The sequence below is a fragment of the Furipterus horrens genome, unplaced genomic scaffold (assembly GCF_987537825.1).
Source record: "Furipterus horrens unplaced genomic scaffold, mFurHor1.1.pri manual_scaffold_2, whole genome shotgun sequence".
Lineage (NCBI taxonomy): Eukaryota > Metazoa > Chordata > Mammalia > Chiroptera > Furipteridae > Furipterus > Furipterus horrens.
Window position 1 is genome coordinate 202,924,758 of NW_028327172.1, and position 72,089 is coordinate 202,996,846.

Sequence of the window (72,089 nt, forward strand, 5' to 3'; positions counted from 1 at the left end):
CATTATTTCTATCCTGTGAAGACTTAGACTTATTCTGCTCTCAGAGCATTATTCACTATTATATATCTCAAGTATAATTGTTGCTATCCCAGAGGGATATAGCTTGCTTTCCTGTTTTGTATTAAAGTTTGTATTGGCCACAAAATTTTCAAGAGCAAATACTCTTGACTTTAATAACAAGTAAACAAATATCACTACTATTATTTAGCATTATTTAGGAGGTTCTAACTATGTCATAAAATAAGAAAAGTGAACGAGAATTTAAATATTATAAAAGAAAAGACAAAGTTGTTTTTGTTTATATGCAGGGTCTGTCTGGAAAAAGTTCAGCCATTGTTAATATAATGAGTACAGTTTGCATGACATCGATTTAAACTGGAAGCCAAGGGAAGTGGACTGGAATGCACATGTGTGAACAATGATGACTTCACTGTACTAGCCAGTGGGGACAGTAGATGCCATTGAGTGAGCACCTGTACTGTGTGGCCATCGTGTTCAAAATGACCAAGTGAGTAAAGCAACGAATCTACATCAAATTGTGTGTTAAGCTTGAATATTCCTCCCCGGAAACTATTCGAATGATTCAGAAGGCTGCGGCTGTGGTGACTGGCAGCTTCACCACAACAACACGCCTGCTCATGCATCATGTCTTGGGTGCAGAGTATTTTGAAGAGACATCAAATCACCCAGGTGACTCAGCTCCCATTCAGCCCAGATTTGGCGCCCTGCAACTTCTGGCTTTTCCCAAAACTAAAATCACCTTTGAAAGGGAAGAGATTTCAGAATGTTGATGAGATTCAGGAAAATATGACAGGGCAGCTGATGGCCATTGGGAGAACTGCGTGAGGTCCCAAGGTGCCTACTTTGAAGGGGACTGAGGCGTCATTGTCCTATGTACAAATGCTTCATGTATCTTGTATCTTCCTCAATCAATGTCTCTATTTTTCATATTACATGGCTGGATACCTTCTGGACAGACATTGTATACTGTATTTTCATGTCTAGAAAACCCAAATGACTCAATAAAAACAATAAACCAATATGAGAATTGGTACAGCGACTGAGCATAGAATAAATATTTTTAAAAAATCAGTAACTTCTCTATATTAATAATAAAGTATATATAAAAAATTACAAAATAAATCTTTTAAAGATGGTGTCATGAACAAATTTAACAAGGGAAGTTAGAATCTAAATGAATAAAACAGTAAAATTTTGTTGAAGAAAACAAAGCATGTCTTGAATAAATGGAGAGACATACTGAAATCTTGGCTTAGAAGAAAATCACGAAAATAAAACTCTTTCCAAACTCATAGAAAAATGTTATTGAATTCAGTCAAAATCCCACTAAACAATCCAGTAATGAAAAGGATATGAAAAATAAAAATTCAAAAAATCATCAAGAGAATCTTTAACAAGAATAATAAAGGACAACTTGCTGCCCCACATACTCGTATCTTTTAAAAGTCGTATAAAGTGACTGCAATAAAAATAGCATAGCATGCCACACAGATAATAGATAACCCTATCACGGCCCTACAGAGTGGTCTTTCATGCCAGGCCCCTGAGGAAGGTAACATCCCATTGAGCTCTGCTTCCCTCCATTTAGCCAGCCAGCCAGGCAACACCCTTACAGCAGGCGCCGGCCTGCCTTTGGAGAGCCAACTGTGCACAAGACCCTGTTCCTGCTCCCAGAATTTGAAGTCTAGTGAGAGAAACGGGTGGTTACAATACTGAAGGACAGCACACTCGCCTGTGAGGGTTTTTCTTCTCCTCGCTTCCATGGGTTTCTTGGGCCCACAGTCCAACAGGTTATGTGTTTATGGTCCCCTTAGCCAATGTCAGTGACATTTTTCCAAAGAGCCAAGCTAATAAAATTTCCAGAAAAGTTCATGTCCTGTAGCAGGCAATTAGAATGTGAATTATGTCTCACTAGAACAGTGTTTTTCTCAAACTTACACTTTTAAATATTATAGCAACCAGTATACCAAAATCAATTTTACTTCCCTGTACTAGCAACAAATGATCTGAAAATGAAATTAAGAAAATAATTTTATGACAGCATTAAAAGAATAAAATACTTAAGAATAAGATGAACAAAAGAAGTATAAGTCTTATATACTGAAAACTAAGAGGCATCATTAAAAATAAATAAACAAAGACCTCAAGAAATGGAAACACATTCAATGTTCATGAGTGGGAACAATTAAGATGGCAGTTCTCCCCAAACTAGTCTACAGATTCAAAGCAATTTCTATCATCAAAACCACAGCTGGCTTTCTTGCAGAAATTGATAAGCTGGTCCTAAAAGTCATGTGAAAATAGAGGGGGTCCAGAATAGCTAGAACAATCTTTAAAAAGGAAAACAAAGTTGGAAGAGTCAGACTTCTCCACTTCAAAACTTATTACAAAGCTACAGTAATCAAGACTGACATATAGGCATGGAGATCGACAAATACATTAAAGAAGAGAATTAGGGCATAGAAATAAACCTGTAGTCAATTGGAATGGTGTCATCAAATGAAATACAGGATATCCAGTTAAATCAGATAAACAACAAATTGTATTTTAGTATGCCCTGTACAATGTGTATACTTATAAAAAACTATTCGTCATTTACCTGACATTCAAATTTAATTGGGCAGCCTGTATTTTTATTTGCTAAATTTGGCAGCCCCAAACAGGGAGGCAGGGCAGACAAGCTTTGCTCACATTGCCATCTGCCCGGGCTCCAGGAAAGGGATGGTGGGGTCCTAAGTGATTAGTCACTTAAATTTCTGCTAAAAGAATTCAGTTTTCCTAACAGTAACACCCTTGACAAGAAAAATATTTCGAAGTGGTAACTGCATTTTACACCTCATTAAAAAAAAATCTCTTGGGTCTTGCTTGACTGGTGTGGCTCAGTTGGTTGGGCGTTGTCCTACAAAGGCAAAGGTTACTGGTTCGATTCCCGGTCAGGGCACATTGCGGGTTTGGTCCTCGGTTGAAACACATACTAGAGGCAACTGATCGATGTTTTTCTCTCACATCAATGTTTCTCTCCTTCTCTTTCTCCCTCCCTCTCCCTTTCTCTAAAAATAAATTTTAAAAAACATTTAAAAATATCTCTTGGCTTTGAGCAAAACCATGATGAAAACAGAGAATGAAACAGAATCCATAAATAATTTATATTTGTCTCCTCTCCCTCTCTCTCTCTTCCCAGCCCCCCCCGCCCCCCATGCACTGTGACCGGTCTGGAAGTGTATCCTGGAATTCTTGGTTGGCATTTGTTTTTAGTCCAATTGTGCAAAGTTTTTCCTTGATTACATGGTGCCCAAAGTGTTAACCCTGCTAGCAGTCATAGCTGCAGATTTCCTCAATGAGACTGTTATGCTCCCGACAATGTAACTATTTATTTCCAAAGCCACTACCATTGACATTTGTGCTGCTCAAAACTAAGTGTTACCAGTGCTTTCTTTATGTCTCTGTTTTTCTTTAGTAACTAAGAAAAGCAAGACAAAGTACAAATAACTGCTTATTCAGAAAGAAATCTCTGATTGTTCCTTAAACCTGCTCTGGGCAGCACATACAGACTTTTGAGTGATCTGGAAAATATGAAAAGCACTTGGCTGAGGGACAAAACCCAAACTGATCTGTGGTGATGGCAAAAGCAGAAACAGGAGCTCAATAATAAAAATAAATTTCTGCACGACTGCTCGGGGCTTCAGGAGGAAGGAGAAGGTCTTAGAAGTTAAATTATTATCTGTGCAGCATTTGCTAGTGGCAAGTGGCAGGCAGGGAGGGAAATGGGGGCTTTGCTTCAGGGTCCCTCAATTGTTGGCTAGCTAATTGATTGAAAAAGGCAAATGGGAGCGCCGCCTTCCTGCCAAGGGTTTTTTTCCGCCTCCGCCCTCCCTGCGTGCCTGGAGCGTGGACTCTGTGTGGCCCTCACCTGCTGCTTTGTTCTGACAAAGCTGGCGTCTCTCAGCCGCTGCCACTCACTCTTCCCAGCCGTTGTCCCGGCTGTCCTGAGTGTGTAAACCCTGCCACCCCCATCTGCCCAGCCACCTGCCTCCTTGTCTTTAAATATCTTCTTGCAACCCCACCACTTTTGGGAAGCTCCGGAACTGTCGCCGCCCACTTGTCTCCAACTGTTGACACAATCCTCTCCCAGAGTCACTCTGAAAATGATCACATCTCATTTCTGACGCTTGGAAGTCACACAGAGGGGAAAAGCATATGTGCCTTGAGGCAGGTGGGCTAGGGTTCATTCATGGACTTTGTCGCTTACCCACTTTGGGACCTCTGGCCACAGCAGTCATGATGATACCTGACAACTCCAGAGCGCTCCTAGTGCGCCAAGCACGCGGTCCACATTTCACACACCGCCTTTTATTTTATACCCATATTAAAGCTCTGAGATAGGTACGAGTATTCTCCTTGTTTACAGACAAGAACACTGAAGGAGAGCTAAAAGAACTTGGTCAAGGTCAAATAACTCCTTCATGGTGGAGCTGGGATGGGAACCCAAAAGGTCAAGCTCTTACTGTTAGTCCAAGCTCTTATGGTGACCCAAATACCAGGCGAGGGACCTTTATTATTTAATTTTCTCAACAGCCCTATGAAGTGTGTATTACTCACATGATACAGATGAGATGGCTAAGGTTCCAAAAAGTCTTAGTGGCTTATCCACGATCATGCCTCTAGGAAGCAGGCAATGCTTCCAGGCTTCCAGATTGGGGTGGTGGTGGGGGGCGGTGCGGGGGAGCATGTGCTGTGCTCTAACACGTTTGCAAAATGCTGGGTCAAAGCTAAACAAGCTTTCTTTCCCCTCCTTATTTTGTTATTGCTTAACCATAGGATTTCCTAGAGTCTTTAACATCATACAGAAGGTGTACTGCGGGGCTCCCAAAAGGATTTAATAGGCAGCCATTCAAATGTATTGGACCATAAAGCTGTTCTTGAGATCCACCTATTAACACTTTTTTGCAGTCATGTTTTCCAGAATACAAGTTTGGAAAACACAGCACTATTGAAGTAGGAACACCTGCCAGATAAGGAGAGCGATAGAGATATATTTGTTGTTGCTGTTGCCGGTTAGGAGGTAATAACAGAAGTTCCCCAGGTGCCACCGAGGCGGGGTGAGCTGCCAGGGGCCTCAGGAGCCTGACCCCCAGATGTCACTTGCTTCATCCAGTCACTGAGCTGGTGTTTGTTGTTGCTGCTCTCTCTCCCGAGTGCTGTGGCTTTCTGGGTTCCTCCTACTGGGTTCTAAGGGAGGCTCAAGCATTTTACAAGGTAGCTTCTTGCTGAAATCCAGTAAAGTAAAACTCAGGGCCAAGTTTAGTTGGCATTTAGCGCTTTGGACTCTTCGTAATAAGAGCTATAATTAATTCAGTGTTTACTATGTAGCAGGTTTAACATGGGTTGTTTCATTTATTCCATCCCACAACCGGAGGTGTAGGTACTGTTGTAGAAGCCTCCAAGATGGCCCCTGCGTGGTCCCCTCCCACCCTGAATTAGGGGCTGGCTTGGATGACCAATAGAATATGGCAGTGGTGATGGTGCGTGGCTTCCAAGAGTTGGCAGGAAGCCACTGCAGTTTCCATCCTGGTCTCTTGGATTGCTTGCTCTGGATGAAGCCAGCTGCCTTTTTATGAATACACTCAAGCAACACTGTGGAGTGGTCCCCAGGGAGAGGAACCAACTTGCCTGCCATGTCAGTCAGCCATATTGGCAGAGGAACCTTCAGCCCCAGTCAGACTTTCAGATGACTGTGGATCCCAGACGACATCTGACTGCAACCTCATGAGAGACCCTGAGCAACCCCCAAATTCCTGAGCCACAGGGGTAACTATTGCAGACCAAGCTTGGGAGTGATTTGTAACTCTGAGACAACTAATGCAGATCCTATTGCTACCTTCGGCCCCCATTTTTCAACTGAAGGAGTAGAAGCTGTTAGAAAGGTTAAGTTATTCACTCAAAGCCACAGCCAGAGTTTATGTGGCGGGGGTAGGATGTTGCAAAGGATTCTCTTCCTTACACCCCAAAATATTGCCCCAGAGGTGTGCTCCAAAATCCAGAAACTTATTTCTAGGCTCATTTATTTAGTGCGGGGATGTGACCATATGGGACATTTGGGAGTCCATTCTTTACCTCTCATGACTTTCAGTCCCTCGGAGAGTGATATCAACTACCTGGTTGTGGCTGAAACAATTTAATACATTGAAAGTTCAAGCAGATCGTAGGCACTGGATATTTTAAGTCCCCGTCCCCTTCCAATTCCTTCTTCAGCGTTAGCCACACTTTGGTGGGGAGGAAAAGAGAAGGGTGTCCCAGCCAGCAATCTGTCATTCCCACCCTAGGGGGAATTAGCTCATCAGGATCCAGCCTTCACTGGCAGGAGTCAGAGAAGAGCAAAAGACAGGAAGACATAATTTTTGAGTATGGCTTACTTTGGGAGCAGGCAGGCTTGGATAGGTGCCCCAGAGGGTTTTTGGAACAGCTCAAGGCCATCATGGGAACCCGGAGAAGGCAGGAGTGGGGCCCAGCCACCGAGAACGGGAAGAAACTTTTCTTCCCAAATTTACCCAAGGGCCAAAATACTCCAATCCCCTCCACAGAGATGGCTGTTATATAAAAGCATCACCGTGAATATCTGCTGCTTCATTTCCAGTCAGGAACTCAAAAAAGAGTGCAGTAATTCTCTTTAAAGTTGGTTTGTAAAAATTAATTAAGAGGCAGCAGTCCTTAGCCCCACATATAAATATCTTCAGAGATCCGCAAAAACCAAACTTAAGTGTCTTGGTTTAGATCACATAGCTAAATAGAGATAGTGTTTGGTCTAGGACCCAAAACCTATGCTATAATCACTATGTTTGATCAAATCAATTTGTTTGGGGGTTGAAAAGCACACATCATTTCTTCTAAGAAGCTTTTCCTCATTAACATTGCCAAAGGTTGTCTGACTACACTGTCAAACATCTTATTAAGCAAAATTTTTTTGAACACCTACTATGTGCCAGGCTAGGGATTCAGCAATAAACAGAATGGTTTTTTGAAGGTTACATTTGAGGGAGAGGGGGTGTTGTAAGATTGATGATAAATTTATATAATAAGCTGAAAGGTGACGGAGGAAAGCTAAATAGGGCAGGGGCTAGAGACTGGGTTTGTGGGGTGGTTGGTGCAATTTATATGTAGAATGCTCAGGAATGTTCTACTGGAAAGGTGACATTTGAGCAAGACTTGAAGGAGATGAGGGAACAAGCCATGTGGTCATCTAGGGGAAAAGCATACCACGAACGCATATATCATTAGGGGATTATTCTCGAGTTCTTTCATGCTGGCAATTTAATTCTTCTGTCCCCTACTAAATGCTCAGGAGTATATATTTCATCTTCTGCTTTCTTTGGGTCTAATGTAAGTGCCCTCTGAAGAATGTTATTTGTACCACAGAATTTTAATAAATACTTATTGAATATTTTGGTTAAAGTCATTTTCTCATCATTGCCCTTTTTAGGCAAGAAATGAAGGGGAAAATCTACAGTAGTTCAGTACTCTGTCCAATAGTCTAAATTACTTAAAATGTACAAACCAACATTTAGTTGTACTATCCAACATTCTGGGTTAGTATTTTTGCCTTCCATAAACATCACATCTAAAAATATTTGCAGAAGTCTTGGCTTCTTCTAAATTCAAAACAGGAAGCCCCTATAGTCTTTAAGCTGCCTTTATTCACCTCCAAACCTCAAAGTGGAACCCACCATTACTATTTGGTAATTATAATCTTTTTGTAAAATGAGTTCTGACACTTTCTGAAAATGGTTTCCTGCCTAAGCTAAAGACATCCTGTTATTCTTAATATTCTGTGCTACCTAAATAGTAAGGTGTCTCGAATTCATAAGGACAGAGCCATTCACAGCCAATAACTTGTTCCACTTTGATTTTTGCAAAACGTGACACGTCACAGAAACACTTTCCAATTTGCTTTTGAACAAGATTCTCAGTTTTCATATCACTGAGACCCTGCCCTTGTTTGATTCAGTGCTTTTCATACAAATATACGTACAAGCTATGCTTGTTTTATTTGCTGTGATTTTTGTTTTGAAGAGGCAGACTGAAAATTAAAAAGCATTAGAACAGTGATGAATGTCTGAATGACCCCAACAATAATCATGTTGGGGAAGATGTAACAAAATCAAAGTCAGAAGACAGTCAGCGGCTGAGTAATGAGCTAACACCATACATGTGAAATAGAGATCAGGCAACATCTCAATGGAACTGAAGGGACTGGGGAGTCAGGGGGTATAATTCTCTAAATGATAACTGAACTCAACCCAAATGGGGAAGAAAAACTTGTAAGAGAAGCACGTAAATGAATGAATGAATATTAGGACAACGTGGATGCCATTGTTCATAGTTCTTTTCTTCTTTTACTATGTCAATAGCTCCACACATTCTCTCACAGTCAGTCCTCAAATGTATTTATTAATGCTTTATTTACCATATGGGAAATAAAAGTTCAGTCACACACCAACTATCCTGAATCTTAATCATTTCAGGATGTCAGATCTAGAAAAAGGGATTGACTTAATTCTTTCTGCAGCGCATATGATACCACTTGAGCATCTGGAGAAGGAAAAGCAGCTCCTGGCTCTGTGTGTGAGACCTTAGGCAAATTTGTTACTGTTCTGAACTTCGCTTCCTTTAACTGTGATACAGGGATACTAATACAAAACTTAGATGGCATTGAGGAACCTAAAGGAAAGAGTCAACTTCTCCTAGCTAGGTTCCAAGCACTCTTTAAAACCCTTTACATGTATACATTTACTTAATCCTAATAACAATCCTATAGCATAGGTGTCATGGTTTACAGATGAGAGATACAAGCACAAAGAGCTCAAAGCCATTTACTCACAGCCAGGCAATGGTGGAACTGGCTGCAAAGACTACATCCTCAAGGTCCACTCTAAAATATTTCTCTAATGAGGGATGTTAAGCAGAGTCAGTGCTCAATGAATGATTATTATTGTTACTGTTGTTATAGAGAGGAGATCTATTTTCCACTTCAGCAGGTTCAGACAATTGTTTCCGGGAACTCCCAAATCCATTCAGATGGGAAGGATATCAGAACTGATAAAACAGAGGGTTTAAAAAGAATAAAAGAATTGCATCAAGTACAACATTTTCTTTTGGACTACATGTCCTAGATTTACAGTTGGACTCAACTAAATAGTCAACTCAATTAAAAAAAAAAAGTGTTAAATGAAAATAGAGGTTCAAGCTAATTTCTTGGCTAAATCAATTGTTTAGTTCCATTGAAAATAATCAACCTGTCAATCCCGTGAGGCTCCAGCCTTTCCTCAATGGTTTTATGGTTCTTTTGGGTATAAGATGGAGTCAAAATACTGATCTTGTTCCTTTAATCAATAAATTGACTTTGTTAACAGATCACGTCATAGAAGTGGCTATTTTTCACCTACACATATTTTATGTTCAGAATGTCACTTTTGCTGATGTGTATAAAACCCACCTATATGTTTCCTTGTTGGATACTGTCAGAGAGCCAGGGGAAGGCTTTATTCTTGCCACAATGGCAGGGGGAGGTGACAAAAATGACAGTCAAGTACAGCACTTTACTAAAGGTGTCAAAATATATCAGTGAAGATATTTGATCATACTTCATTACTACATGCCAGATTGCAAAACTATGCTCTCGTTTTTACTATTTTGTGGGCCACTTTAATGCTAGGGGAAGAGCGTGGAAAGCTAACAACTATTTGAAGAAAAAAGGAGAGAAGAAAAATGAACTGAACTTATTTGCAAGGAAATAAAAATAAAGCATTGGCTGAATCAGGAATAAAGAGGATTTCACGAAACAAGAGAACATAACAGGCCAATTGTGCGTGGGCAGTATACCTAGTGGTTAGAACAAGGGGTTAGTTGAATGAGCCTTTCAGATTCAAAACTCTGGCTCTGCCACTTACTTGCTAGATACCACAAAAGTGTTCAATGTTGCCATTGTTGTTATTATTCGTAGACGTATGAGTTACAATAAAAACATGTTTGCCTGCATTATGGTACCTAATAATAGAGCAATGAGAAAGGCGAAAAGCCAGTCAACAGGTTGTTCCCCCTTCAGCTACTGTGAACAGTGCTGCAGTAAACATGCGCAAAGTGACTTTTTAAGATCCATTTTATAGGCAGTGGTCTATACAGCACGGTCCTCGAGCATGTGGTCTTCTCAATTAGACTACCTGGGTTCTACTCCTGGCTTGGTGCTTTATATTTATTACCTCATTTTTTCTTACTGTTATCCTACTGTTTTTACTTTGCTATCATTATCCTATAATAAAGCCAAGTTAGTATTGGTACTATTATTAATCCATGTTATATAGGTGAGAGGTGAGGTTCCTTGCTCAAGGACACCCAGCTAGTAAGTGGCAGAGGCAGGATTTGAACCTAGGTTTAGCTACACCTAAGTCCATGCCCTTTGTTATTACTTTATCCTGCCTCACAGTGAGGGGAGAGTTCTGATGCAGTGAAGTAAGTTGGAAAAATTAAGGGGGCAAGTACTGCTGATTAGAAGTGGACACTGGGGATAGGTGCAGTTTATCCAAAATAGCCAAGGTAAGAGCAGCAGTGGCCAGCGGGTGCCCAACAGAAAGAAAAAGACACGAAAATGGAGACCAGCTTTAGAAATCTTCACCCTTTCCTTAACTGCACCAGGGTTCAGCCCGACAGAGTAAAAGCACATCAACCCACTTGAAACAGATTTTTTTCATTTCACTCAGCCACACTGCACCCCATCTCAACTGAGGAAGCGATCGGGCTTGCCACAAACACCCATAGAACTTTCCACCACATTCTGGAAAATCTACTCCCCCCACCCCCAGAAAAAAAAAGAGAAGAAAAGCATAGAGTTTATTACATTTCTTTCAGGCTGCCTGCCTCATTCTCTCTCCTGCTGCCTAACTTGTTTTAATTTCTCCCGAAGAAGCCCATGGGTATATGCTGATTTGCTTGGCTACAGTCACGGGCACTTTTTAGAAAAACAAAGCCAAGAAGAACTCCAAGGCTCCCGTGACTTGCACCATCGGCCAATAGTTGTTTTATTAAGTGCTGATTCCTCCTGTGGAGCTGAGTTAATGGAGATGGGGAAAAAAATGTCGGGGCCAAAACAAGGACCCATTCAGATGTAGTATTCCAAACATCAAGGTAACAGAGAGTTTCTGTCTCAAACCCTGTGGGGCCGAGTTCTGTATGAATGAAAGGGGCATGGGGTTCCACATCCACCCAGTGGGGCTATTCATGGAGACCCAGCACGAGGGAAAAGACCTATTACTCACGGCCTCCACGCCCAGCCAGCTCAGAGTTATTCCCTAGGAGAGTTCCCTGCATTTTGTCCAATTTCATTTTAAAATCCGAGTCTTACCTAGAATTGTGTTGATTAGTAACATGTTGTGTTCTTGGGTGTTGGTTTTCTTCTCCACCTTTTCAAAGAAAAAAGGAGGATTGTAGAGACTTGAAAACAAGATACAAATCAGAAAATAAAGGCTCAACTTAAGAACCTTGCGAAATGTGGAACAAAATACGAATTGGAAGGGGAACTGAAAGCGTTATAAATCATGGCTATCAGAACAAAACATCACTATTAATGACACATCCTTGTGGCAATGAAATTTAGATCTGCAACTCACTAGATTTCTCACACTGGAGAGACTCCTTGTGTGCCCATACGTGGTGTGAGTGAGTGTGGGTGTGAGTGTGAGTGTGTGTATGCGTGTGTGAATGGGTGTATGTTTTAAAAAGAACAACCCCAAGGGGAAGAGGCAGTCTGCGAAGCGGCGGCTGGGGAAAATGGCAAAACGAGGAGTGATGGATAAAGTAGCCAAACCAAGAGTCTGCTGCTGAAATTACAACCAGATTGCCTCTGAAAAGCAAATAAACTTGAACAAATAAACCCCTGTGGCAGATTAGCTTTCATAAGCCTACCTGCAAGACAATGTCCAGACCCCTCCTTCCAGATGAAAGGCCAGTGGCTAAAAGGAGGGAGGGGTGGCGTGTTCAGTGACTGCGGGACCAGGGAAGCCCTGAGCTGTCCCCAGGAGGCCTGCTCATCATAGGAGGGTGGGGTGGGGTGGGGATGGGAGGATGATATGGGCGACGCTGGCCGGTGAGGCCTGGAAACTAGTAGCGGTTCAGGAAACAGAGAAACCAGAGATGTGAAGGCACATTCTCTTGGGACACTAGGGAATGAGAATGTAAAACCAGCCGGAGAAGGCCAGGCCAGCAGGGAGATGCGGAGCAAACGTGCTGACATCTGACATGTGTTAGCAGCACCCAGATGCTCCGTGACTAAAGCGAAGGCTGCCCGGCGTTTATGGATTTCCACATCACAGCGGCGGAGTCTGGGAGAGTGCTCTCGGAATCAGGTGGACAGATGGCCATGTATGCGGCGCCTGCTGCCTTGGATCTTCTGGGAAGGCAGTAAGTCCAAAGGAAAAGGAATACATGGGTACAAGGTTGTGCCAAATTCCAGTCCACTCTGGGTGGGGACGGCATTAATTCAACCACGTAGATCCCTACATAGAGTTTGATCTTGGGCCCTTTTCATAGGTAGAATGAATCATTTAAAAAAAACACTTTATTTATTTTTATTTAGAGAGAGGGGGAAGGAGGGAGAAAGAGAGGGAGAGAAACATTGATGTGAGAGAGAAACATCGATCGGTTGCCTTCTGTACTTGCTCTGGCTGGGGACTGAACCTGCAACCTCGGCATGTGCCCTGACTGAGAATTGAACCTGCGACCTTTTGGTTTGTTGGGCAACACCCATCCAACTGAGCCACCCTAGCCATGGCAAGATGAATCTTAATAATGATCATAGTAACTGCTAATATTTCTTATTGTTCCTGTATGCCAAGCTCATTATTTGTATTTTCTTATGATGCCACACAGCTACCCTATAAGGTAGCCATTATTACCATCTATCTCCTTTGTACATAGATGTGAGGTAACCAGCAAAACTTCCATGGCCTGGACCAGGCAGAGGTTGGATCTAAACAACAGGCCCTGCTCACTAACAGCAGGTCCTAGTCAGCTCACCACCCTGCACAAAGCACTGAGGTCCTGAACTCAGTTAGTTAAGAGATTACCCAGGTCTTTGTGGTGGTGAAGGATACAGGAAAGGATTCAAATCTAATTCCATGGCTGCCAGTCAACGCAGGATCCAACCATCTGATGACTCAAATGAAAAGGTTTTTTATTCTTCTAAAGTTGCTGCATAAACATGCTCCACTCTGCTTTTCTGAGACAGAGACACAGGTGGATATCTGGGAGTTACTGCAAAAGAGCCACTTCCAGGGCTCTTGCGTAGGGTCAGCGAGCATTGACCCACCTCTCTCACCCCCAATGCCTCTGCAGTTCTGAACAAGGAGAAGAGGCATTTGGAGGGACACCCTGAGGCCCTGCCGAATCCTGGAGTACCTTCCTCATCGCTAAGGACTCATTGAATATAGTTAAGTTATGGCCGGCCTAGTTTTCTCCTTAACCAGTTTTACTGCATGCATTCTAATTCTGAGAAAATTGGATATCTGTGTATGGTATCCATGGTAACCTTCACTTAAATAGAATATGAAATTAACCAGGCTACTCCATGCCTCTGACATTCTAGATAAATGGAGTTAACCACAGACAGAAGCATATTAGCGCTCTTTTCAAGGCAATTTTGTGAATTCTATGCCTCTAAGATCCAAGAAAGGGTCAGATTATTTCCTCTGTCGTTGCACTTGGGCTGACGACCACCACAGAGCCATTCTGAGCCCCACTTCCCCCCTTTCAGAATTGCAGACATTGGTGGTTAGCTCTTCTAATCGTTTCTCTGTCCCTGATTGTCATTGAATTGATCCAGAATTTGTATTCTCCTCCCCTCATTTAATGGCATGAGAGCTGAAAATATCCTGTTTCTATTTTACTAGGGCTTGTCCTTGATTTAAAAAAAAGAATAGATTTTTTTTTTTTTATAGCTGTCTTGAGCAGAAACTACAGTTCTCTCCCCAACCCCTCAGTTTCTCCTGTTATTAACATATTGCAATGACGTCATGGCATGAACCTACACTGATACATTATTATTAACTGAAGTCCATAGTTTATGTGAGGATTTCCTCTTGGTGCTATATGTTCTGTGAGTTTTGACAAAGGTATAATGACATGTATCGGTTAGTGTAGGCACCTGGTTGGGTATTAAGGAAAGAGAAGGGAGAAAACTGGCTGAGCCTGATTAAGTCGGGAAACTAAGTTTCACAGACAGCCCAGGGAATAGCCCAAATCGCTCTGCCAGACAGAAAACGTCCAAGTGGGCAGGACACACTGGCTTTCCAATCACCCCAGGGAACAACTGGCACCCTCCCTAATAACAGGGGAGGAAGAACAGGGTGCAGAGGGGAGTTCTTTACTAAGTACATGTCTAGTAGGGGCCAAAGCGGCCATTGCTAAGGGGAAGAGCAAAACCTGGGAAATCTGGGAAAAATATCTGGTGGGCTAAGGACACAAGCCCGGAAAAAGCCAGGAAAGAGATTAAACAGTTTGAAAGAAAGCCTGTTCTCTCCCAAGCCCAAGAAAATACAGGGAAACTTAACAAAGACCCCAGTCTCTCTTTTGCAGCCACTCAGGCCTGAGCACAGATTGCAGCCCAGGAGTCGTCAAGCCTTGGAGATGGAAGTGCAGATAGGGACTGAGGCACAGAGAAGTTCAGTAACTTGCTCAAGACCAGCTTCAGTGCCTGGTGAAGCAGCTCTGGGTCCTGTCGATCCTCCTGGGCCAGGCGGGCCCAAGTGCAGGCCTGTGGCCTTGGAAACTAGACTTCTCCTGCAGTGAAGTGGAGCTGAACCACTTGGTTGTGTATGAGACATCGGGCGCAGTATATCTGGGGTCAGATGGACAATGTCCACCAGCTTCTGCTGCTGGCCCCACCAGAGAAGCGCCTTGGCGAGTGTGGCTGCCTTTGAAGGGCATGCTAATAAATCTTGCCACTATTGCTCAAATCCCCCTTTGAAAGTGTCCCTGAATTCCTTTTCCGTGACACTGTGGAAGAACTGATTTCCAGATCTGTCTGGCAGATCTGCCTTGGTACCAGTCTTCCTCTGATTGCCCACTGTTGTAGCATCGTACAGACCAGTTTCACTGTCATCAAAATCCTCTGTGCTCCACCTAATTGTTCCTCCCTCCGCTCCAGTCCTTGGCAGCCACTGAACTTTTTACAGGCTATGTTTTTGCCTTTTCCAGAATGTTGTGTAGCTGTAATCAGACAGTATGTAATCTTTTCAGACTGGCTTCCTGCACTTAGTTATATGCAATTAAGTTTTCTCCTTGTTTTTCCATTGCCTTTGACTTTTTAACAAACATGTAGACATACATGTTTCTACCAAAATAAAAAATATCTATCACCCACCCTGCTTTCCTACCACAAAGCAATGCATATGCTTACTTCTGTTTTCCTTCTTATCAGCTACCTCCAACCCAGGCTTTGTTAACATTTTGGCTCCAGATACGTATTAAAATTTTAATATTTTATTATACCTTTTCTATTGGACTACTCTTTTCTTAATATAAGAAGCCTCACCATTCTATTGTCATTAATTGTTTAGACGTAACTCTGTGTGTCACTGTTATTTCACTCCTCACCGTTTCTTGTTTGTCACACCTTCCCTTTATGAAATTCTTTGACGTCTAATTTCTAGGGTCCTCTTTGGGGCTGGATGAACAGGGCTGATCAGATGGGACAGGAACTCCCTTGATTCTTGGAGTTCCATTGGAGATGTAGCCAGACTTCTAACTTCAACACTCTTAGGACAGCCTCTGAAAAATTGCACTGCCCTGCTTGGTATAAAATTAGCAAGTATGTATCACGCAACTGCTACATGCTAACACTGTACTTCAAGAGAAACATATGTCATTTGAATTCTGTCATCAAGAGTGCTCTGTTCTCTTTTGTGTGGATGAGAGACGAGGGCAGAAGGGACAGGATGCTGGGAATTGGTGTCTAAGGCTACTCTCGGAGTCAGAAAACAATAGAGATCAATTCAAGGTAATTAACCAATATTAATCATCAACATTTATTGAGAATGGCAGAGAGTCTTCACAACTCTCTTTATTGTCTCATTTAATTCCCATGACGACTCTATGAGGCGGGTACTATTATTCACATGAGGAAACTAAAGCAGAGAAATCAAGCAACTGCACAAAGTTCAGAAAGTTAGTAAGCGGTAGAAAATGAATTCCAACTTAAACAATAGCCCCCAAGCACTGGACCCAGGCAGGGGATTAAAGATAATTTCTCAGTGCTGAGCTCTTCTGGCCCCAATCTGTCCTCTGATGCCATTTTTGCTATATCCCTATGACAAGTTCTGCTCTTGTCTTTTTCTTCTCTTCTGCTGGCAAAAAGTGAAGCTCAGGGCAAATATATTCTGAGTTCCAAATGAATAATGCAATCAAGAGATGCTCTAGAAAAGGGGCCAAAATATGTGTTTGGGCCCCACAGGAATCTGACTGCTGTAGTGCAGTGAAGTCAACCCTGGACTTTGGGCCAGCTCCTGGCTCTGTCCCTTTGCACTGGGAGAGCCATCTGGACCCAGAGCTTTCACTTTTGCACCTGCATTTCTGCATCTCTAAGATGGGGAATGTTTAGACCAGCAATACCTCTCTCGGAGGCCCTCAGAGGCTCTAATGATACACGGAGGCCTGTTCTTCAGAGCTCAGGGGATGGCTGTTCAATCTGAATCCTTTGGTTCTGAATTCTTTAATGTGTGAGACTCAGTGAGAGGCAAGAAATCCAGGAAGCAGAATCCAGGGTTTGAATCACAACAAATAAGCCAAACCTATCAGCATATAAGTGGCCAGGGCAGAGACTTGCTCACTGATATACCCCATGTGCCTACAACAGCGCCTGGCCCATTGTAACAGCTCACTAACTCTTTGTTGAATTAAAAGAAAAAGTTCACGTAGCAGTGTAAAGATGTATTTCAGTGCCTTAGAAACCTAGGTCTCAAATGCAGTTACCGAGAGCGGTCCAACCTTTTGAGGGGCAATTAGGCAGAATCTATCGAAGTTTAAAACACACACACGCACACCCCTTTGCAGGTAAGATATGCCTGTCTATCCTTCAACTATTCCATTAGATATTTTTGCAACTCATCTGCATGTTACATAGGCCTGCATATATAGTAGTCGCTATCATTAACCAAGCATGTCAATAGTGTAAAGCAGCGGCTGAGCGCGCACCTTGAAGCAGAATGCCTGGATTTAAACCTTGGCTCTGCCAAATACCAGCCGGTGTGACCTTCAAAGGCTACTTAACCTTTCCTCTTCCTTGCCTACAGAACACAGAGGACAACAGCACCCATCTCCTACTGTTGTCAAGAGCATCAAAGGGATTCATATATGTAAATGTGTAGAGTAGTGCTGACTAGACAGTTAGGTACAGGCTCTTTTTTTTTTTTTTTTAATTTCTGGGGACTTTGGAGGCTCTATAATGTCTGAAGTTTAGGTAAGTTAAAGAGCAAAAGGTAGGAGAAACCAGGCAGCTGTAGAACCAGGACTTGAGCTCTTGTTTGCTGCTCCAGTGCCCGGGAGCTTACCTGTCTCACTCCCTGGTGACAACAGGTAGGACCAACATATTCTCCTTAACTTACAAAGTGGTTTTGGACCCACCCATATTTTCCAGGTGCTCTGCCCTGATTCATGCCACAGCCACCATGTCTGCAGCCAAGAAAACAAATATCCCCATCCCTAGATCATCTTGCTCCCACCCAATAAGGTGCCCAGGGCTTGCAGCCTCAGTGGGCAGCCTCCACCTGGTGACGTAACAAGGTCTCCAAAAGGTCTACATCTTAAAACCTAGCCCTCCCTCAACCTGGCCCCCAAACCTGAAAATCTGCATTAGATAACCCTATTCTTTATTTTCCTTGACTCATTTTTTCATTTAAATTTAATTCATCTAACAATATCATTCCATCTTTGAAAAAAGTTTGAAATCCTTTTTGGGGGGACAACATGGGCTACGCATACATTGATTACCTTTTGAGCTGGGGGTTGGGGGTTCAATAGCTCTGAAGCGGGGTGGAGACCTAGACCAGGCCTCTGTCTTAGCTGTGGAGGTGGCTGGCTTTGGGGCAGAAGGGCTGGAGGGAAGAGTCAGGGTAGCCGAGTTCTCAGCGCTGAGACCCATTTCTCCTAAGAGCTACGGCTTCCCATGGGTCCGTGCCCTCCCCATCCCACCCCGTCATACTCTTCCAGTCTCTAAGCACTCTGACCTGGCCAATGTTTAAGGGTTAATCCACAGGCCATTACTGAATGGCCGCTGCATGTAGAGACGGGGCTGGAGAGCCCAGCGGGGGAGGGAGAGGGGCTGTGGCAGAAGCCCGGAGGAGTTTGCGCTCCTGGCGCAGACAGCAACCACGGCAGCAAGGGCGACAGGAACAGTGTGGTTAGAGGACCATTTGGGGACCAGTGGGTCTGCCAGGCCCCAGAGTACTGGCCCCGTTTCAGCCCACAGGCACATCCTGGTAGGAGTGCTCAAACCATCCTGATTTTCGGATGAGGTGCCCTGGGGGGAAAGAGGAGGAGAGGTAAGCAAAGCCACACTCTTCCTATCCTCAGAATCCAATAGGGTCCCTCAAGGGGAGTTTCCTCAGTCAGTACAGTTCTGAAATGGACTTTCACTTCTGTTATTAGAGTCGCCGCTCAGTTCTCTCTTGGTTACATCACTGAAAATCTGTCTGCACTTATTTCCTCATCAGCAACAGAGAGCCACAAGCCACAGTGGGGTGGAGGCTGTAGCCCTGTGCTGCAAGGCCTGGGGTCTCCCGCCTCAACTCCTCACTTGGACAAAGATGAAACTGAGGCCTAGACAGGGCCCTGAGCTTGATCAAGGTCATAGAACTAGAAAGACCCTGATGTGGGCCTTAAGTCTTGAAATTCCCTGGGCAGGGATTGTGGTAAATCAACATTGCTTCCATTAAGATGATCCTACTGCCTTTTAATAAGACAGAAGTGTCCTTTTCTGTTTTATTTTTCCCTCTTTCAAAACCTTTCAGCATAGATCTGCTCTTCCATGAGTATTTACCTACGCACCCAGCACTTGTGGGACCCTGCAAGAGCTACAGAGATTCAGAGACTCAGGCTTTATCTCCATGGAGAACCGTGGGGACAGATCAGACCAACCTACAAGACCAGGATGGTCCAAGCCTACGTCTGACTCTGAGGACAGTCCCAGCCACAGAGTAGACTGGATCTTGAAGGGGAGTTTAGAAGTTCTGTGTCATAGTGGAAGGAATTAGGTGAGAATACCAAATACTGGTTCACAGTTTTGTTGGTTTTTTCCAAATGGGCAAATTTTCCAGCCACTTCTAGTTTTACAATGAATGCAGGTGACATTGCCAAGAAAGGGAGGATGTGCTACCTTCAAATCAGGAGGCCACCCCATGGTTCTAAGTGCAGGGAGGGTGTAGAGCCCTGAATCCTGGGACAGCTGCTCCTCACAACCTTCCAAGCTATTGGGCATTGAGATTCCTCGAGACGATAATTAGGCTTTTGGGGTCTACTTGGGTCCTCTTGGCACTGGGATGCTGGCTAAAATAGCTCAGACCATATAAATACCAGAATGAAAATACTTGTAACGACCACACATCCACATGTTCCATGCAAAGGCTATTAAAACCTCCAAATTACACCAGGGTTACTCTTCAAGGCCACAAGAGTGCACAGCTGAATGGAAAAGGAAAGGATATTTTCAGGGTGAATTCAACACCAATCATTCTAAGCATTCATTTGTCCTCCTAAAAATGTCTCTTCCAGCCCTTCAAAATAATTTATAAAGGTTGACTCCCTTTTTAAATGGTTTTACCAGGCCAAAGTAAGGCATGGTTTTTACATATTGCCTTTCTCAATATGACTAATCAAATCTGTGGTTAGGCAAGAAGAGGTCTAGTAAAATTGGCTGGTTGCAACCTATTCATTCTACTCTAGAATTTCTTTGCCATCCCTCTAGTCCAAACCACTGCCATGTTTTCCCTAGACTCTCAATGAGAATCTTAACTGAATTATGTACCCCAGTTTGTTTTTTTTTTTTCTTCTTACATCCATTCCACACAAGACACAAGTCTAATTTTTCCTAAATGCACACCTGGCCATGACCCTCTCCCTGCTTAATAGCCTCAGTGGCTTCCCATTGCCTTCAAGTTCAAACATCTCCCCACTGCTTACCCATCCCACAATGATCTGAACCTGCCTAATCTCTCTGGCCTCATTTCACACCATTTGTAATTGATTCACATCCTCGGATGCTCTTTAAGGTCTTCAAACCTCCCAGCTCCTCTGCCTGGATGCTTTCTGTCTCTCCTTCAGTCTGCTGGTTCACATTGACCTTCCAGTTTCAGCTGATAACCTGTGAGAAGGTGGAACAAGCCTCTCACTCATTGCTCGTAGTCAGCTGAAGGGTGCTTCCCATCCGCTAAAGATATGTCCATCTAGTACCTGTGACTGTGACCTCATTTGGAAAAAGGGTCTTTGCAGATGTCATGAAGTTGAAGATCTGGAGATAAGATCATCCTGGATTATCTGGGTAGAATTTAAATCCAGTAAGGGTCCTTCTAACGAGAAAGGTGGAAGGAGATTGGGGAAACCTCTCAGAAGAGGCCGTGTGAAGATTCAGGCAGGGACAGAGTTATGCAGCTGCGAGGCAAGGAGCACTTGGAGCCACAGAAGCTGGAAGAAGCTCAGGAGGGAATGCAGCCATGCCAATTTCAGAGGTCTTGTCTCCAGAACTCAGAGAATGAACCTCTGTTGTTTTAAGCCACCCATTTGGTGGGAACTTGGTAGGGCAGCCCCCTCAAACAATGCACTGCCTTACTGCTTCCACGGAACCTGCTACCTAGCACTGAGGAGGTGGCCCCAGATGATTTTTTGAATGAACTAAGTCCAGGAGAGGGACAAGGTGGTCAGAGGACATGGGGAGGGTAGGAGTGGGTGAATACAAGTTAACAATGTCCAGAGGCCCATTCAATGTATGGGGCCTCTCATCTTAGGGGCCCTGGAGCATGTGATTTGTAACCTGCTTTCTCAATACTCCAGTGTACCTCCTGTTAACTCAGGAGGTGTTGCCAACTCTCAGAAATGTTCCTTCAGCAAAATTAAGTTTAAGTTTACTTTTAATAGGTACTTGTATATTTAAAAACATTTTTCAATTAGTTTGCAAACATATTTGAGTATCTACGAGTCCGTTCAACGTTAGATGAGTTGAGTAGACTATTGATTTCCCCCCTGAAATCTATACCCTTTCCAACCTTCCCATCTTGGGAAAAGGTACCGCCATTCACTCAGCTGTGCTAGCCCAAGACTTGAGTGACACCCTTGCCTTCTCCCTTACCATCACTCTCATCAGCAAGACCTGTTAATTCTATTTTCAGAACACATCGCCAGGTTGGGTCTGCCTCTCTCCAGCTCCAAGCTTCCACTGTAGTTCAAGCCACCCTCCTCTCGTTTCCGGACCTCTGCGGCGGCTTCCCCACAAGATTCTCAGCTGCCTCTCCTGCTCTCTTACATTCTAGTCTCTATCCAACAGCCAGCGTAGCCTTTTCAGCTATAACTCTGATCTTGACTACCTCCTGTTTGAAATCTTTCAATTGCTTTTCACTACAGTTAGAAAAAAAAAAAAAATTCAAATCCATGACCATGGTCTTGCAAGCCATGGTGGATCTAGCCCCTGCCTCCCTTCCTATTCTCAGCTGGTACCACTCTCACTTGTGGCCCCAGAGTCACAGCCTCTTCCTGACCTTCATCCTCTGTTCTTCTAACAGTGGGATCTCATTCCTGCCTCAGGGCATTTGTATGGGCTGTATCTTTGATTAAAAATGCTCTTTTATGATTTTTATACTGGTGGCTCCTTCTTACTTTTCCATTTCAGGCTTCTCAGAGAAGCCTTCCCTGATGACACTCTGTACATAATAAGAAGTAGCACCGTATCCCATCTATCCTATAACCCCCTTCTACTTTCCTTGGTAGGCAGATTACAAACTAAATGAAGTTATGAGTTTGCTAGAGCTGCATAACAAAGAACCACAAACTGGCTGCCAAGAAGTTCAAGATCAGGATGCCAGCAGGATAGTTTCTCTCTGAGGGCTGTGAGGGAGCACCTGCTCCAGACCTCTCCCTAGCTTCTGCAGGTTTGCTGGAAACCTTTGGTGTTCCTTGGCTTCTGCAGCATCACCCCGATTCTCGGTTTCAGCTTCACATGGCATTACCCCTCCATATATATCTGTTTCCGAATTTCGCTTTTTAATATGGGAATAAGTGACCCCCTCTTCCTACTCCAGAATGACCTCATCTTAACTAATTACATCTGCAACAACCTTATTTCTAAAGAAGGCCACATTGTGAGGTACTGGGGGTTAGGACTTCAACATATGAATTTTGAGGACTCACAGTTCAACCCATAACAGAGATCTTAACTTATTTATTGTCTGCTCCAATGGAAGGTAAGGTTCTCGAGGGCAGAGATGCCATTCATCGTGTTCCCACAGCTGTTTTCACTGCACTAAGGACAGTGGTTGGCCCAAAGGCTCTCAATAAACAACTCACCCTTATGAGATAGTAGTAATGGTTGCACAGTTTGGTGAATATACTAAAACCTCTGAGTTGTATACTTTACAACTTATATATGGAATTTATGGTATATAAAATATATCTCAAAAATAAATAATTCCTTCACAAATGCATATATTAATGATTATTTACTAGATAAATATTTTTTTCTGTGACTCAGTCCCTTTCTGTGTAATACATCTTAACTTCTCAGAGGTTTAATGACATTAACATTCTTAAGCATCTGATGAACATTTCTCCCAAGTAAAATGCCCATAGGCAAATGCCTGGGTACTCGCACACCTGCTACAGTACTGTTTCCATGGACCAAAGTAACAATGCCTACATCAGAAAATCTTACCAAACACCCTTCTAGGTCTGAAAATTATAGGATTCCACACACCTGTGCTCTGCAAAGCACGAGCTCTAGGAGGGAAGTGAAATACTTTGCCTTTGCTTCCTAGGAGCTTATAGTCTATTTGGAGAGGAAAAAAAGTCATATGCTACAAAACCAAGCAGTTCAGAGAAAGGTTTCATGCAGGCTCTTGGGTTGAAAGTACCCATGACTAGGCTTTCCATTGGTATGCTGATGAAAGAAAATGTGCAGAAAAAAAATAATAATAAATAAGAAGAAGAGAAAGAGCACATAAGCTTTGAGAACTAGTATAATCAATAAAAAATGGATTTTGTCACAATAAATTGAATAAAAAGTCTTATCGATATTTGAAATAAAAACTTCTGTTACTTTATGACTTTTATTACTTTCCTTTAAAAACCTGTTAATGTCGTACAGCTTCTTTAAAAAAGAAATACTAACTATGGTTTCTGATGCAATGGGAATGGTTTTGAAGCAATGCAATTGCTTTCTGCTGTTCTCCGGACCCAGGCAGGCCCCATTAGCCAAGCTGTGAAGGAGCCACTTCCTACAGGTGCCTCGCCTCACACCCAAAGAGATAACAAGATGTGTAATAAAAAGGTGGAGTGATGGCCTCATGGGGGAGGGGAGAGAACTGGCAGCTAGAATCTGTATAAATCCAGAGTAGACAGCAAGCTCCCAGGTGTAAAACCTGTGACACTGGGGGAACTGTGTTGAGGGTGATCTCTTTCCTTTTGAAATGATTCTTCCCCATACGTATCCCATTAAGGACACTTTAGGAGCCCTGAATACGAAGCCAAAATAGAAGAAGGACTTTCTGGAAAGAGCTGTTTTATGTTCTCCAGTGGGCTATTACATGGGCTTAGGGGGTCGAGATCATTGGCCTCAAATGTATTTTCTTATGCCACCATCACCGTAAGTTCAGAGCCAAAACCTTCCACTAAAAGTAAAAATGGCATAAGAGCAAAGGACATGAGGTGATGGGAGAAGGAACAAAGGGAAAGAGGAAGGAAAGGAGCAGAAAAGAAGGCAGGAGGTGGAATGTAGCTTGGTTGTTTAATTTTTATGTCCATTAATTTAAATATTAAACCTTTTCCACAACTTGACCATGGAATGACTAGGTGAGCAATTGCTCCATTGCTAAGGTTTGTATTTCAAATGATCATTTATACTAACCAAATACAATCTTTTGCTAAGAAAGTCTTTGTGAGCCAGAGGCCACCATGTCCAGCAAAGATCATATTTTAGGGGCAGAAATTGTAGTATTTTGGAGCCACCTGCACCAACTTCAAAGAATTGATTGTTAAATTTTCAGGAATTTTGCAAGCTGGTTGACATCATGCTAATAGCTTGAAATAGTCCATGGTAAGAGGATTTACAGCACAGGAAATGCTACAGAACAAGGCTCCCCTCCCGCCCCCCACCACCACAGCAGGTTGTTCAACATTTGTCGGCACTGTCTTTATATATGAATTTACAGTTCTAACTGCATCAGTACAAGCCAAAACACAGCCAAACACCCCCATAGCCCACCAGTATTGAGCAAGCACAAATACTTCTGAAGAAGTAACTTAGAACTCGTCTTAAAGACCATCATTCAAGCAACGAACAAGCACAGATGGAGTACCTAGGGTAGGACCGAAGGGCCATGAAGGCATCTGATAGAGATCCTAGCCATTGAGGATCTTATAATTTGTTTGGGGAGACAGACTGGGCATACATGCAATAATTATGGGAGAGTACAAAGCAAAGTATAATTACATGTAAGATTGTCTTGTAAAGACCGGTGCAGCAGAGTTCAGAGAACACAGGGTGGTTAAAGAAAATTGTGTAAATCTTAGTTCTCTGTTAATTTAAAAGAGTCACAGATAAACCAGCTTCATCCTAGTGGGACACTTGATTTGCAGTAGAGGGATTGTCAGATAATTTTTAAAAATCCTGTGAGTTTCTTTCCCTCTTACTTAATATTACCATCACTCATGAAATATATTATCAGCACAGAGATACCATTGTTCTTTGTAATAGATGGTGACATCTCTGGTGTGTGGCTATTCATTTGTTCCTGGCCACTTGATCAATGGGTCAGCCTCTTTTTGAAAGAGTTCACTGCCCTTGGGCCCAGAGCCAAAGCTACCATTTGAGGAGGCTGCTTAAGTTTGAATGACCTGAGTTCAAATCCAAGCTCTGCAACTTTTGAGCTATGTGACCTTAGGCAAGTGATTCAACCTCTCTGTGCCTCAACTCTCTCCTCTGTAAGATGAGGAAAATAGTCATAGATCATTGGATTAAAATGGATTAATTCATACAAAGCACTTCAAACAGGGCTGAGCAGGTATCAAGCACCATCTTCATTATTATTGCTGTTCTGCTAAGCTTGTACCCAGCCCTGCTGTGTGGGTTTTGTGACCTTATGCAGGTCACTCTTGGTCTGGAAACCTTGGTTTTCTCATCTATAGGCCTGGAATGGTTGTCACTGCTTCTCCCACGGGGCTATTGTGAGGACTGTAGGAATGAGTGTCTGTGGAAGCTCTTGGCCAACTAGAAAGTTCTGTACAAGTGTGAGCTGTCAGTGCTGGCACTAAACTTCTGTGTTCCAAATTAGCCCCTAGGTTCTTGGTCTTCTCGTGGCTCCATGCGTTCGGAGTGTTGCTGTGGTTTCCAGAATTCTATTGCTATGTTCCCAGTCCGCAGTGGGAAGGCTTGCTGTGCCTTTCAATGGTTTCCCCTGCCTACATTTTGTGAGAGAACATCATCTAACTGTACTCAAAGCATGGCCTCTAAGAGATTAGGTCATTCTTTGTAATCTACCCGCTCCTTCCCCATTAGAGCACTAGTTCCCCAGGGCAGATATCACTTATCTGTTTTATTCATGGCTGGACCCCAAGTGTCTAGACAGGAGCCTGGTATGTGATAGGTACTCAATACACATTTCTGGCAAGAGTATCCTCAGCTTACATTTTCTCCAAACTGGAAAAGTGAACTGAGAGACATCTCCATAGGAATGAATCAGTATACTGGAGGCATCCCAAAATGAACCAATCAACCCATTGGTCAGCCAACACTCAGCACCACATGTACAAGCCTCCCTGCCAGGACCTCTGGTGGAAAGGCAGGTGCAGACAAGAAGGTATGATCGCTGTTAATTAAAAAAAAAACAAACATTTTTTTTTTAAAGAAGTGGCCCAACTTGAGATCTTGCAAATCTCACTGTCTCACCCTAGTTCCACATCCTAATCTTGACCTGCTTGTCACTGACACTGGCCCCCAGAAGTGGGTGCTTACCTTGATCTAGGAGAACCCCAAGGGACTGGTTGCCAGAGAACCATCTGCTGCTCACCATTTATTTGCTAAGGTTTTCCATTTGGGAACCAGATATGAACCAAGAAAGAAACTTTTGCCTTGCTCCAAGGGGCTTAGAAAAGACTCTGTCATTTCCACATTAAATAAGAGGAACGGGAAGGGAGAGGGATGCTTGATTGTAAACCTGGAAAAAGCTGAGTTGATTTATGGGATCCTGCAGATGGGTAGTCCTGAAGTAGAACAGCAAATGTTAGGCCGCTGAGTAGCTGACATGCCATGGTTTTCAGGAAAGGTACAAGGGTTTAAGGGACTTTTACACAGATTATCTCCCTTTAAAAATTACCAGGGTTCAGAGGTTAAAAAAAAAAAAAAAAAAATCCCGAAACTGTTTTCTTGGCTATGTGTCTCATAGTGACTGTGAAAATCCATGAAGGAGAAAAACTGGCCAGGCATTTTTTTTTTTTTTTTTTTTTGAGGTTATGAAAGCCTCTCATTTTTATAGTTTTGGAAATCCTTGGAGTTTAACTTTGAACCTTAACCAAGAAAAATTATATCTTATAAACAATGGCATTTGTTGATTGGATGAAGGACTAGATCAATATTGGTCTTGGCAACCTGTTTTGGCTGGCGTTGCCTGCAGAAATATGCTAGTTGTGGTGTTAAAAAATTATGTCAGTTCTTCACCATGTGCCTCTTTTTCTTGGAGTTTTGCCTGAGAATTAGTTTCCAAAGATACTTCCAGAAGTTAACCTAGAGCCTGCCCTCAGCAGCAAAGGAAGTTACACATAAACTCTCGAAAAGGAGCCCGCCACGGTGAGCGCCCGGGAGGGACAGAGGAAGAAACCTCAACTTTTTTGAGAAAGCGAATCAGGAACAACTTCTAATTCCACAAGGGTGGTCATATTCCCTCTCACTGCTAAGTTTTTCACTGAGATCCATCACACTGAGGGAGAAAAAAAAAAAAAACAACACCAAACTAAACAAAAATAAATCAATGTTGGTAAGTGAAAACCATTGCTTTGAAAGAAAATAATCATATTGCAGCTACGGTGGGGCTGTCTACAATAAAACGTCTTAAATCCTTCCATGTCGGCGGGGAAGCTGTGGTGGTTGGGATGTTTAAGGAAGGGAGCAGGAGAGCTCTCAGTGTTTTATTTTAGAGTATCGTATTATCAATTTATTTTGGGCATGAGACTATGCCACATGTTTACTTGTGCATATATTTATAAAGAAAATATGCATATATCATATCGACTTTACTCAACTCAGCAGATTGAGTTGGGTTATTTATCTTTATTCTTTGTAACTTTGTTCTGAATTTTCACTTGAAGTGTAATAGCTAGAGCAATGCCTACTGTGAAAAGGGCACAAGTGGAAAAGCTAAAAATGAGTCCCACATCATCACTCCTGAGTCTGACTCCAGGACTGTAGCTGCTAGTCCCGCCTCGTTTGCCCTACATGTTCTGCACAGGGTTCTTCCTCACTGTGAAGAGCATGTGATGATGTCTTACACATTAATAGTGGGCCGCGATAGACAGCACAGGACTGGAGCTGCTGCCCTGTCCCTTCTCCTCAACAAAGATGAGCGCACACCTGCCACAGCCTGAGAAAGACTGAGCCAAGAGCCCTTCCTGCACACCCTCTCCCAGAACCTGTCGGATGACCCCTCCCTGTGCTCCTGGTGGGCAATGGGTACCCTCACCTTCCCTAAGTCCCTCCCCTATGTAACTGCTACTAGAAACATCTCCTTCCAGCCACTTGGCCCCTGATGCCAAGGCTGGGACCTTGGCACGTCGCTTTGGAAAGGTGGCCAACTTTGCACTTGCCAGATTCTCACAGGGTTTCCTGACCTGTGTCTTGGGTGAAATGAGTGCAGGGGGTCAGATTATTCTCAGCTCAGCTCTGGGAGGACGTGCCAGGGCACATACTAACAGTAACACAACAAGGCTATTACTAATATTTATTGAGCACTTACTGTCTATCATGTATTGTGCTAAGCACTTTGCACGCTTTACTTCGCTGAATCCTAACAAACATTTGTATGAGAGCAACATTATTCTTGAGGTGAGAAGACAGAGGCTGGGCATCTCACAGCTAGTCACAGTGCTGGGATTCCTTCCTGGTAGGGCCCATTGCAGAGCCAGGCCACTTCGACCTTGGACTAGCATGCAGGTCATCTCACTACACTGTGCTACCTCTTGGCAAGGCCACAAGTGTCTCCACCAGTAGTCCCATTCCCAGCAAGCTGTCCATGCCTATAAACACACTGGTTGAGTACACAGGTGGTGGAACTGCACCTACCTGGCCCCAAGGACCAGGTGGGCCACCTTCCTCTGTGAATCATTTCCAGAACTCTTACAGCCTTTGCTGAGCAGCACACTCAGGGACCCTTCCTTATGTCCTATCTTCAAAGGATGTCACCTCTCTCATGGGTGTGAGGACAGATTCCTCAACTAGAGCCAGTATTCCTTGAGTGCTAGAAATGTGTCCTCTATTTCTTCTGTATTAAAATAAAATAAAATAAAATCACTGACTCTTAGGGCTAGAAAAAGTCCTTAAAGATCAGCTGCCCAATTTAGTCACTTCAAAGAGATGGAATGGAGGCCCAGTGAGGTTAAACAACATGACTGAGGTCCCACAGGAAGAGAGAAGCAGCTTCAGGCCCAGAATTTCCCTCTCCTGACTGTGAGGAGCAATAAATCCTCATCCAGCTGACCTACAGTAATGCCTCTCTATCCTTCGGATATACATTCCAAGACCCCCAGTGGATGCCTGAAACCTCAGTTGGTACCAAATCCTAATGAACTTCAACGCTGCAGGAAAGGTAGCTGCAGCTTCTTTATCAGCAGATGTAGCCCCTCTAGTAATTTTTATACTTTTTACTCTCCACCTATTTCTGAGTCTGTGTAATCATCCCTTACTTGCAAGAAATGGTGTGGTGTCACTGGGTTAAAGGAATCCGTGCTGAAGTTGTCATATCAGCCCAAGGCTTTCTATAACACAAACAAACGTTGCTGTCTATCAGAACATATTTTCTGTTCATGTCTTCCACCCACAATTTAACGCCTATTCCATCTGAACTAAGTGCTCGTCGTGCACTGTGACATCACTTTTGCAGCTTGAGGTGCAAAACTAGCATGGGTTTTCTTTTCCTTCTTTACAATTTCATGATAGAAGATTCGTTCTTACCGTAGAGCTTAGCAACCTCAGCAATCGATTTTTTTCTTACAGAGAACTGTCACCTTTTCATGTTAAGGAACTACTTTACGGCTTCTCTTTGTCATATCCGGATTGCCAGCATCACTACCCCTGTGCTTTGGGACCATTAGCAAGTAAAACGAGGGTCCCTTGAACACAAGCATGCCACGCAGGCCACTCTGGTAAGGAGCGAGCTCCTCAGTGATTGACAGAAGGGGAAACACGGGAGGTCTTGGGCGGGACAAAGCAAGACTGCGCGAGATTTTATTACCACTGCCCAGAAAAGTGGGCAATTTAAAGCTTTTGAAATGTTTGTTTTTGAAATTCTCCATCTAATATCTTCAGACTGCCGCTGACAAGGACTGTCCGCGGGTAACTGAAACCACGGAAGGCGCAACAGCGGATAAAGGGGACCGCTGTATCCAGGTAAGAGCGAGGAAGCCGAAGGGCGGCGCAGAGCCATGACCGAAAGGCCAGCCTCAGCCGTCTCATCCCTGCTGCGTATCATCCCAGAGCCACAACCTGCGCCTCAAAGTGTGGTAAGTGATGCTTGGGACGAAGGGGCACTGCTGGTCTGTGACTTAGAAGAAAATAAGTCAAAGCCTCTTTCATGATGGGATGAGTCCCGCAGGGTTCCGTAGGGCCCCGCAGGCACCCAGCCCTGGGCCTGACCTGGGCTCAGGGGTCCCTGCCGCTCCTCTCCAAACCCCTCGTGTGCCCTGGCCGGGTGAGCCCTTTGTGTTCCCACCAACTGGCAGACCCAGCTCCGCCAAACACTCCTGGGCAGAAACCATTCCGCGCTCCCAGGGAGTGTTCCCCGTTGGCCTCTGCCCTGCCTGCACCTGCGTCCTGGATATCTTGACTTAGCCTGGATAGTATGTGCACCCAGGGGCCAGCAGGCAGGCAGCACCGAGCAGGAATGCTCACCGAGCTCTGCTGAGTGGAGCCCTGGTGGCAGCTTATCGTCTCAAAGTTACGTGTATGTGTGTCTGTTTGCCTGTCTGTCTGTGTGGTGCGCCTTGCCTGGTCCAGCCACCTTCTCTAGCTCCCGGAGGCCCTGGGCTAGCCAACCTGGGGCAGGGCAGACCATCCCGGTGGGACTGTGTATAGAAAACTTTGCAGGTTAGAACGAGCACAGGTTTAAGAAGTAATTTAATTAATATTAGTTATTTTTAGGCACCCTTCCTCTTCACCTGGTCCCAGGCTAAAATGACTTTACATCAAGAAGAGGTGCATTCATTAAGCGTGGACTTCAGCTTGAAACTGCTCGTTGTATTAACTCTGTATTATTTAGTGTTCACCATCCTGGCACATGATAAGCATCTAGGGAGAATCTGATGAAGGAATGAATTTGTTCCTCACAGCAACCCCACGGTCACCCTCAACTGCCAGGACATACAGCTGAGAGCTGTTCAGCCCATCTCTCTCCAATCATCGGTTCCCCTGATGTGAAATTTTACTCGAATTTACTCCACCGGTAACTGGAGGTTTAACGAGAAATGGCTTCGTGTATCTGTCTCTTTCTCTCTTGCACAACACCAGCTCTCACTCTTCCTCTTTCCTTCCCTCCATCCCTTCCCACCCTCCTTCCTTTTTCTGGTGTAGAATTTTGAGGGAAGGAAAAAACCCATCTCTTCCTCCATAGTCACCTCCCTTATGAAGCAGACCGTCATTTCACAGAAATAATCGTGAATGCGTTATGCTAAGCCTGATTCTAAGCACTTACCGTAAATGACCTACTTTAATCCTTACAAGTCTACAAGGAAGGGACTGTTATCATCTCTATTTTGTAGATATGGAAACTAAGACTCAGAGAGGTCAAGAAATTTGCCCCAAGCCACACAACTGTTGAGTGACCAGAATTCGGACACAAGAAGTTGGCCTCCCATGCCTAGTCTATTAAGCATTATTCTCTCCAGGGGAGGAGGAAGCAGCTTCTGTGTGCATTGGAAAGGTGGTGGTGAAGTTGTTATAGTCTGCAAAACAGAGAGGTGATATGGAGGGGCAGAATATGTGAGTGGCAGAGAACTATGCCTTGTGTCAATGCTGAACCCTTAGGTTTGGGAAGCTTTGAGGGCTGAGAACGCAGCGTGGTGAGTGTGGGAACCTTGGCAATGATCAGAGAGGGAGAGGTTCTGGCAGCCATTGCCTTCATGTGGTTCCACAAGCAGCAGCAGAAATCACCCATCATTCATTCACTGAACCGACTGAGCATTTATTCTGAGCCAGATCCTGTTTCAAATTAAAGGATAGGGCAGTGAACCAAACAGAAAGAGTCCACCTCTCACTGAGCTTACATTTTAGAGGAGGGAGACAGACAATACAGAGATAAATACATTTATGACAAGTTGTGCTAAGGGCCGTGAAGAAGAATAAAGCTAGTAAAGGGACAGAGAGAGACAGGGGTAGGGGTCAGGGAAGGATCCACCCAGAAGGTTGTATTTGAATACAGATATAAATGTGGTGAGGAAATGAACCCCACGAGTATCTGGGAAAGTGTATATCAGGCAGGCAGACCCATATTGTGTAAGTACTTGCAGATCATGGTAAAGTTTTTGGATTTTACTGACTGATGAGAACCAGTTGGAAAGTTTGAGGATGGAAGCGATATAATCTGATATTGATTCTAAAAAATTACTTTGGCTGCTGTGTGAAAAATAGATTTACAGGATAATGATGGAAGTGAAGCAGGTACACTCTTTATGGCAGTAGTCCAGAAAAAGGTATGCTGGTGACTTGGACTATGGTAGTAGCAGTGTAGGAGGTGAAAAATTATATTTCTAAGCAAGAGACAATCATATTTGCTGATGGATTGAATGTGGGATTGAGAGCAAGAGAAAGAGAGGGGTAGATATATATGGAGGAGTCAGACTGGCTCTAGGTGTTTAGCTTGAGCAAACAGTGCAATGAAGCTGTCTTCGTGGAGTCAGGAAAGAATGAGGATAAAGCTAAATTGGGAAGGTGGGAAGGGCAATTGGGTTTGGACATGTTAAATTTGAGATGTCTGTTGGTCATCTAAGTGAAAATGTCAAGGAGACAGTCAGCTATAGGGGTCAAGAGTTGAAAGGAGAATTTGGAGCTGGACTTGACTTTGGAAATTATCAATGCAGATCGAAGGTATTTATAGCCATGAGGCCAGATGAGCTCATCTAGACAAAGAACAAAGGTAGAGAAGAGGTCTAAAGATATAGGGTGAGGGTATCCAATTTTTTAGAGTTAGAGAAGATGAGAAGGAACCAGCAAAGTCACTGAGAAAGAGAAAGACAAGCCAGAGAAACAGAAAGAGTTTTTGGAGAAGAAGAAATCATCCATGTCAAATGCTGCTTATAGTTTGGGTAAGATTAAGACTGAGAAAATTACCATGAGGTTTTGCAACCAATAGCTCATGGGTATCATTGAAACAATGGGTAAAAGACCAGAGGCCTTCCTCAAATTTCTGATCTGTGTAAGCCCTAAGTTTCTTGTGTAATGCAGGGAGCAACAGTAAACCATGGAAGATTTCTGGGATTTGGCAGCTCTTAGTCCTTCTGAGTGCAGGGCATGATATAGGTTTAATCTGGTTCAGAAGATTAAGTAAACGTGGCTTTTAAAAATATGTAATCCAGGGTGTCACAGAACAGTCTATACCTGTTGCATCGAGATTTACTTCAATGCACCTTTGTTTCCACAGAGTGTGAATTGTGAGTGACGCCTGTTGGGGATGGAAGTGGGAGGCAGAGGTAAAGGCAAGGGAAGGGTGGAGGCTTTTGCAATGAAGCCGTGGGAGTAATAATGGAAAATGACGGCAAAGCCCACCTGGTTCTTGGAGTTATATCCATGCCCTCTAGGGGAGGGGGATAGAGGCATCTTTGAAGGGAGCTCCATGACGTGTTTTTGGCACAAAGCTATCATAATAGAGCTAAAGCTCTTTAGGTTTGATTACCAGAGAGAATTAAGAAATGTCTACTCAGCTATGTCATCGTTAAGTAAAAGTTACACCATCCTTTTTCCATTGCCAACATTTCAATTACACCACAAGTTTAGGACCACAATTAAAACCAGGAGGACAGACCCCAGAGGCAAAAGCCAGTCAACAAGTCTGAGTTACAGAGTTAGAAAAGCATCGAACATTTGGAAAAAGAATCCATTGAGGGAGGGGAGATTTATATTATGCACATTTATCTACAACAAAGTAAAATGAATTTCCAAACCTATTTTTGGAAAGTACAGAGTAGAAAGATCCTGAAAAGTCTCTTGAGAATAAGGGATGGTTCGTGGAAATGCATTCATTCATTCAGTTTTGTTTTGGGAAATGATCCATATGCCAAGCCCTAAGGACAGATTAGAGAAGAAGGTGGGTGTGATCCCTGCTTTCACGTGCTTACAATCGGTACAGGTGAGTAAATGGGCAATTATAACCTACTATGATTAACAATGTAAGAGGAGAAATACAGGCACTAGAGAGTCATAGAGGAGGAGCACCTCATCAAACTTAGGGGGTCAGGGAGGCTTCTGAGATGAAACAATGTTTAAGTGAATACCTGAAGTGGTTTCTGGTCACCTATTTTATGGCAGGAGAGAGAGTAGAGTGCGCACCGGGTCCCATTGCCTGGGTTCAGGCCTGGGCTCTGCCATCAGCTGTGGACCTTGGTGATGTTAATCACCTTTCTCTGCCCCAATTTCCCCACGGGATAGTAATACTACCTATTTCAAGGAGTTGATATGATGATTAAATAAGGACGGTAAGCATTAAGTACATCATCTAAACATAGCTAAGTGAATTGTCAACAGTATCTTCATAATTTAAAGTTTTGGTTCACAATGTTAAAAATAAAAATATACAATATTTCTAAGGTCTTCACGGAGTTCACCCAAAATCCTATTTTCCTCACAACATTTACGTTCCTCACTAGCAAAGGTACCTACTGCCAGGTCTACAGGCTCTGCCCTTGCAGTGCAGAAGGGAAAATAAGAACGATCAGAATTAGATGTGGAAAAGTTACTGGAGGGTGAATGGTACAATCCTCAGTCACTGAAAGTGGAATATGTCACAGGGTACTGGCCCAGCCAGAAACATTTACAAAAGAGAAGAGCCAGCTGCGACTGGATGGTGCTGCTCAGGCTGTGTGTGTGTGTGTAAGAATTCTTTTTATTGAGATGTAATTCACATGCCATAAAACCCACCCTCTAAAAGTGTACCACTCAGTGGTTTTCAGTATGTTCACAGGGCTGTGCAATCAGCACCACTATCTGATCCCAGCACACTTTCATCACCCCCTAACAGAAACTACTTGCCAGGTTTTTTAAAGCTGCAAGTCTGTGCCAAGGTTGCTGACGTAGAAACAAAGTATCTGTGATAAAGAAATTTAGAAACAGTATCAGATCAGAACTGTCAAGCTCATTTCCAGGGATTTTCTGCTGGTCACCTCCTCTTCCCCTGCAAGTTCACTGTAGACCTTCAAACTCAAGTGACCTGGAAGAATTGTCACCCAGCAAAGCTGTCCCGTGTTCCTATCTGACATATGTGTGTGTATATTTTATATACAGGTATATTTACATTTGTGGAAACCTGTTATTTACCAGTTAACTTGTCCTCTTATAGACCTTTTTTTTCACCTTGTCTAACCCCCACATACAGAAGAGGAGAAAATAATACCAGTAGTATTTTGGGATTCCTTCTCCCCATACTCATTGACATCTTCCTTTGGGTGTTTCACAGGAGCCTCATTTGAACTTGTCCACTATGCAACGGATTACTTTCCCACTGAAAGCAGCTTTTCTCTCAGGGAATGGGTGAATATAACCACCACCCATTCAGCCATCCAAACTGGAAATCATTTGTGACTCCTTTCCCTCCCCATCTCTCTGCAACCACAGAGTCCTGTCAATTCTGCTCCCATCACCACCCTTAAACCTGTCTACCATATGCATTTCTGCAGTGGCCCCTCCTGCTTCCAAGAACCCGCATCTCTGGCCTGATATACACAATCAACTCCTATCCAGTCTCCTAGTTCCCAGTTTTGTCCCTTCCTCCTTTTCTTCCTACACATTTTCTAATAGGCAAATCTGATTATGCTCCATTCCAGCTTAAAATCTTTCTATGGCTACAAGATGCTGTCAGGATAAAGTCCACATTCCTTCATTTGGTTTACAAGGTCCTGCCTGATCTGGTCTCTGCCCACCACTTGAGCCTTCTCTCTCTTTGTTCTCCCTATATGGTGCCTCCCCACCCCCATTGACCGCTGTGACCACTGTGCAGTTGGTCACAATACCCTTGTACTGCTTCCTTTTCCCTGGAACACTGTTCCTGCCCTCTCCCCGCTTCTCCCCACCCACCCTCCTCCAGCTAACCCCTACTCAGACTTCAGGTCTTGGCTGAGATGTTTTGTCTTCTGGGAACTCCTCCTATGTGTTCTCAGAGTTGGAGATCTTTTCCTCCCATAGCATGGAAGGTCACATGGTTTACTCTTCCAAGGTCCCCATGTGCTCATCAGCATATGTCCAGGGCTTCAGCAGTGCCTGCAGCATGATGGCGCTCCTCAGTATCTGACAGGTGAACGAATGAAAGAAGGCCATTCCCAGCCACAGACGATCTAGGGAGGAAGCAAATTCCCTGCTCAGCACTCACCTTCCCATCTTGCCTTTGAGTTCTCCTTGCATCTTTCCACATACTTTGTTGACAGCAGCTTGATGTCCTAACCCTCTCTTTGGACTCATGAAAACCTCAAGATCTTTAAAAACCACAAGAATGACTCCCTGATGGTAGAATGTTTGAATCCATGATTGCTCATAGAGGAGACAATTTCAAGGGTGGGAATTCTTTATTGTTCTTCCCAAATCATTCCAAACAGCTGATTTCTCAGTCCAAGATGTAACCCTAGTCACATCTCTCCTTGTTAAGAATTTTATAGGCATGAGGAATTAATGTTTAATGGACAGAGAATTTTAGTTGGGGAAGATGAAAAAGTTTTGGAGACAGATGGTGGTGATGGCTGCATAACAATGTGAATATACTTAATGCTACAGAACTGTACACTTAAAAATGGTTACAGTAGTAAATTTCATGTTATATGTATTTCATTGTAATTTATGAAACTGGTGACCTGGATTTGAATCCTGACTCCACAACTCTCTAGCTACAGGGAAATTAGGCAAGCCAATTTTTTCTGTATGCCTCAGTATCATCATCTGGAAAGTGGAGACAGTAATTTTTACATCACAGAGTTATTAAAATAATTGAGTTAATGTATGAAAATATAACAGTGTGTGGCATAAGATGTGCTACTTATTATTACTACAGATGCTCCTCGAGTTATAATGGGGTTGCATTCCAATAAACCCATATCATAAATTGAAAATATTGTAAGTAAAAAATGTATAACCTACCAAACGTTATAGCCTAGCCTAGCCTATTTTAAATGTACTCAGAACACTTAGCCTGTAGCTGGGCACAATCATCTTGCTGCCAGGGAAGAGCAATGGGGGAAAAATGGGACAACTGTAATAGAAGAACAATTAAAATAAATAAATAAAATTTAAAAAGTCATCTTATTGCCTCTGCCCAGCATCACGAGAGAGTACAGTACTGTATATTGCTAGCTCAGGAAAAGACCAAATTTAAATACAGTTTCTACTGAGTACATATCGCTTTTGTGCCATCATAAAGTTGAAAAATTGTAAGTTGAACCATCATTGTAAGTCAAGGACTGTCTGTATTATTATTATTATTATTATTATTATTATTATTATTATTTGATTGAGTTAATGTATGAAAGTACTTAGAACAGCATATAGTAGAAGATAAGTGTTGCCTATAATTATTATGTGTTATAATATAACGTCCTAGTTCTAGAAACTGGAGATATAGCAATGACTCAAAGTTTTTGCCCTCCTGGAACTTATCATTTAGTGAGGGGAAAAAGTAAACGTCTAGTATGGCAGGTAGCATCTAATATCTGCTTTCAGTGAAATTACCTGAGATAATATATGTGAAGTGGCTGATGGAGGCAGAACCTGGCTCATAATGGGCATTTAGTAAATGCTGATTCCACTCTCCTCTCCTCTCTTTTCTCTTCCTTCTCTCTTGTTGGAGAGAAAGCAGTTAGGGAACATGCAGCCTCGGGGCCCAGGGAAACCATGCCCGCCAGCTGCTGTGGAAGGAGCAGATCAGCCCAGGGCCTTGAAAAGTTAGTGGCGATTTTGGAGGCAGGTAGTTTCTCTCTTGCTGCTTCAGAGGAAATGTGAATCATCTATTGTTTGACTTCCATTTCCTGGGAGGCTGCAGGCCCAGGAAATCTGTGGTTTGAGCATAGGTGGGGAGATCAAATGCAGTGGCTACTGGCGGTGGTGTGTGTTGCTAGGACCACTGACAATTATCTCTTGAGCCAAATGACTCATCTGGAGCTCAGTCCCCTGATCGCTTTCAGCTCATGAAATGAGTTGAATTTCAAGGCACAGGGTGATTCTTCCTCAGCTGTGCTGGGTGCAGAGCACATCCAGACCAGGTTGGGGCAGGGGTGACAGGGGTCCAGCCTGCATTCTTATGTCCATTTTGCAGATGATGGCAAGGAGGCCCTGAGGTGCTGACCACTCGTGTGTGACAGCCAGTGAGTGGGGGAGTTGGGAGAGCTTCTCCTGATTCTCTCTGCACATCATGCTGCTTCCCCAGTGCTGAGGCGGTTCCAGCACAAACCAACCACTGGCTTCCCCACAACCCCACCCAGCTCTACTTCACACAGGATAATAGAACAACTGGGTCAATCTCGTGGGGTGTCACCTTGCACAGGCCACCCAATTTCCCAGGGCTCTTATCTGTAATATGTGGATAACAATCAGTAACTCACAGGTTTGCTGTGATGATGCAGCCAGGGAAAGCACTGAAAGCATTTTGTGAATTCTGAGTTATTATGAATTAATATTAATGGTGATGACAGTAGCGACAACAATGGGTTGTCTTCCGATGTCATGAATGCCCCTCACTGAAAGAGTGGAAGTGGAGGATGACATTCAAAAAGAGGACACCTGGGATATGAATGGGATGCCTGTCGCTGGCTTTGTGAAGAGGTCAGAATGGTGACGTCTTTCCCAACTTTGAGGTTCTGTGATGATTTTGGCCAAAAGCTAAAAACTCAAAGACCCAGGCCAAGCAGAAATCATAGTTGAGTGAAGTGGGTGAAACTTGACCCTGGGGTTAGGGGAGTGGTGAAGATTGAGGGGAATTGAAGGAAGCATGCTTCACTTAAAGGCAGCAACCACTGCTGAGAGCCAGCCAATAGTTACTGCAATTCGCAGGAGTGTGCACAGCCACTATCACTAAATATTTATATCTGTGTCCGTGCATACACACATATATGTATATGTGTACACATATATGTTTTAAACAATTCTGTCTTTTTTTAGTATATTCAGGGTTGTACAACCAGTGTCACAATCAATTCTAGAACATTTGCATCACTGCAAAAAGAAACCCCATATCCAATAGTAGGTACTCCCCATTCCTGTTTTCCCTCAGCCCTACCCAATTACTAATCTACTTTCCATGTCTATGGATCTGCCTATTCTGGCCACTTCATATGAATGGAATCGTACAATATTGAGCCTTTTGTGACTTCCTTTCTCAGTACAATGTTTTCAAGGTTCATCCACGTTGCAGCATGTACTGCTTTTTTATTGCTGAATAATATTCCACTGTATATGAGGTCTGTCTGGGGAAAGTCCAGCCATTGCTAATATAATGAGAACAGTTTGTATGACATTGGTGTAACCTGGCAGCCAAGGAGAGTGGACTGGAATGCACACGTGTGAACAATGATGACTTCACTGTACTAGTCAGTGGGGGCAGTAGACGCCATTGAGTGAGCATGTGTACTGTGTGGCCCTTGCATTCAAAATGACTGAGCAAGTAGAGCAAATCTGCACCAAATTCTGCAGTTAGCTTGAACATTTCTCCATGGGAAGTATTCGGGTGATTCAGAAGGCCGCAGCTATGGGCAACAGGTGATTGGCAGCTTCATCATGACAACACACCCACTCATGCGTCATCAGTCATGCAGAGTTTTTTGGCAAAACATCAAATCACCCAGGTGACTCAGCCCCCCTACAGCCCAGATTTGGTGCCTTGAGACCTCTGGCTTTTTCCAAAACTAAAATCACCTTTGAAAAGGAAGAGATTTCAGAATGTTGATAAGATTCAGGAAAATATGATGGTGCAGTTGGTGGCTGGATACTTTTCGGACAGACACTGTTAATCAACTACATTTTGTTTATCCATCCATTGATAGATATTTGAACTGTTTCTACTTGGGGGCTATTATGAATAATGCTGCTGTGACCATTTTCCTCTTGGGTACATACCTGGATGCTGCCAAATAGTTTACTCTTTCGACAGAACCAGAACCAGCAGAACCCTGCTCGCTCACTCGCTTTCTCTCGTATGAGCACACAACTTAAAATATTGAGTCAACTTAAAAAGTGCTATGTGAGCCAAACACAAAACATATTCAGGAACCAGTTTTCAAGTTAAGGATAGACCTTAGTTCTTCCATCTGCCAAAAGGGAGAAGGAAACCAGCTGACTCCATGGGTCCTTTTAGCTTTAAACCTTTACTTTCTTCAGATTTTGTTTAACTGTCACCTACACATGCATTCATTTATAAATAAAACCCGTAGTTATTTCCGAAGAGATTTGGAAGTAACTTACAATAGTGATCTAATAGGACAGCTAACAATCAGGACAGAAAGCGAACTCATAGTTGTACCAGGACCCTGAGCTGAGAGGGTCAGCAGGAGACTGAAATTTCGTACTTAGCTCCCTGGTAGGTGCACACCTGGCGTGGTTTGGAAGATGTGCAACTAGGCAATAGATATGTTCTGGGACCACTGGTAATAGTCACTTATTTAGGAAGACATTGTTTTGTGCTGCTTTTGTGTGCTCAGGTTTGAAAGGTATGTTCCCTACTCTGAGAAGCTCATGTCTCCTAGGGTGACACACAGGGCCAGACAAGTACAATCCAGGGAAATCAATGCAAAGATAACTTTGGTAGCTCCAGAAGCACTTTGAAGTATGGTGGTGGTTGGTGGGGATCCACAAAGATCCGAAAAAAAAAAGTACTGGAAGTGCTGGATTGACCAAGCTCTCCGAAGTCACATGACCTAGCAGATCCATCACTAAGGCTGTGTGGCACTGGACAAGTTATTTCATCTTAATGAATTTAGTTTCCTCATCTGTCAGTGGGGACTAAATAGTACCTGCTTTACAGGTGTTCTTTTTTTTTTCAATTAAAGAAATAAAATACTTAACACAATGCCTGTCTTGCTGTATATACTGAATAGGCATCATTTATTATTATTATATCTGTCTTTCTTAGTGTTTTGTCATCTGGGCTAAGTGTGTGTGTGTGTGTGTGTGTGTGTGTGTGTGTGTGTGTGTGTGTGTGTGTGTGTCTAGAGGGAGAGTGGTTATGAGCTGAGGCTGAAACCTCTGGGAGCATCTCTTACATGAGCCTGCAATTCATACCAAGTTCATGGAAATGAGTCTCATAGTGTCAATGGTCCAGTGGGAAATGCCAAGGTCAAAAAGTCAGAAAACAAGAGGTTGGTAGGTCATTATCCAGGCAGGAAATTAGAGATAGATGACATAGGAAACCATAGCTCAGAGGTAAACAGGATGGACGTTCTGGGCCCACATCTGTGGGTCTATTAAGTGCTATTACCTGTGTCTTTGCAGATGATGCTGGAACAATTGGGTGTATCAAGGAGAGGACAGAATTAGTCTAATGGAAAAGGGGGGGGGGTGTCCCTAGTTGAAGGAAGCAAATGTGCAGGGTACATCCAGAGAACCTGCCTTGTGTTAGAGCAATGAGCAGCTTGGTGGGGGAGGTTGGGAGGCAATGAGTGGGGGAGGGGCAGAGCACAAGGTGCTCTGAATATCAGGCTTAGTGGTCTGTTGTTCATTATGAATGTAATAGGGATCAGGGAAGGAATTTGAGGACAGGAATGACATTGTCAGATTCCTGGATTATAAAACTCCCTCTGGCTGCTGTGTGGAGCTTGACCTGCAGGATGGCCACCTGACAGCAGAAATAGAAGTTGTGTAAGAGCAGAGAAGCTGTGCATTTTGAACACAGGGTCGTCGTTACATGATTTATTATGCTAGCAAAGACCCAAATGCCAATGCTCTGGAGCAAGTTAAATGGCAGAGTCAGGGCCCAAACCCAGTGGAAAATGTTCAGGAAGGGAATGTTTTGAAAAGTCTTCAAGTAAGAAATTGACACTGAAACAAAGAAGGGGGGAATTTCATAAGAAGAACCACCGAAGTCAATTTTGTAAAAGTAAAAATGATAGTCGGTGGGTAAACTTTACTTATTCCAAAACTGAGATAAGAGACACCTTCATTTTCAGTACGGAAGCAAGAATCTATTTGTTGCTTCTTAGCTGCTCAAATGCATTTCTTGGCTTTACCTGGGCAGCAAGCATGTTGCTAGGATTAGCTTGTATAGCATGGTTTGTGAATGCTCTCAGCCTCCTCTGATCAATGCCTTTTATTAGTGCTTTGATAATTGTATTAGTTTCCTGTTGCTGCTGTAATAACTTGCCATAAACTTAGTGGCTTCAAACAACACAGATTTATTATCTTATAGTTTGAGAGGTCAGAAGTCTGACATGGGTCTTATGCAGCTAATGTCGCCATGCTGGCAGGTCTGTGTTCCTTTCTGAGCGCTCTAGCGGAGAATACATTTCCAGCATGCAGAAGCTGCCTGCATTTGTTGGCTCCTGGCCCTTCCTTTTCAAAGCCAGCAGTCACATCGCTCTGACCTCTGACTGTGCTCTCACATCTCCTTCCCTGACCCTCACCCTCCTGTTTCCCCTTTCCCTTCCAAGTGATGGCATTGCACCCACCTGGATAATCCAGGCTATTCTCTCCATCTCAAGACCCATAACTTAATCTCATCGGCAAAGGCCCTCTGTCGTGTATTCACAGGCTCTGGAGGTCAGGATGTGGACATCTTTGAGGGGGAGCAGTGTGGGGGGCATTATTCTGCCAAGCACAGTCGTTGTTAGTATGGAATAACGGTGTATGTTGTGGAGCGGAAGCGATGAGAAGTGGACTTGTGTCAGTGAGACGATGTGTGTGATAGGGAAACGTGACCCTCTCTGGGCCAGGTACCCTGGTTTGCACGCTGCCTGCCCCAACTGCCAGTTCCGTGGCCTCTGAGTATTCATTTCCTCCTCTGGTCACGGGCATGCTAATCTGACCCACCTCACAAAATTGCTGTAAGGACCAAGTACGTGCCAGTATATGTCAGTAACTTGGAACAGTGACTGGCACGTAGTGAGTGCTCATTAGGTATTGGCTGTTATTATCTGATAGATGGGTCTCCTGTAATCACTTTTTTCCTGTGGTTGAATTTATTATTGGCAACATTTGTGGTGTGTGGGGGGGGGGAGGTGGGGGGGTATATTGGGGGAATTCGTGTGTTTAGGAAAAGTCTGATTCCTCATTCCTAGGGTTTGTCATCATCTAGAAAGGAAAGTGCCTGACAACTGTGGAGCTGTCCAGACTAATAAATAATGTCAATTTTTAATAGCTGTAACTGGAATATTTTCTAGGACTACCAAGATTTTCACGATACATTGGATAAAACCTGCAAAAAAAATTTTAGGTTATGTTTTTCAAATACTGTGTGTGCTGTTTCATGAAGTGCTTAGAACTGATTTTATAAAATCATATATTTTCTACCTCTTATGAATAAATACTTAGTTATTTAATATATACTAGCCTGATTAGTGTTAGTAGCGTACAGATACATATTGTTTTCCTAGTAAATAGAAATGTTTGAGGATAAAATTAATGAAATTAATTTTGATTTTTAAACATAGTTTTTATGTAATTATTCTCAAAGCCACACATCAGAGTGAGATACACACATTCATACAGTTTCAGGAAAGAATATCATACCTTCTATCATATTTCTGGTTCCATAAATAATGTAATTTTAGCAAAATAGTATGCCGTCTTACTGCAAATCAAGTAATGAGAAACAAACAGCATTATATCTTGTTTTTACACTGATTGTAAAATTAATTATACCAGATCTACATCAATGCAAACTTGGCTGCTTTTTAGTAATCTACTTTATATGATGCATTTCATAATTTATTTCTCAATGGTTTTTTATAATATTCTCCAAAATGAATATTAAGACATTAACTTTAGTTGGAAAATAAAGTCACACTTTTAATAACAAGAAATGCATTTAACTTGGGATGATTGGTTTGCCAATTAGATTATATAATGGAACATTTTTCATCAGTTGAATGAGCCAAATCTGAAGCTCCAAGATTTTGACAAAATTTTATTTAAAGCCTATAAACAAGGTAAAAGCATCAAAGGAGTTTTACTCTAGAAGATGTATGAAAATAAATATTTTGATTTGCTCAACTTCTACTGAGACAAACTTAAAAAGTACCCCTGAGTGACAATATAACAGCTAAAATAATAGTAACTTCAAGTTCTTGGCCTTTTGGTCTCCTTCACAAAATGAGACATTAATGATCGAATAATAAATATTGGGTTGGCCAGAAAGTTCATTTGGTTTTTCTGTAAGATGGCTCTATTTAATAGCGCTTAGTTGTCTTTCACTTACATCTGAGATGATTTCATTTGATTGTATTGTGACAGCCGTCATATTAGCGTGCATTAAAAAAAAAAAATCAAAATTGGTGAATTTTTGTGTAGCCATTTAAATATTGAAGGTGGAAGAAAATATGCAACATTTTTGCATATTATGCTTTATTATTTCAAGAAAAGTAAAAACGCAACTGAAATGGAAAAAAAAATTGTGCAGTGTATGGAGAAGGTGGTGTGACTGATTGAATGTGTCCAAGTAATCTGCAAAGTTTTGTGCTGGAGATTACTTGCTGGATGATACTCCATGGTCGGGTAGACCAGTTGAAATTGATAGCAATCAAATCGAGACATGCAGGAGATAGCTGACGTACTCAAAGTATCCAAAATGATAAAGTTATTGGTGAAAATAAAAAATGTGTCTTTTATTTTTTGGAAAAAATCATACAGATCTTTTTGGCCAACCCAATACTCTCTTAAGTTAGATGATTTCCAGTTATTTATTTCAACAAAATTGTAGGAAGACCTAATCAAAATGATAGATGTTTAAGAATAATTGTATTATGTTTTGGGCATATAATTCAGTAGGAGTTAAAAGAAGTTAATGTCAGCATTTTGGGAAAACTCCTTCCCTTTCCATCTACATATTTATGTGAATAAAGGTTCTTAGTGGTCACATCCATGAAGAAAAAGCAGGAATAGAAATAATTCTAAATGTTGTCACCCTCTAAAAGTAAGTGAAAGTCATTCTTGAACATATGACCTAGTTGCAGGAAAATATCTTCACCCGTCTCATTGAGATACATTAAAAATTACTCTCAATATAATTATGAGTCAAAAGTTGAAATATATTGATCATGTTCTGGTTAATTTTGTACTGTTACTAACTTGTGCTATTTAAATGTGGAAGCTTTTTATTTCTACATTTAGAGACCAGCGGCCAGATGAAAACATATTTCTGAGTGTGATGAAAGAAATGCTTATTTGCGTACTTTTAAAATGGGTGACGGTGGATGGCAGATTGTTAGGGTATCGGTGGGGTAATAAGTCCATGCAGTTTGTTTAAAATACTGATCTAACTGTTTTTTCTTTCCAGTGTCCAGTTGTATAATATATAGGGAATCTTTCGCAATTACTTACTCTGAATCTGAAATGGTAAATTAAAGTTTAGGTAAATTAAGAATGTGGCCAGAGGTATAGTTCTCAAAATTCGTGTTTAGGGAGGAGGAGAGTGACAGATTTTGAAGTCTGCTGACTTAGTTTCTTAGTAGACATTAGCAGGTCTGTGACAGCAAATGGCCGGGACCAGTGCCTCTCACTGCCGCCCTCTTGGTTTGTATCTGAAGGGCTGCGCGGCCCTGACCTCAGTGTGTCCCACTCAGGCTCACTCTGCAGGAAGGAAAGCGTCAGAACCGCAGGGCATAGTCATCAGCCCACATCACCCTTCAGATTACTTGAATTGATTAAACACAACTATTTTCTCCAAGTGTATATGCAGTCACTATGTAACAGGCACTGTTCTAATAAGTGGTTTACACATATTAACTCATTTATGCCTCATAAAAACTCTGTGAGGTAGGTACTGTTATCATCCCCATTTTACAGATGAGAATTCTAAGGCACAGAAAGATTAAGTAACTTGCTAAAGGTCACACAGCCGATGAATGGTGGAAGCAGGACTTCTTACATATTGGTATTTTTTTAAGGGAGCAGAATGAAATGATTCTAGTCTCTGTGCCCAGGCGGACCACCATCAGACCCCCTTCCCCACAACATGCCTTGTAGTTCATGCTCCTTTTTCTATACCCAACACTTGCCTGGATTCTAGTAGACTGGATTTACCTATGAGGATCCAAAGAATCTAGTTTTGAGATGCAATAGAATTGAATTTGAATGGCCTGTTTATTGACACTGGCTTTCCTAGCCATGAACCATTATATAAATGTCTTCTTTAGATAGGGAGGCTGGGTAATTAGTATTGCAGGTCACTAGTAAAAGGCCTCAAAAGTGTCACGCCATCCCAGGAAATATTTTTCCTGGCCTCCTCCGTACAACCTCATAACTCCAGTTTCAGAGGTCTGGAGCGGGCAAAACGCTCTTATGGGTTTCCTTTGCAGCAATGAGGAAAACAAATTACCCAGACGGTGCAGCTGAGGGGAGGAACCATTTTTCTGCCACCTCTTGCTACTGCTTTCTGAAAGACTTGGGCTTGCCATTTGACACAGGCAGAGGGTGTCAAAAAAGGCTGCAGGAACTTTTGAGGGTGAAAAATACCTTAGGAAGTTTGTCACCTTGCAAAAGGAAACCAGTTTAAAAATACAACGCCCCCCCCCACTGACCCCCCCACTGAAAAAAAAACAAAAAAACCAATTTCCATCCTCCCCCAAAGAGCATACCTATCTGAAAAAGAGTTCAGCATTTATAGATAGATTAGTATCTATTACTGTATTTTTTTTAGCAAGCTAAAATTACATATGGACAACTCTGGGGCATTTCAATGTCCTTAATATTATCCAGGGTTCTTTACAGCTGTGAGCCAATCCCCACTCCAACCTGTTACAGGGATCAAAGCATCCTAGGCTATGAGACCTGGTAAGATGGATGTGGCGATCAGCCAGGTCCAGCCCTGTCACTAACTGGCCTTAAATCTGTTAGGAAGACTTCCCTAAACCTCATTTTCTTTTCCTCCAAAGATTGCTTTCTGGTTGTCTGAGTTGTTGGAAGCATCAGGAGATAGAATGAAGTGAAAAACAAGCTTTGGTTTGAAAAGAGCCATGTCTGTGTCAGGTGCTATTACTGGCACTGGAGAGACATATCTGTATGTGATGGGGCTGACGTTATTAGTATGACCCCGTGCCCTGACCTTCTCCTGTCCTTTAAAAAGGAATTAAATAAGAAAAAGTTAGGATATGGAGGAGAAGAGGGAGAGAGAGGATAGTCTTTGTGGCGTAAGGGTAGAGAGAGAAATATGGAAGTAGCTGCATTGGGTATGGGAGAATTTAGGAGTTCTTGGTGTTGCTGGGAAATGTTGAATTGGATCCTTTTAAATTTTGTCTTGAAAGATGCAAATCAGAGAATTTTTTATATATGTATTTGTTTGTTTGCTTGTTTGTCTTTTTGTTTAATCTCCTGTGGCTATTTGGATGGACTATGCCTCTTCGGATAGGACCTTGTGCTGATACTGGACCTGCCATATGGATTTAGCAATGGCAGGAAATTCAGGAGAGAAATCTTAGCAATAATTAATAACACATGTTTCACTAAGCTTTTAGGGTTCCTAAGCAGAGATGGTTACTGTTCACGTTGGGTAATTTTTGTAGGGAAAGTAGATAACATCATTGCTATGGTCTGAATGTGTCCCCCAAAAATTCATGTTAAATTGGTTCTGACCTTCAAGCTGATGACATTAGGAGGTGGGGACTTCGGGAGCTGATTAGGCCATGAGGATGGAGCCCTCATGAGTGGGATTAGTGCCCTTGTCAAAGAGCTCCCCAGGGAGCCCCTTTAGTCCTCTGCCATGTGAGGTTAACAGTGAAAAGAGAAGGAAACAGGCTCTTGCCAGACACCACATCTGCTGATGCCTTGACCTTGGACTTCCAGCCTCTAGACCCATGAGAAATACACTTCTGTTCTTTATGAGCTACCCAATTTATGGTGTTCTGTTATTGCAGCCCAGATGGACTAAACAATCACATCAGAAAATTTGAGTTCAAATCCACATCGTGGCCTGCACTCTGAAGAATGGTCAGATTTATGTGGTTGTGCTGAGCCGGTTTCCAGACCAGAGTGGTTTTGAGGATTAAATAAGATCTGGGAAACCATGTTCCACATTATAGATACTCAGCACATGTTTATAACTCTGAATTAACAGCTATAGATTAAAACTTAAATGTAAGTGTATTTTTGTTGAAGGAGTCAAGGAGCCCTACAATGTTTTAAATGGGTGTAAAACAACAAAACCGCATTAAGTATTTTGAACTCATTTTGAAAGCTAGTTCAAAAATGCATGAGGAACGTTTGGTGAAGTCTTTTTTAAAGAAGGGGTTGAACAAATGCATTTTTATGCAGTCACTTTGGGTTCCATTGGTGCTGAGCTCTCTGCCTACCTGCCCTCGTCAGCACAGGAGCGCTCATTTATTCCTTAAGAGGCTTCCTGAGGCCTTATTTGTGCAGAGCTTTAGGCCTGACTTGACAGAATGCCGAATCTGACTACAGGATTGGGCCCTATAGCTGACAGAGTACTTCCACAGAGCTTTACCACAGCCCTGCCGTGTATACATTCTCGCTTTTTTTTTTTTTTAAATAAATGAGGGAAAAGTGCTTAAATGTCTTGTTTCAGGTTCCACACCTAATAAGCCTCAGTGGCAGCCTTCAAACTGAGGGCTTCTGACTCTCCAAGTCCAAGGCTCTTTCTGCATCACCGCGTGTTATGGTCTGAATTGTGTCCCCCGCAAATTTATATGTTGAAGTCCTAACCTCCAGTACCTCAGAATGTGACTATGTTTAAAGACAGGGCCCTTAAGGAGGAAATTAAGTCCAAACGAGACCATTAGGTAGCTTCTAATCTAATCAAACTGGTGTCTTCATTAGAAGAGGAAGGCAAGACACCAGAGAAAAGGTAATGTGAGGACACAGTGAGAAGGAGGCCATTTGCAAATCAAGAAAGGCCTCAGGAGGAACCAAACCTGCCAATGCCTTGATCCTGGACTTGTAGCCTTTAGAACTGTGAGAAAATACGTGTCTGCTATTCACGACATCCGGTCTGTGGGACGTTGTTCCGGCAGCCCCAGCCCTAATACATACCCCATGGCAGGGATCTCATTCCGCTACTGGAAGCGTCCATGGTTCCCACTGACCTTAGAAGAGGCCCTAATTCCTCTGCACGGCATTTAGTACTTAGGATTCTTGTGACTGTCCCCGATCCACTTACCTCACTTCATCAGAACTTCTTACACCTTCAGTATCATCTTTCTTCCTTTGGTGATATTATTTTCTTCCTATCTTTAGGGGTTGAACTATTATGGAATCAAGTCCCAGATCAAAAACCACCCTCTCCCTGACCTTCCTCATTCACTTTACTTCCAGTTCGGCAGCCGTCCGTCTCGAGAGACGATGGTGTAGCTTCTTAAGAGTCTATCTGCACCGCCGAGAATGGCTGTGCAGTCCGACTCGGGAGTGACACGGTATCTGTCTCCTCCCGTGTTGAATCGACATCTTGTGATGACGCTGGAGTGTCCTCTCCAGTGAAGCTGAAGCTACAGAGCCTGGGCAGGGTGATATGGAGGGTCTGCTGTTGCCCATGCAGCAGACCCCCCCTCTCTTCGCAGCTGAAGGGTCCAAGGGAAAGACGGAGTCAATACAGCTTGGCTTCAGGTGCGCCGCAGGAGTTGCCGGTGTTGACTACAACGTCGAACCGCCTTAGGGACTCCGGCTCCGGATTTTCTGTCGGGGTTTACTCCCTTAGCCTTTCCCCTGAAGAGGTATGCCGCAAGGCAGCGGAGGTTTTTTGGAGTCAGAGTTTTCCTTCTCTGATGTGCCCTGACTGGAAGATCGAACCAGCGACACTTAGCTCGCAGGCCGACGCTCAATCCACTGAGCCAAACCAGCCAGGGTCATTTTACTTCCAGTAATCTCTGACAAAAGGTTAAGAGAACATACAGCCTCTGGAGGAAGATGCCCTGGGTTTAGAATTCTAGCTCTGCTACTTATGAGCTGTGTGACCTTGAGCAAGTTACTTAACCTCTCAAAGCCTCCCGTTCTCCCCTGTGCGTAAGAACAACAGTAGAACCATTACGGAAACATTGGGAAGCATAAGTAGGATAATGCCTGCAATCTCATTGTGAGGGTTCCTCTTCCCCTGGCGCTGTCACTGTTCAAGGTACACAGTTTATTTGCTAATTACTCAAACATAATTATTCTTAATATTTTTCAAAAATTTTAATTCTCATTTAATTATTTTTCTTATATCTTAAAGCTTTCATAACATTTTATCCTAATCTAAAAAGCACTTGGGTCTTTTCATAGAAACTTTTATTTTGTTGAAAATTCTGATTATTGAAATAATGCATGCTCATTGCAAAAATTTCATTAAACACAGGAAAACAAACAGGGAAAAATCATTTCTAATCCCGCCATCTGGGATATTGACTGTTAACATTTTGCTGTATCTCCTTTCATCTTTTTCCCATGTGTAAATGCATGGTTTTGATTAAAAATGTGATCATATGAAACACATTGCTTGTATAAAGTGCTTTTTTCTTAAGGGTAGATATCTGTCCATATTAACAAATACAGCCTGCGTCCGAAGTTCTCAGCGGTGGCTTGTCCTGACCCAGCCTATGAGTGTGTTTTGTTTATTTTACGTAGTGTTAAAAAGATGCAGCTAACTTATAAAAAACCAATCAGGATATTTTACCCAAAACTCACATTCTCCTGCTTTGGAAAATCTGAAGCTGTAGCCACATTGGGCTTGTGTTCCAAGAAGCCGGTTACTGGCCAGAACGGAGCAGTACTTCCACACTGCATTCCTGGCCCACGTAGATGCTGATCTGACACCGCCGTTTGTAATAGTCAGGTAGCATTTTCTGCCTATTGTGAAGACATCTATTCTCCTCAGCTAGAAGAAGCAATTTGAGGACAGGGCCTGTTGTCCTTTTATCTTTTAACCCTTAGCCTCTCAGCACCTTCCACTTACTAAATTCTTAATCACTACGTTACATAAATACTTGAACGAGTGGACTCATTTGTGACATTTCACTCAGTCCTGTGCCTCTAGGGGTGCGTGAAGGATTCGGGGCCCTACCAGAGCGCTGGGCTTCTTCTGTACCTTGCAGTGGCTCCCACAGCTGGACTCGCAGTGGGGCTCCATCCACACCAGTAACTGGGGAATCTGACATCTTTCTGCCTGGAGGAGCCGTAAACGCTCTCAAGAGGCAACACAGAGTAATCACTTTACTTCCCACCGAAATGCAGCTGGCTCTCAAACAGAAGATGGCAGCTCGTGGATAATAGCATTAAGCCTGTCTCTGACGTTGGAAGAGAGCGCAGAAAAAGAAGTCTGTCATCATCCCCCAGTGGTGGCGCCTCCTTTTTTGTTTCTCTTCATTGTCTCCTAAGCATCCTGAGTGTGTCCTAGGTGCTGTAGGCGCATGCGTTCTGGGTGGGTGTTGGCGCTCAAATTAGAGGGTGGGTTTTGGGGACAACTGGAATACTCCCTGTGGCTCCACCCTGCAGGCCGCACGTGAGGCCCGACCACAAGAAGGGAGGCGGCCCCTTTAATCCTGCGTTGGAGCCTTGGCTTCCAAAACCTGAGCCTCCAAAATTTGGACTTATATAACTTATTTGTTTATTTTTAAGCCAGCCCTGTCCAAACTGAGAACACTTGAGACTGCCTTTTAGAGGAAATTTGGAACGCAACAGTATCATTAACTAAATCAGCAAGCCATGGTTCTGTAAAACTACCAAGCGGCATGGTTCTGAGGACTTTTATCGTCATGTTCCCGGCGGAATTACACTGCGTGGTGGTTTCTCTGAAAACTGTTTCTGGCGTTTTATCTCTGTCTCTCTCCCTCGTAAACCATGGCCTGAGTCTAAGGGGGGCTGGACAAGGGACCGTGTTTTATGATTGACCCTAGTGATTCTTCAACTAGTTTAGTGGTTGAGGCCTCTGGAAGACATCTGCTTTTTGCAGAGCCTGGTGAAGCAGAAAATGAGATAAGACACATATCTTTGAGTCTCATCAGATGCCCTTTTATATTAGATTCTAGACATGAGGGAACAGGTGCCAAGGGTCTGACAAAAATGTATGTGAAGACAATGTTCATTGCTATGTTATTTCTGTTAGGGAAAATATTGGACATTCTCTAACTGTTTAGCAAGAGGAGAATAAATAAATGATGGCCATTTCCAATGCATCCGTTAAAGATCCATCAAAGTCACAGAGATTCTTTGGAGAGTCTTTAATGACGTGAGAGAAGTGTTGATGATTTGTAAGTGAAGAAAAAGTGGACTACAAAGTCACATATGAAGTATGAGGGCAATTATCTTTACGGACGGAAATCCTTAGAAAATAACATTACAATTTTAGGAGAGGTTATATCTCTGCGTGTTGAGGTTATAGGTAGTTTTTATTGTTTCTTTATACTTTGCAGCATTTTCAAACTTTTCTACCATGAGCTTTTCTTGCTTTGATTGTCAGAAAATAAAATGATTATAAGGCAGCCAACTTTCCTGGTGGTGGCAGATTCAGGTCCACATTTCCTTTTGATACCATTTTGTCTCAGTGCTCACTACTCTATCCTCGCATGACTTCTCCAGTGAGGATCTGGAGGAAAAGGCTGGGACTTAAGATATTCCCCTCTGCCCAGAGCCACAGCAATTTTTCTTGGCACATAGAGATGTGTGGGCATCTAGGAGCAGCACGTGTTCCATCCAGGCTCCTGTGTGCAGATTCATAGAGCTTCACAAATTAAAGAAGGAAAGCAGGCTGAAGGGAACTTTGCGCCTACTGATTGATCCCATCTTCGGGCAAGAAAGAGTTGTAGCAGGGTACCCCTTCCTTCTTCCTACCCCTACCTTCTCTGCTCCCTTAACGCAATGTGGACCGAAGTGCAGATAGTACTTTCAAGTTTTGGTGAGGCAGCCTGGTTCAAACAAGGTGACAAGGCTACTCATGCTGAGCCCAGAGACGTCTGGTTTGTTCCTTGGGCCAGCTAATTCCTTCAGTCCTGCAGGTTTCCTCCATGTGTTAAAAGGATGTAACATGACTCTAAGCTTCTCTTGGAGCTGTGTTCCGTGACCTCATCTACAACCAGCACTGCCTATACACATGGTCGTGGAGTGTTCTCTCCAGGCGTTGAAGGATGGTGTTGAAGGGGCACTTGAGCTGGGAGTGAGGAACAAGTCTTTTCTGAAGAATGTTTATAGGAAAGGAGCAGAGTCTTTTAGCTACCAAGCATGGTGATAATTCCACTACATCCAGCAACTATTTATTGAGTGATTATTTACATTTTGAAAAAGGCATTTAAAAATCCCACCAAAATGCTTAGAGAATGTTTAGCTTCCTCCATTAGCATTCCATTTATCCTTTTTCTTCAAGGCTCCTATCCCCTGTGTGGTGTTGTGGAACCGGTATTGGTCTTGAAATCAGTGGGTCTGGGTTGAAGATCTTTTCTCTATACTCTGTTATGTACAAGCACTGTGGCTTCAGGCAAGTCACTCAATCTGTCTAAGCCTTACCTGTCCACCTTTAAGATAGGAGTAATAATGCCAGCCTCATGGAGTTATTCTTGAGTAGAGTTGTTGGGTTTAGCAAATAAAAATATTGATGCCCTCCCTCCAGTTAAATTGGAATATCAGACAAACAAAAATAATTTTGTAGTGTAGGTATGTCCTAAATATTGCATGAGACATTTGTACCAAAATTTTAGTCATTGTTTACCTAATTCCAATTTAACTGGGTGTCTAACCTTGTACCTGATAGTCCTACTCTTGAGGCTGAAATAAAGGGATTTACCTGAAAGTCCCTTGCCCATGGCTCAGTGAATGCTCTTTCCACTGTCCCTTCCTGTCCCTGGTGGGTCCCACAATGTTATGAGTTGTTTCCCCCCTCCATGGCAGAGGAGTGAAGACTCGGGTGCCCAGACTGGCGGAGGGAGGTGGGGCTGCTCAGGGGAGGACATTTCCACGGCAGCGATAAGAGAGACCAAGACACACAGGCTGTTAGGAGCCAAACCTCCGCTCGACAGACACTTTCAGGACACTAGCAAAGAGCGCCCCTGGTCCTGTGCCTTTAACACACTGCTTTATGTCAGTCCGTCAGTGGGGGAGACACCACAGGCCCAGGAGGCACCCAGATGGGGTGCTGACTGCAGGCCATCCTCACACGGGCATCACCCCTCTGTGAGCTTTAAAGGCCACCTATGGTGTTAAATAGAGGGACTTTCCTGGAGGTGATTTTTTTTTCTTTTCCAAAGAAGGGGCAAAGGTGACTGATGCCCCAGAGACCATACTGCAGCTTGGGGGAAACCCGGGGCTCGTGCTGACACAGGCCTGTCCCTCCTCGTGGCTCCATCCCACTGCCTCCCCTCTAACTGAACCCCCCCAGCTCGCGGGGTGGGTGTAAACAGGTGGCAGGCCCACACTTGGGCCCCTTGTGTGTATCACAAGCTGCTTGGGTGCCCCCAGAACCTAAGCTCAGGGTATAATTTTCCTTTTCTGATCATCTGAATTCCAGGCGAGGAGCTCAGCTGTCATCGGCTTCAGGGAATTTTTTCCAGCAGGACTGAAATTGGGGCCAAGAAAGCACGGGCATGCAGAAGACATTCTTTTCTGCTATTCAGCTGTGCTTTCCCTTTAGTTCGGGCATTAGAAAATGGTGTCTTTACCCACACAGTCATAGATGAAAGTTTAGAATTTCATTGCGGCGGGGAAACACGTGAAGGGAAACCATCACTCGCTGCCTTTCCTAATCTGTCATGTTCTTACCAATGTACCCTCCCCTGTTTTTTTTTATTAGAGAACACTTTAATATCTCTTTTCATACATATATTTAAAGTTGAGAAAAGTAAAACTATTTCAAGTCACGTTCAGTGTGGAAAAAAAATAAAAGAAAGAAAAAGAAAAGAAAAATTTAAAGTGACACCGCTGCTGTTCTAGTCTCCCCTTAAGCTATCTTCGTCAGCTTGTTACTTTTATTTTGGAAGAGAAGATGTAACATCTATTATTTACTAACTAGTTTTCTCTAAGTTAATTTACTTTCTAAGTTTTTTATTCATCCCAAGGAATAATATCTTTAAAATCTAGGGTTTGATGTCCTCTATGTATTTTCCTCCCTGGTATATGAAAATAAGTATATGCTATTAAAATTTTTAGATGCTCCTCTGTGTATCACTTAGAACTGTCTTTCAGAGACACCGTTCTACCTCATGGAGTTATTTGAAGCCAGGGATTCCTGTCTACCGTCAGGTTTGAGTGAGACATTTTCTCCATTTTGGGCACCGGACTTTGCAAGTATTAGTGCACTCTCCTCCCAGGAACTCTGTAGAGAAGGTATTTTCATTGGCCCCACTTTACAGATAAAGAAACTGAGACGGATAGAGGTAAAGAAAAGGTCATCTTGCTAGTAAGTGAAAGTCAGATTCAGATCAGAACAGCCTTGAGTTCAGAGTCCCTGCAATCACCTCTCTCTTTAACCTCTTAGAAAAAAGAGTAGGTATTGATACCACCACTTGCCAGGAAAAAAGCAGACAACAGGCTGCTGAAGAATGAGTTCACTCAGTACTAAATGGTGGGTGCGCTCTTCCTGTAACTTCTAACAAATCGCGTGCAGTTCCCAACTTGCACAAGGGTTGGATCCAAATGTTGATTGAAAAGCAATTTCCCCATCCTCTTCCTCTGTACTCCAAGGCGCTTCGCACATACCTCTCCTATTACACTCAGCCCGTTGTCTCTCCATTGCTTACACATCTCTCCCCCCAGGGCTCCAGGCTGCTCAAGCGCAGGGACTTCGCCATATATTTATTTTGGTATTCCCAGCACCTAGCACAGTGCCCAGTCCGTGGAGGCACAAAGTATACATTCGTTGCATGAAATTACAAGTCATTTGTTTGGAACTCAGCACACATTTCCCCAAAGAATGCATTACAAATGAAAGTAGAAGTGTAATGTTGCCAGCCAGCCCAGAACAAGTTTATTTAACCTTTCTCATCTACCAATACGTTATTTTGAGTCATGGGTGTAGGGCTAGACATGGATGAAATTTCACATGGGTCAGAGTTCATCTTTGACTCCCTTAAACTGCCTTTTTGTCCTACATCTTTCATCCATGGGTAACTTTGTCTCCAGGCTTCCTACTTAACATCCAGGAGTGGACCCTTGCACAGGCCTTCCCTGCTCTTAACCCTGAACAACCTATTGGCCTTCCTCACTAGTCAAAATTCTAATTTCCTGGGTGCAACTGAACTCAGTTGCTTCTCAGTAGGAAAAGAATCTGATTGAGTTAATTCTTGCTAATGTGTGAATGGTTGCCCTAATATCCCTTCACCTTTACCCCCTCTCCCCACCACCATGCCAAGCATATGACTATTTATAGCACAGAAGTTAAGGTTATAAGATTTGGAGACAGATCTCAATTTGAATCCCAGTTCAAACACTAAGTTTTGTGGCCTAAACAAATTAACTTCTGTGAGTCTCAGTTCTCTCATCTGTGAAATGGGAATAATCGGAGTTATGAAGAGAGCTAATAGTTTTATAGTACTTATCAGTGTTACATCACATATTGGGCACAGTTCTAAGGACTTTTTATTCATTGATTCATTTTGTCTTCACAACAACGCCATGAAGCAGTTACTCTTATTATTAATTGCTATTAAAAGATTTCTAATGGTAAATTAGCCATTATTTATTCCCTGCCTTCAAAAAAAGGCTTTGAGGCAAAATACTATATTGATAAAAATTTCTGGCAGCACAGACAAGAGAGCACAGTCATTCCCAGGAGGGGATTTTTCAGGGCACTGCGCCAGATCACCTGGGGCTGAAATGCATCCTCAGAGTCCATTCCCTTAAGCCGTGCCTGCTTCCACAGCTTCTTTCTCTCCTCTGCCTCTGAATGTGCCAAATCTGCAAGTGGTCCAAGTTTTTTTTTTCTATCCCCTTTCTTTCTCTTTTAATTTTTTTCACACAGCCCATGGCAGCTGCAAGGTGGTGGGGGCCTGGCGGACGACGGCAGCTGTTTGTATGTGTGGGACCTCTGTAGTCTTTGTGAGTCAGGGGCCGTCTGCATACATCACAGGCTACCACCTGGCAAGACATTTAGTTCCATCTATGTTATTTAAATGTTTCCCGGATGATATCATAAATGCATAAGGACGAGAGGAACTTCAAGATGTTGATTTCCAGCCCCTCACTCCCCTCCAGCCTTGTGCTGAAACATTCTAGGGCGATTTTATCCTGTAGCTTAGCCGACAGCTTTGGATTTGCTCTCCAGTCTTTCCCACTTGCCAGATGCAGAGAGTTTAAAGCCAGTGGGGTATGCATTTCAGCAGAAGTAACAGTGTAGTCGTGGAAAACACTGAGCAGAAGCTGAGGCACTGGCAGGTGGCAGGCTTGCCACTCAGGCCCCTGGCATTGGTATCCTTGTGATTAAGTAACGTCACTTCTCTGGGCCTCAGTTTCCTCTTCTGTCAAACAAGGGGGGAGGGCTAAACTATTTCTGGTCGCCACCGAGCTTTAGGGCTCTGATTGTCTCATAAACTGCTTGGGACAGATGACTGTCCATCTTTGCTGATGTCGCCCCACGGGAGGACAGGCGAACCTTTGTGAACCTTTTCAAATGCTTCCTCGTCCCTAAAATTGAGAAATTCCCCCTAGGTAACTAAAAATTTCTTGTAACTTGAGGGTTTTTTGTTGTTGTCATTGTTATTAGGACTTCTGAAAAATATTAATAGAATTTTACTCTGCATTCCTATTAGTGATACTTCTATATACATACAGAGACATGTCTGTTTTAACCTAGTTCATTAGTTTTCAGAGACTTAGTAGCAATGATAGTCTATTTTTTTATGACTCTATATTTCAGAATTATTTAACGTACACCATTTCATTTGAACCTCAAACTAAAAATTGGAAGATGGAAGTTATACTCAATCTTACATGTGAAGAAATTCAGGATGGATAAATTTAAATACCTTCAACAAATATCTTATTCCACAGTTGCTATATTAGTAGAAGTGTCAGGACCCAAACCCAGGTCTTTTCACTCAAAGTCTAGTGCTCAGACCACAAGATCACATATTAATTTACCCCCCTCCCGCCCCCCACCAGCCAACTCATCAGCTCCCCCTGTTTGCGTTTCCGCTATGGCCTGGGTACCTTAGCAGGTTGTTGCATACGATGTCTTGAATTCCTGAAACAATGGTGCAAGGAAAGTATTATCATACTCAGTTTAGAAATAGAATAAATCAAAATTCAGAGAGATTAAGTATTAAGTAGTTGTCCAATGGCTAATGTATGCTGAAGGCAAAATCACACCCAAGCCTCTTCTCTTGATAGTGCTGCCTTTCACTGAAATATGCATCACCCCAAATAAAATTCAGTATAGTTTAATCTTCAGGATTTTTTAGGCCACGTGAATTATTGTTCTGTGAAAGTACAGTTAACAGAAATTACAGAAATGTGTTGAATCCCATTCAGCCAACTTGAACCTCACTCAGTTGCCCTTAAATTTTCTTCTTGTGCTTTTTTTCTACTTTGTGAACTTTAAAAAAAAATTTTTTTCCAGTCTTTCAAAAATATTTTTTGTTGCTTTTCCCCTGGGTCCTCCTAACATGTCTGTACTTTGATTTTAAAAGATTGGCATTTAAAAAGTGAGCCTGATGTTCTTAGTCAGAACTCAAACGATGGCCGGCAGTAGAATGGGATTCTAGCTTACTTCTTCCTTCCCAGATTCCAGATTATATGTCCCAGGATCATTTTATAGTTATTCATAATCCATTTCCTGACCACTTGACCTAATTAACCCTTGTCCATTTTGTATCTGTATAATTCATTGTCTATTCTTTAAAGAAAATTATTATATTTTAAAATCTTTATTCAAAGACATGCTTATTGATTTTACAGAAAGGGGAAGGGAGGTAGAGAGAGAGGGAGAGATACACTGATCAGCTGCCTTTCGCATGCATCTCCACCAGAGACCAAACCCTCAACCCAGGCATGTGCCCTGACCAGGAATCAAACCTGTGATCTTTTGGTTTCTGGGACGACGCACCAACCAACTGAGCCACACCAGCTAGGGCTCATTGCCTATTTTTAAGCAAACGAACATTGTCTGTGAAATGGGGACAGTGATTCCTGTCCTGTCCACACCTCATAGTTCTGGATGTTCAATCAAATGATGGAAAAGTAGGAAGAACCATAACCACAGAGGATTATATAGTCTATTTTGCTTTTGTAAAACCTAAACTATATAAATGAAGCTAAGTAATTAGGATTGTTCAGTAAGGCTAAGATTTGGATGTCCTGGATTTATTTATTATTTATCATATATAATATATAGCTATAAAAGTATTTCATTCGGCATTAAATTATTTTAAAAGAAAGAATTTATGTGCTTTATTTAGAGTACTTACCTACCATAGCTAAGGCTGGTTAAATACAATATCGGTGCTTCCTCTCACGTGGTTTTTCACCTGGAGACTTCTTGGCTGCTCTCCTACAGAACCTCACCCCTTCTGGTATTGTTATGGACCCTGCATTAGCCTTTTGTTATGGAAGTCCCCACATTTTCCAGTGTAAGAGCACATTTTTTTAATGTTAATCTGTTTGTGCACTTCCACAATGATAATGAACTTCTGGCATCCAGTGACTGAGAAAATTCTCCATGACCAAAGGACATTACAAACAGTAAAACATTTAAATGGACTCCTATTTAATCAATCACAACTGCATCCAAATGCTCTGGGAAAATACACAGACATGACTGAGACATTTTCCCACCAGCCGTGTTTATGAACACTCAGTAAATATTTGTCAAATGAAAGTGCAAATAAGAAGAGAATGAAAATTTGCAGACAATGCTTGTGGTATATGTGGATTTGTGACCCTTTGTCATAACTCCTTCCCTCAACCCCTGCCCTGGGGGGCCAGAGCTCAGAGCTTGGAAACCGCTTGCATGGTTTCCCAAATACCCAGTATACAGTAGGCACTCAATAATTGTGCACTGAATGAATGCTACTGTCCCCCAATTAGATTGCGATTGTGAGGATAGAAGCATGTGGTAGGCCCTCTGCATCACCTTCAGAACCCAGCTGAGAACAAGCAGGCTCCTCCAAATAAACAACTAACTTGATTAGTATAACCTTAGAGCAGGTGTATTTTGGGGGAGGAGCTTATTACAGAGGAGACATCTAAAATGTAAAATACCTAAAAGGAATAGAGATGACTTTGATTCTAGAACATTCCTTGTGTTTCTCTGCAAGGGTCAGTGAAAGAAAGGATGGAGTTAGAAAAACATTAGTAGATGTGAGAGTCCCCTGGAAAAGCAGTGTTGGCAGCCCTAAGGAAGGGAGAGCATCTTGTGAGTGGAATAGAAGCCTCCTCCTTGGAAGTCCGCCTCGGGCTCCCGCTGTGTAAGCGGAGGCCTCGGCAGAGAGGAGGCCATGTGACCATAACACTCTCAGGCAGACGTTCAGATGGCAGAGGAGATGGTTAGTTCATTACACCATGAAGTGGCAGAGGCAAGAAGCAACTTACTTATTCATAAGTCATGAACTAAAGCAGAGTACATATTTTTATGGGCACTGTGACATAGAGAATGCATTAGAGGGCTCACTCACCTCCACAACGCTGGACAGAGCAGTCCAATCATCTTGAAGACAAACTCTTGATACGGGCTCTTCTTGGAGGTTCAAGTGTCCTGAGACGCTGTACAAAGAGTCTCTTGCACCAAGTCTGGTGGCTACTTCACCTTGTAACAAAGGAAGTGAAAGTGTCAAGATGAAGAGGACTTGAAAGTCAACATTCCCTCTAAGGGAAAAAAATGCAGACACAAGCCCTTTTACAAAAATTTTTGTGGTGTGGAGGATTCAGAAATGCTTTGATTGTAGAGAACATCTGTAAAGACAAACGAGAAATAACCTTTCTTATTTCTTGTTTTTCCTCAGCTTGTCCTGAAATCTTATGCCCGATTTTTACATATGAGCAGCATGGAGACAAATTACCAAAGGAAAAGGGGAGAGAAAGGATGCTACGGCTGTTTTTGGTTCATTTGATCCTTTCCTGTTTCGTGGCTGCCTTGATAGTCTTGACTTCAGTTAGCTTTTTGAATTGAAATCGCTGGGTGAATTCGATTCCCCAATCCTAGACAGGACCTTACCCACAGTTTGGCCCAGATTCTCAGTTTTGTTGCTATGAAAACTCAGGTACAGTGACATAAAGCACCATGTCCCAGGTCTTTCTCACCCATAGCATTCCACTCACCCTGGCACAATAACCCCCAAATTAACCTCTTGAACAGTGGTTCAACCCAGGCGCAACATAGCTGTGGCCTTTTTAGTCTCCTCATCTGTCCGTTTTCCATGAGACATGTGTCAGCTGAATGGGAGATTTCATCTGGAGTGAGGGGCCTGGGAGGGATCTGCCGGCTTTGGAGTGGATGAAGTTGGACTGCAATGCAGTCAGACCACACATTTGAGATGGATACCAGATAATACAGAGTATGACAGAGGACATGCAGTAGAATCTGACTGCCCAAGATGTCCTGGTCCTGCCACTTAGTAGCTGTGTGACCTTGACAAGTTACTTAACATCTTTGTGGCTCAGTTTGTTCATCTGTAAAATGGGAATGATGGTGGTATCTCTTTCCTGTGACTGCAGTAAAGACTAAATAGATTGATACATATGAAGTACCTTGAACTGTGAACTGTGCTGGACAGATGACAGACACTTGGTAAAGGATGTGATTATTATTATTATTAGTGTATATTATGATTATATGTTCACCTGTGGAACAAGAACCACGTCACAGGATTGTAAAACTGAAGTGACATATGAATGTGTGCTAATTGAAGTAAAGGGATGAATGAATTAACAGTGTGACCTTGGGCCACACCTCAATCTCTCTGGCCCTTTCTAGCTCCTCTTAAGTAATATCACGCACATCTGGGATTAATTGGTCTTGTCCTGGGAAACACCTGATGCAGGTGGACTGGAACAGTAGTGACCCTGGGCCTCTGTGACCTTCGTTATGTTGCAAGGCACACTAATGATAAACCACTTGGGCCTTGAGGCACCCTTTCCTGTGTCCCCCACCCTACCTTATCATTGGAGAGTGGGTTGAGGGGTATGTGACCTAATTCTGGGAACAGACAGCAGATACTATTGATTGTTTATGCTAATTCATCTTCCCTTATCACCATCTTCCTTACTGGCAGAGTTCTGATTTTATTTTTTTGCTCATTCACTGAGTGGCCATGTGCTCAGAAAAAGTGTCCATAACCCTAGTTCACTAAGGTGGGGATGGCTCTTGATTAATCTAAGCCAAGCATGCAATTCTAGTCTCCTTATCAGTGACTAAATTCATAGTGGTATGCACTGGTATTATATTACTAGTTGTTAAAATACTGAAATGCTCTGTAAAGGTTGGTAAAATTGTGTTGCCCAAGTGACCTGCCTCCTGCCTTAGGATTCTTGTGCTAAACCTCTCCCATTCAGCTACTAAAGGGTTAAAGACTAGCAACACTGGGGGCTTCCTGGGCCCTGGCTTCAGGCCTCCTTCTTTGTTGGCCCAGTGCCCTTGCCTTTGTGTCTGTTATTTGTTTTGTAGACGATCTTGCCTGTAATGTGACCTAATTCTGGGGGCAGGTGGCAGCAGCAATAGCTCTATCCAGTTTCCTGAGAGCAGAGGTCCCAGTGGCAGCCACCAGGGCCTGAGGTCATGGTGTTGGGGTCCATAACAGCAGGTACAGTGGTTCTGGGCCAGGCTGGTTCTGTGATGTGATTTTCGGTAGACCCTCAAAGCCTCACAGTGCCCTGGCTTTTTAGGGGATACAACCTTTTAATAAATATCTTTTCTGCTCAAAATAACTATGCCACTTAGCTTTTGCATGTACCACGACACCTAAAGCTTAGTGGTGTAAGACAATAACCAGTTTTTTAGAGGTATGGGTCATCAACCTGGGCTTGACTGAATTGGACGCATCTATGGATCTGCAGTCAGCTGCCTGGTTGGCTGGGTCTGGCTGATCTGGGGTGACCTCAGCTGGGACGGTTCATTTCTGCTCCCTGTTATTCATCATCCTGCAGCAGACGAACGCATACTTGATCACACAGTAATCATAGAGGGATCACATGATAATGGTGGCCTTCCATGGGAAAGAGAGTGGATGTGTACAAGGCCTCCTGAAACTTACAATTGGCACAATGTCTCTTCTGACCACTCTGTAGGTCAAAGCACGTCATAAACCCAGCTCAGGTTCAAGGGCTGGAGAAACAGACTCTACCTCTTGATCATGTGAGCATAGATACAGGGAGAGCAGGAACTGGAGACATTTTTGCCCATTGTATAGTCATCTGAAGCTTGTATTTGGTACTCGTACAACATGGTGGTGGAAGGTCAGGGCAAAGGAGATGAACGGAGGCCCCTTTCTTATCAACAGAGGCAGGAACACTGTGGAAGAACCAGCGGGATGTCTAAGCTGCCTCAGTTCTGGGGGCAAAGGCCTGGGTTGTGGGAGGCGCTTGTGAGGAAGTCTATGGAATGCTATCAAGCTCTACTTAGATTTCCTAGAAACTACATGGGGTGGTACGTAATCCACCCACACTCTTCTCCCCTCTGCCCTGGAAATCAGCATTGTTCTCAATGACAGCTTCTCCGTCAGCCTCCTTCTAGAGAGAAGAGCAGACCCACTCTCCACAGCTCCCCCCAGCTATGGAGAGGTAGTATAAGGGAGAATAAAATTTACATTGTTTTAAGCCTCTGGGTCTTGGGATTGTTTGTTATTGCTTCATTAACTATCCTATTCTGATTAATACAGTCTTTAATGAAATACTAGTCCTGAAAACTATTGCATTAAAAAAAAGTTTCATGGGTAAATTAATTTGGGAACTATCAAAACTGCTAATATCCCTTTGGTGTTTGTTCTCCTTTTCTGCATTGTGGTGACTGAACCCTCTGAGTTTTGACCTGACACTAGGGCACCTAACTAGAGATTATATCTCTCAGCGTCCCTTGTAATTGGTTGTACCCATGTGGCTGAATTCAGGTCAGTTGGATGTAAGCTCAAGTGATATCTGTAGCTTCCATGTCATCTCCCTAAACAGAAAGCATCTTGCCCTGGGTTCTATATTTGGTTCCCCTTGTCTGAGCAATGCTAACCACTGATGCCATCTTGGAAGCCATGTGTTGGCAATGGAAGAGCCACTTGGCCAGCTTGGACCACTTATGTCTATATTGGTACATGGAAGAGAAATGAACTTCTTTTTGAGCCACTGAATGTTAGAGTCACTTTGTTAGGGCAGCCTGTGGTGTGCCCCAACTAGTATCACACTCTGTCTTTCCCTTATAGATTCATGTGGGCACTTTAAATATAATAAGATTCTGAGGTGTCCTGCTGTAAAGGAACTAGTTCAAATCTTATTTACCGAGGGAGTCCCTCTTTTTGTGGAACAGGTATTGATATCTACTTATTGATATCACAGTGACAGCCTTAAAGTAAATATGCTCTTTGGAGATTACTAGAATAGATTCATCATGGAGGCTGGAGAGGACTGTGGGGTTATCACTTCTAATGACTATTGATAACATGATGTGATTCACCCTCAACCCCAACTCAGTTTTCACCACTTTCTTCTCAGAAAAGCAGCCAGATAATGCAAAAGGCAGGAGCTCGGGTGACAACAAGCCTGGGCTTAGACACTTGTGACCTTGGACATCCCTCTCCACCTCTCCAGGCCTCCGTTTCCTCATTCATGAAATGAGGAGTCCGATGCCCACTTCACAGGGCTGTTGGGGTCCTGCATGTAAATGTGCTGTGCCTGGCATAGGCGTCTCCTTCCCCCTGCCTGTTTCTCTCTGCCTTTCCATGAAATTTCTGTCAGGGCCTCAGAATCCTTCTATCAAAGAAGTTCACTGTTAGGCCTCTTCTAAATCCTCCCCTCTCTAGTAAAAGTAAAAATAAAAGCCAAGATCAGTTAGATGAATCACAAGGAAAAGCATTAGGTCCCTTTCGGACTGTGGGCTACTTAGGAGAAGTGGCTTTCAGTGTGTCTTTCAAGGATCTAAATGGCCTTAGGCAAGTAATGAATCAGATTGGTTTGTGGGTTTTCCAGGCAGAGGCGGAGATGACACATGGTCTTAAAATTCAAGTTAATTAGAAATAATTCAAAGTCTTACTGACTTGGCAGAGCTCTCCTTAGTTGCTAGGTCTGCAAATCAAGGAAAAGAGCAGGCAGAATATCGAGCCAGGAGGTGTCTTGCACTGGAGATTCCCCCAGGGTAAGGTTGGTGCTTTCTCTCCACTCTTTCTTCCTCTGTAGAGGTCAGCATGGTGCTCTGTGCAGAAGAAGCTTTTAAACATACCAACTACCCTTTCCTCGTCTGGAAGGTCAAACTCTTTGAAGGGAACTTTTTAAAAAAAAGATTTTATTTATTTTTAGAGAATAGGGAAGGGAAGGAGAAAGAGAGCATGCACCCCAACTGGAGACCAAACCCACAACGTAGGCCTGTGCCCTGAATGGGAATCAAATTGGTGACCTTTTGCTTTATGGGATGATGCCCAATCAACTGAGCCACACCAGTCAGGGCTGAAGGGGACTTTTATTTATTAAGACTCTCGGGGGTACCAGTAACAGAAACTTACTCTAGCTGTCTTGAGGAGAAATGTAATTGGTCTTAAAGATTCCAAGGAAGCTCATCAGAGCTGAGAAACTGGAGAACAATGAGGCCTTGAGAAGAGCAGAACCTGGGCAACCCTGCAGGCCTCAGCAATGACAGTTATTAGTTCAGCCACTTAGAGCACTGCCATGATATGAGAGAAGTAGGATTGGTCCAGCCTCAGACAGGGGTCACCTTGACCAAGCAGCTGTGGCCCCGGGAGCGGTGCTGCTGGGAGCTCACACCTGTGACTCAGGGGACAATGCTGAGAGAATGGGACTTTACTGTGAGCCAAGCAGCCACCCAGAGAACTGCCTGTTAAAGACTTCGCACATCAGTTATCTTTTGTAAATAACAAACCATCCCTAAACCAGTTTAAAATGTCAACCATTTTATGTGCTCATGATTCTGTGGTTCAGCAGTTTAGGCTGGGCTCAGCTGGGTGGTTCATCTGTTGGTTTCACTTGGGGTCATTCTTATGACTGCAACTATCTTGTAGCTCAGTTGAGGCTGGATGGTCCAAAATGGTTTCACTCTTGCATCTGGAAGTTCGTGTTGGCTACCACCTGAGAAATCCTGCTGCTACTCCATGTGACTTCTCATCCTCTAGTAGGCTAACCTGAGCTTCTTCCTGTGGTGGTCTCAGGGAAGCAAGAGAGGGCAGGCTCCATTGTGCCTCTGTCTATATCACATTTGCTATTGACCCAATGGTCAAAGTGAGTCACGCAGACAAACTTAGAGTCAAGAGACCAAGAAATAAACTCTGTCTCATGATGTAAGGAGGGGCAAAATCATATTACAATGAAGAATGCATATGGGGATTACAGAAATATATGTTTTTTTTTTTTTTTTGAAATCTACCCCACCTTTTATATTGGCTTTATTCTCCACATATTCCCTAAAGCAGTATAACTAATTTTTTAAAACTTTTTATTTTTTCTTAAAAAGCAAATAGGCTACTTACAATAATAAAATAATTTATAGGAAGATTTAGTTTTAACCAGAAGTCACAACACTACATTTTTCTGAGTAAATCTGAAATGCAGGAATAATAAAAGAAACTGAATAAATCCTTAGCCTGATGCCCAAGACCCAATTTGATTGCTTTTTGAAATGCAAGTCTTGGTCAGCGGATATTCATAATATCAGATTGCCAATTTGACTTTAGATTCCATTAATGATGATAGTAGTAATTTCTTGAGTAACAATTATACACTAGCTATCTTTGTATTTTTAATTCTAGCAATACTCTGTGAAGTAGAAATTATTATTCCCATTTTTCAGTTGAGGACCTGCAGCCCAAGGTTAAACTTCCTGCCCCCATTGCAGAGTTGTTCATATCAGAGACAGGATTTGAACCCAGGTATGTCTGACTCCTTGGGCTTGGTCACTGCCCCATTCAGCCTCTCAGTGATATTTGTTTCTCTCCAGGTGATATATGAATTACATGGCTAGCAAGGCATAGAAATACACACCATGCATTCTTCTCAACTTGGTCAATTTTGCGAATGGAGAGAAAATTTCAGTGTGCTGATGGTCAAATGGAATTTCTTTCCTCTGCATGTTCACTGAAGAAATTAGAGGTTCGCCAGCTCTGATCTTCAGCCTTCTGCAATGGAAGGAGTTCCGTGTTTGGAAAGCCTTCCTTACTCCGAGGCTCTTAAATAAAAGGTGAAAGGCTCAGTGACCTGGAGGCCACAGGCCTGAGGCTGACTCTTGGGTTCCCTGCTTCAGCTTGAGGGCTGAAGGACTGAGAAGAAGATGAGAATGGTGCTCTACTTGTGACTTAAAAATGTTTTTGTAACTGCAGGAGTTAGTTGGAAATGGTTAAAATGTATTTGTTCCTTAATGACTGGAATAAATACATATACAGAAATGATTGGTATAAATACATACAGGCACATGTATATACCTCTCCATCCCAAAGGATGTAATCCATATGTTTGCTGGGAGTTGAGTTTTATGGAATTTTGTTTGCATTATCCCCTGCAAATGATATTTCTAAAAATAATTCGTTTCCAAGACTGGTCTGTGGCTTAAAAAAAAAAGAATCTTACTGTGTTTAAGCCCAGCCCAGTTTTTAAGCCACTCAGTCTCCATTTCCAAACCATGTTCTCGGAGCAAAGATGTATGTTCAGGTGCAAATCAGATCAGGAAGCAGATCCATCCTGGACCCAGTGACTCCCTTGGATTCAGTGTGGAAGGAATGGGAAAGTTAGAGGAAAGGGCAAGAGCAGGCAGGACAGCAGAGGCTCTGCACAAGGTGCTTTGAGTAAATTCCTGAGGGAACTAACATTCATCAATGACCTATTCTATGCCACACCCTGTCCAAGGCACTTGTCAAAAAATTCCTATGTTCTCCCCCCAGTTGTCCAGTGAGGTAGGCATCATTATCTTATTTGTCCCATTTTACAGATGTGGAAGGGAAGTAACTCGCCCAAGGTCTCAAGTTCACTAAGTGGCAGAGTCAGAACTTGAACTCAGATCTGCTGGCTTTCAAAGTCTTTGCTGTTTCTGTTCCCCAGGCTGCTTGTTGACTCCATCCTTCAAGTGGGAGATAGCTCCTGTATCTGTCCGCTAATAAGAGAGAGGGTAGGAACTCTGGGTCACTAGCTGAGCAGTGCTAAACTGAGGAAGGAGTTAAGTAGGAATGGAGGAGTGTCAAGGTAGCTCCAAATACTTCCACTTCCTTTGTCCACACAGGGTGTTGATTAGGTAATTGTTCATGAATTGGGGCAGTTCACATTATTCTTTTGACAGATGGTGCATGAATACTATCTGACAGTCTGGCAGTTATTGGCAAAGTCACTCCCCTCTTCAATTTCTCGAGCTCTATGTCCTCAAAAAGTGCACAAGGATACAGCATGGATTAATTACGATGAGATTGGGATATGAATTGAGGACAATCTTGGTTCAAGTCCTGGATCTGCTCCTTATGAACTGTGAGAGCTGAAATGTTCTTTATGGAAACATTGCAATAAGCACTATATACACAAGTGATGGGGTCATTGTGAGGTCTAAGGGAACATATAGAAAGCACTTAGCATAGTTAGTGCACTTAGTAGGCATTTGTTAAACGCCGGAGAACTATTCTGGCTCAACCACATACTGGCTTGGGGATCTCATACATGTTTAGCAGTAAGGAGAGGCTAGACTATGCTGCTGTAACAACAGTCTGAAAATACCAGTGGCTTACCACACAGCAGAGAAATAGTGCTTGCTTACACTCATCACCACTGTGGATTCACTGAAGTTTGGCTTCTGTACCCTTCTCTGGGGCCCAGGGCAGCCTCCATCTGGGACATTGCCAGTCTGTGTGGCCGATGGAAAAGAGAGATGGCAAACCGGGAGCTGGAAGATGTGTGTCACCTCTGTCTCCTTTTCGTTAGCCAGCACAAGTCATACAGCCACTCCTGAGTTCAGCAGTACAGGAGTGGAAATTCCTCCTACCAGGAGGGAAATTGAAGGGAAGAAAACCGTAAGATTTTTTTTCAGATAATCGTATAATTGTATAATCCTGAGTCCCAGCTCTCTGTAATGTGTCTGGTGCATAGTAGGCATTCCTGAGAAGAATATTATCATTTCCTCAAGTGTTTTGGGGGCCCCTTCTCCTCCCAGTTTGGCCTAAAGAGGTGTCAGACCCAGAAAGTCCAGTTGTGCCTTATTTAGCTCAACATCTGGAGAGACTCAGCTGTACCACATATTTGTTCCTAAATCATTGAATTGCTTACTGAATTGGCCGCTGAGCCACCTTTTCCAGGCCGGAGGAGGAAAAACTAACTTGCAAAGAAATAAAGAAGACTCCCCTTGGCCAGGCTGAGGCCTCTTTTGGAGATGAGCCGTAATACACAGAGCAGATTTATAACAATGAGGATACTCCAAACAGAGAGCAAAATGGAATTCCAGGGGATCAGCGGGGTGGAGCCAGGAGTGGCTTGTCAGAAGGCTGTCTGTCACCTGCTGGCAGTGTGATCTCAGACAGGCTCCTTCACTTCCCTGTGCCTCAGTGGCATCCTCTGTAAAAGGGGGTGGTGGTGGGGATGCTGACTATCTCTCATTGAGTGAGAACGAGAGTCAAAGGAGATAAAACATGTGATGAGTTTTACAGACTATGCAAACCATTCCACAATAGTTTACCAACATGGGTAGATTTAATGCAACAACTTTAACACAGATATGACTGTATAAAATGCATCTGATGATAACAACAATTTGCCAAAAAATATGGAAGTGGTTGTTGAGTCCCAAAAGCATGGAACATATTCCCAGTTCTTAAGGATCTTCAAGGGGTTGCAAAGAAGAGAAAGTTTTTATTATTTAGGTATTCAATTGCTGGCAACCATCTTATGCTGTAATTCAGCATTAGTCATGGCTGACTAAATTTTTTCTCTAGAAAATTAGATGGAGCGTGCAAACACACAGACACAGCGTGGCCTCCTGGAACAAAACATGACATACGGAGTCTTGGGGCAAGATTGAGAGATCAAAGGCCAGGTGGGCTGCTTGCTTTGTTACTTGGGTGCTGTTTGGTATCATTTCCGTATTTCACTCAGTCAGCGTTGCTCAACTTCCACTCTCTCCATCATCAAAAAGTATTTTTAGTTCCTTTCATTACAGGAAATCTTTGGCATTGTTCTCAGGGTTGGTCAGAAGGGGGAACATGAGTTTTCCATTGTTAGTACATCTGTAAATAAGGACTAGCAAATGCGTCTTTGTATCTTGGGGGCAGGGGGCTGCTCACTCTCCCCTGAGACTGCATTTCATAATTGACCGTATGACCAGAGCAGAGGCTTGAGCTCATTCACTAGGGTGGACCTGGCTCAGCTCTTTGGCCTCACCCCGCTGAGACTGGGGTATGGTTCCCTCCTCTGCGTTCCTGCATTCACCATTGTCCTTGGCACCATTATTTACATCACAAATACTTAACCATGTAGTGCTCACGGTGTACCTCCCTCTTCCTGTTCTAACTGCTTCAGTGAGACTGTCACAACATCCCTACCCGGTATGTCCGCTTTGGAATTCTTTTTTTCAGACGGGGAAATAGACAGAAAGGTTAGGCTCCTTCTCAAAGATTATAGGAAAGAAATGGGCTAGTGTCTATAAAGTGCCTCACACAGTGCCTGGCCAGTAGCAATTGCTCTGTAAGAGCTTGTTAAGTAAATCTGCAGAGTCTACGCCATGCCAGACTTCCAGGGGCTGCACATGGGTTCACTGTCTCGGGGCTGGAGACCTCGGTTTTGCGTCTCTCTTGCGGTGGGATCTTGGCCTGGTTGCTCATTCCCCTGTAGGACCTGCGGCTCTCACCTGTAGGATACGCCTGTTGATGGAGTAGACCGTTCCCAGGCCAAAATGTTGCTGGTGGTGAAACACACGAGAGAAGCTGCAGTTGTAGGGAAGGTGGCCAGAGTTCACCATCCCCACTGAGTTTTTATGAAGAGCCAGTGGGGCGGAGGCCTGTTTGATCCATGGAGGTTTTTCCCCACTGAGTTCAGAAATCTATCTGATTAAAAAGACAAAAAAACAAACAAACAGAAAACGCAACTCATTTCTAAGACATGTGACTCCCTAGAACCTCATAACCAGAGGGGGTGATAACATCAGAGGCACAGTTCAAGGCCACAGAGAGCAGAGTGAGTGCGGAAGGGTTCTTATGTTAACTGCAGTAGCATTTGACCGGCCAGGAGACAAACTCTGTCTCTTGGGGGTTTGGGACACAGCTGCTGCTGAAGGAGGTCGTTGAGATGGGTGCACCTGTTTGGAATGTGGTAGGGGGGCTGTTGATGAGGAAGAGGGGCATAGGGGTGGGTTCCACAGTCAGCCATCCCTCGAGTGGGACCTTGGTTATTACTATTACCCATGATAATAGGTAACAGTGAGTCCACCCAGCCCTTCTCCCATCATTGCATTTGGCCAGGGCACGGCAGACTAATTGCTCCCCCGTCTGATGGATGGCCAAAGGGAGTCTCTGGTTAAGTGACTCTCCCTCTTTGTCACAACCTTGAAGTTGCGGAGTATTTGAACTTCGGAGTCTGAGTCGCTCATACAAGATCTTTCTCAGCCTTCCACAGATTCACATGATGTGAACTTTTCCATTTCCCTTCTGACTTTGGAAAACATGATTTTCACTTCCTTCTTAAACCTGACTCCACACACATGAGTCCTTCTTAGAGCACCTCTGTGGTGGAGGGCTGCACCGGGGATGTGTGCCCTACTCCCCACATTTCCATTGGATGGGGCTCCACTTCACTTCCAGAGAGAAATATATGGGAGAAATATGTCTGCCACTCTCTACTTTTCTTTCTTTCCTCCTGGAAAGAGAAGTGGCTTTCTCTGGCTGGTGAGACTGGGGAAGGGTCTTCTCACGGGGCTGCACCAACCTTTGCATCCCTGTCCTTCAGAGCAGCCTGGCCTCGGGAAGCAGCCATCCTTGGCTCCCCCGAAGAAGCAGACCTGTGGGTCAGGGCTCCGACCCATCTTCTGGGAAATGGTTGGTCCTAAGGTCTTCAGTCAGGCGAAGATATTTGGAAGATATTTGGGTCTTGAATAGAAGCCTCCACATTCTCTTGCCTGACTACCAGGAACAACACTGCTTTCCTCACTCTTGGACAGTATCCTCTGTCTCTCATTTGT